The sequence below is a fragment of the Rhinolophus hipposideros genome (genome assembly GCF_964194185.1).
Source record: "Rhinolophus hipposideros genome assembly, chromosome: X".
Taxonomy (NCBI): Eukaryota; Metazoa; Chordata; class Mammalia; order Chiroptera; family Rhinolophidae; genus Rhinolophus; species Rhinolophus hipposideros.
The window spans coordinates 117,568,080-117,629,027 of record NC_138046.1 but is presented as its reverse complement, the minus strand read 5'-3'; the positions used below and the strand labels follow the sequence as shown (position 1 = coordinate 117,629,027).

The following is a 60,948-nucleotide window of genomic DNA, read 5'->3' as shown; positions in this document are numbered from 1 at the left end:
GGGAACAGCAGGTGCGAAGAGTGTAGGCAAGTCTCAAGAACAATCAGAGGCCTCTGTGGCAGGAGCCCATTGCACAGGGGAAAGTAGCAGGAGGTGAAGATAAAGAGAAGCTGAGGGCCACACCAGGAGGGCCTTACAGACAATTGTAGGACTTTGGCTTTTACTCTGAGTAATGTGGGAAGCCATTGGAGGCCTTCGAGCAGAGAAGTGACCTGGCAAAAGTTTTAACTGGACCACTCTCACTGCCGATTAGCAAGCAGACACTGAGGGCTAAGGATAGATGAAGGGGGTCCAGTCAGGGAGCTGCTACAGTAGCCCAGTCAAGCGGGCTGAATAAGAGCTTAATATGAGCTGTAACTCCAACTTGGCTGCCCAACGAAAGGCAAGTCCATCTTAGACTCTCTTAGATTTTGCTAATAGAGTATTAGATACAAAATAATTGACAGCATCACGCTCATTTCTGAGGACCACACTTTTAGAGAGACACATGAGAATATCCAGAGGAAAAGAAATAAGAGAGTACTAAATGGGTTTAAAATAATGTCATTTGCAGCACAGTTCAGACAGGGAAGAGAAGACTGAGGGTAAACAGCCCTCCTCCATCATGGGACTGCCATTTATTAGGTTGATGTAAAAGTACTTGCGGTTTAACAGATTAAATATAATTGCGAAAACCGCAATTACTTTTGCACCAACCTAATAGAAAATGACTTTGGTAGTAAAACATTTACTCTGCCACTTATTGGTTCTGTGACTTTAGGCAGGTGATATTCCCCCCGCACTTCATTTCCGTCTTTCAAAACTGATGACAATATTATACCTATCTCATAGGGACGTTGTAAGTATCACATGAATTAATACATGAGAACACAGAGAAGTATGCTGGGAACCTAGGAATAAAAACCACTCAAAATGAGGGAACTGTGAGAAGTGAGGGAAATGAGGGAATTGTCCATAGAAGTTCTGTAGGAAACTGTTGTATTCCAAGAAAAAGCAGAGTCACATAGGCAAAACTAAAATGTACTGCTTGGATTATAGCAGTTTTGCATTTTTAAACCATTTAAGGAAGAATATTTTCTAAAATATATTCCATCCTATTCAGGATGTTGCCTGAACTTGTCTTTTTATTTTATTTTTAATGATGACTCAGTGTCATCATCTTGAACATTCTTTACTGACAAGGCTATAACATGACAATGTCTTCAAGGCTTTACATTAAATGGCTCCAAGCAGCTTTATTGCTGTTACCTCTGCTGTCGATGCATGCTCTGAATTCGCAGTCACTTCTTAAGGAATCTGCTCCTGGTAGCCCTGCCCACCACAAATGCCCTCCCTGTTTCTGATCTGTTACCTGCTGAAACCTAAATGGAAACTAGATAACCGCAGTGTTCAATCAGCAAAGCTCCCTCTTTGTAGGCTCAGACCCAAGGGTGGGTCTCCACTGCGCTGGAGCAAAGTGCGTAGACTTTGAGATCCATATGTCCCTTATTGCTCAACTTTTTACATGCTCCCAACTGCCATAAATGGTGAGGTTGCCCCGTAGCTGTAGCAAAAACTTCCTCTAGTTCCCAAGTCTGGAGGATAACGTCAATAAACTTCAGAGGGAAAAAGGATGTTTTGTGCAATTTCTTATCTTAAAATGGATAGTCATGCCTCTGACAGAAATAAGAAAGGATATCAGGAATGTAAAGCATAGAGAATTTAAACCTTCCATGCAAGAATTCTTTGCATTTAGTACAATTGGTTTTGACCACATATTTATTATACAAAGTGAATTTATAAGTGCTTTACAGAAAATAAATACCAAGCTGACTTTTTAGCCCAAAGGAAAAGCTAAAGCTCTTTCCTGTTTACATTTCTAGTTGCATGGTGGTCACTTTTTCCTACAGATAGAGCAAAGATAAGCTTCATTAACCAAATTATTTCCAAGAGTTCAAATCTGTGAGGACAAAATGGATTCGAGGGAGCTGTACTGATTATGACTGGTCTGAATTTACGATACTATGGTGTTTGCCTAATTTACTTTTTACACCCAAACTGTACAAAACAGCAGGTAACACTAGAGCCACTAACATAAATTTACATACAAAGCCTTAGAAGCAAAACTTGAACTTTTATCCTGAAGAAAATGGGAATTCCTGGTAGAGTTTGAACAGAGGAGTGACACAATCTCACTTATCTTTGAAAAGAATCACGCTGGCTGCTGTGTGGAAAGCAGACTATATCGGGGCAAGACTATAGGCAGAGAGACCAGGAAAGAGGCTATTGCCATAACACAGGTGAGATATGATGGTGGCTTGGTGGTAGCAGTAGAATTTTGAATACATTTTGGTGGTAACGCCAAGAGGATTTACTGGTGAATTGGACGTGGGCTGTGAAAGAAGAAGTTGAACAACTGGAAGGGCAATGTTGACATCAATTTAGATGGAGAAGGTCGCAGGTAAAACAGTTTGGAGGGAAGTTTGTGATATCTGTTAGAATCCAAGTAAGAGTATTGAGAAGGCAGTTAGATAAACAAATCTGCAGTTAAGCAGAGAGGTCAAGGATGGAGATAAAAATTTGAGAGTCGTCAGCTAGAGATGGATAGTCAAATATGTCTTTTCAGTTAAGACCAAGAGAAAACAATCTTACTTCTTCAGAATCCCAGTGTGCTAGAAAGTATTACTCAGTCCAGACCTCAGGAGGAAAATGGGGTTGATAAATAAGGCAAAAAGTATTTTGAAACAATCCCTTTTGTTGATTCTTTGAGGCTCCATTTCCAGGCCCCATAAGAAAATAATGTCACCCCAGATTTCTGTGTAACACGTTTGATTCATAACTGATGGCTGAGTGGCCAATTCAAAACAGAATGTATAATAAATGTGATTTTGAGAATACAGAAATAAAGTCAAGATACTTGATTATGTCATAGTTAGTGATATTCCAAAAGTGCAGAGAGAGAAAAATGGTTATTGCATAGATAGAATGGCACAGTAGAGTGTACGATAGTGACTCTACAATGTATAGAATTCTCTTTTCCATTTGTTACCCTCTCTGACACAAAATGTCCCAGATAAGAGCTAATTAACACTGGTGGTTCTGGAAGGATTGTAAGCTTCATGGCTGGCAAGGCTTCTTCTTTGGAGAAATATGTGCTGGGAAGTGCTGGAAGGACCAGGGTGAGGCTCAGAAGTGAGATTGCTGGCCTAGTCTATAGCACCAGAGAAGGGAGCTAAATCGGGGCTTTGAGGATTTCTTCTAGGTTACCCTGTAAGACTGCTGCTCTGCCCAAAGGTGCTAATGTTCATTTGGTTGTAGGGCTCCTTTGTTCTCTCTCTCTGGAACCCAAGCAAGTGGGAGATATAGAGGAAAAGTACAATGACTCCAGTTCCCAAAATCAGAGAGATGGGGAGTGGATAAATCACATTGTAAATCCTTGAGTGCTTAATATCTGAGCTTCAAGGAGGATCAGTCTGGAAGCCAAAAATTGAAGGGGAGGGGCCGGCACAGTGGCTCAGGCGGTTGGAGCTCCATGCTCCTAACTCCAAAGGCTGCCGGTTCGATTCCCACATGGGCCAGTGGGCTCTCACCCACAAGGTTGCCAGTTCAACACCTCGAGTCCGGCAAGGGATGGTGGGCTCCGCCCCCTGCAACTAAGATTGAACAGGCACCTTGTGCTGAGCTGCCTCCCTGATGGCTCAATTGGTTGGAGTGTGGTCTCTCAACCACAAGGTTGCCAGTTTGATTTCTCGAGTCCCGCAAGGGATGGTGGGCTGCGCCCCCTGAAACTAGCAACTGGACCTGGAACTGAGCTGCGCCCCCCACAACTAAGACTGAAAGAACAACAACTTGACTTGGAGAAAAAGTCCTGGAAGTACACACTGTTCCCCAATAAAATGTCCTGTTCCCCTTCCCCAATAAAATCTTTAAAAAAAGAAATTGAAGGGAAAAGTTCTAATCCCATGCTCACATGATTACATGCACATAAATTATAAGAACTTTTCTGAGGTTTCAGAATCTACCATATTTTAATCAAAATCTCTTGGCTTTTGATGATACAGGAGATGTAATGTCACGATGAATATATGAGAACTAGAAGCTAAGTTGGGTAAGAGACTTAATATTACTTCATTCTTTGTCATTAAAGACCCTCCTAATAGTTGTGAGCCTGTCTTCAATCTCATCAGGAATTTTCCTGGGCTGAGAAGTATGTTCAGTGTCTAGAAACTGTACAACATCAATCCCCAGGCAGCACGCATGTTTGCTGGAGACGGTCGGAATGTGGTAGATATTGGTAATATTCATTTGGATTGGATTCAATCCAGAAAGGAATCAAGGCCTCATGGCCTTGGAATTTGAGTAATGCCATTGTGCTAGAAGATGTTATTTTTGGATCTCTGCTTCCCAGTGTTTTAACATTGGTTTACATAAGATTAGGCAAAGCCGCAGCAATCTCTGCAAAAACGATGAAACTAAGCAATTGGAAAAATTGAAAACTTGAGAAAACACTTCGAGGAACACTTATAATGAGTGTCTTTCTCTGTTCAGCCTTTTCACTGGATTTTGTGATTGGTGTTGTACAAAGCTTTTTTATTTTTCCTCTCCTATTATAACACTGGAATCTCCCTAAAACTAGTTGGGGAGCAGGAGTCAGTTACAGCTCACTGGACAGCTTGATACTATTTAGAAGATAATTCAGAATCCCCTCTGAATTTATTTGCTCAAGAAGTCCTTAGGCCCAAGTTCCATAAAGATTCAATAGGAACTTGAAATTCAGAGATAGCGCCAACACTCCAAATATCCAAAGGTGTTTCTGGAAAACCTATGATGCTTGCGAGCATGGGGCACTCTAGAAGTACTTTTGGTAGTCTGGACCCATCCTCAAAAGTAACATTCTCCTTGGAAAACTGGAGAAACAGTAGAGGAGGGCAAAAATCTCCATCTGTTAATCAATTGAGATTTCAACCCTGGCACTATCTCTTTTTCAATGAATTTTTTTTTTATTGACCCTGGAGTCAATGAATATTTGTGTGGTAACAAATATTGTCATTTGCTGCACATGCTATGCCCTGGGGGAAAAAAGGGATGCGCTATGATAATTGTTCAAGATGCTAAATTGGAACTCTTTCAGTCTCAGTGTCAACTGAAGCCCCAAAACAATAGATGAAACATTCCAAAGTGAGCTGCAAGATTTTCAAAAAGTGCTTATGAAAACTAGTTTGATACTCTCAGCCAACCACCCACCTCCAGGCTATAAAAGACGACAGAGAGGCCAAGAAAAAAACTGAAGTTTACAGTAGAGAATTTTTGAGAAAGCCAAGTTGGGCTCTCACCTGGAAGGATGGGGTGACTTTCCCTACCTCAAACAATGTATAGGGGCTTTGAGGAAGGATTGGAAGGATTAGCCTAGGTCCCTTGAAGCTTGAGGACAGCATGGGCTGGAGTCTGGCTGAGGAGTCTAGAGGGGAGAGCCTGGCGGCCAGCAGCTCTGATGGCAACACCAGGAGAGGTAGCTGCTTTGGGATTAGCCTGCACTCAAAGTTGGGGGAAGAGGATTCGCAGCATTTCTGGAGGGTTCTGTGAGGGCCATTCAGCAGAAAGAAGGAGCAAGACAGCCAAGTAGAGGAATAGAGAGTGATTTCAGATTTCCAGGAGCTGAGAAAAGAGTGGAAAGCGAGCAGCCAGAGGAGATACAAGCAAAACATCAAGGGTCTGCAGTGGAGACATCCCCAGGATTGAGGCTGAGCTGGGAATGGGAGGTGGGGGTCTGGGTGAGCCTCCGAAGGCTCCAGGCAAAAGAGAAGCTGCTGGAACACTGGTCAAGCCCAGAGAGTGCAAACACACTGCTATGTGTGGTCCAGTAAAACCCTCATGGCTCCCTGACTTTCCTTCTCCTCCCCCCAAACGATGCAGGAGGAGTCAGAACCACAGCTGGGATGGGGTGGAGTTACCTTGCTCCTCTCAATGAATTTTTTAATAACAAAGGAAACTTCCCCAGGGAAGTTGGATAATTGGCTTAGACTAATCAAGATTTACACCTGATTCATATTGGAGAATGGTAGACATCCAAGTAAACTTGGCTCTGCCTTAAGGAAATAGGAAGGGATAGCTTTCATATAGATAATATAGGTAGTATTTATTCCATCCACTATAGAGGGGGCTATTTCTGGAGACATTTTCTGTACAAATTTTTTTCCAGCCATGAGGATGGGTTCTTAGGAATTTCAGACACAAAAGACAGACCTTGCAAGATCTTCCTGAATTGTGCCTTGGTCTGGAGGGAGTTTCCATCTTAGTATCACTATCATCCTGATGCCTTTACCCACTTACTGCATATGATGTAACCAAATAAGAGTGGGCAGAGTTAACTATTTACCCAATATATGAGATGGATGAGAGAATGCAAATCATATAAAACACATAATCTTTGGCTCACACAACCTGTGTTGTTGGGAAAATTTACTCAGATGACCCCAGTCTAGACAGTGCTTATGAACATAGTGCTCTCAAGAACTAACATGCATGCATGATTCCACCTCTCTACATCTCAATCAAGGCCAGGCAGAACAGTAAATTACCTACTCCCAGTAGCAAAGCTGCCAAGGCATTTGGGCACCAAGTATCTAATCCTGTTTAGACATGTATATGCATGCACTATTCTCATTATATACTGGGGATGTAATGTATAGTGTATGGAATAGAGTCAATAACATTGGAATAACTATGGTGACAGGTGGTTACTAGATTTTTTTGTGGTGATCACTTTGTAAGCTATACAAATGTTAAATCACTATGCTGTACACTGGAAACTAACATAATACTGTATGTCAATTATAATTTAAAATAAATTAATTTTAAGAAAAAGGAAAGTTGCAGTTCTGGTTACAGTTTTACTGGAGCTTCCAAAATGTGCCCTACACAAGGACTGGAGGGGCAGCTCTCTCAGACTAAAGTGCTGGCAGATGCTATTGTTCCTCTGCTGAGCCTTCCCCCCACCCAGCCTGCAGGCACAGGCCAGTGCCATATCTGAGTCTCCATCTACTCGGCTAACACCACTCACCCCACCCTGATGATTCCCTGAGACCCTGCCACACTCAACCCGTGCACCAGCCCAAACCTCTTTCAGTGGCTGTTCTTCATAAGCTGCTGGCCTCAGTCCACACTGTGGACTTTCCTAAAATCTCTTAAAAGTCCACAAACCCCAGAAAAGCAGTGGCTGGCCTCAGTGTGACCTTTACCTCTTGCTAAGCAGCCCCTGGCATTAGTGGCAGCAGGTCTCAGTTCACAGCACAGCCTCTCCCAAGCACCTCTAAACCCAGCACAGGCAGCTGCCAACTGCAGATCACGTCATAGCTCCTACCAGTTGGCCCTAGGCCACTGACAGGCAGCGGCTGACCTAGGCCTGTACCAGAGTCCCTCCCAAGAGGACTTAGAACCAACACACCCAGTGGATGGCCTCAGACCACGCCAGAGCACCACCCACTTAGTTCCACAAATGACATATACAAAGGGTAGACTCAGCAGGCACCAGAGCCCCACTAAAGTGAATCCTGATCTGTGTGGTGAGCCCCCACACAACAGCTTGTCTGCTATAGTCACAAGCAGTCATCACAGCCAGTCAGCCTGAGGGTCAATCCCACCCACTGATGTGCCAACAGCAATCAAGTCTCAACTACAACAGGAGGGCACACACAACCCACACGAGGGACACCCCTGGAGTACCCAGCTGAAGTGACCAGGAAGACCTCGCCACTGGGCCCCACAGGACCCCTACTACATAAGATTACCCTGCCAAGACTGGAAAATGTAGCAGATCTACACAATACATGGAAACAAACACAGGGGGGCAGCCAGAATGAGGAAACAAAGAAACATGTCTCAAATGAAAGAACAGGAGAAAACTCCAGGAAAAAAAAGCCAAACAAAATGAAGACATGCAATCTACCGGATACAGAGTTCAAAACACTGGTATAAGGATGCTCAATGGACTTAGGGGAAAAACAGATGAACTCATGATAACTTATACAAAGAGATTGAAACCATAAAAAAGAACCAGTCATAAATGAAGAATACAATAACTGAAATGAAGAATACATTAGATGGAATCAACAGCAGATTAGAAGAAGCAGAGGATCAAATCAGCAATTTGGAAGATCAATTATATGTGGAATCTAAAAAAACATAGATCTGGCAGGGAAACGGTGAAAGGGAATACATAGATATATGTAAGGCACCTATTTGGATTCTCAACACAAAGAAACAAAGAACTACAAAATTACGAGAAAAATGGACAAGTACACTGATTTCTAGTCCCCACAACACCCTCAATTCCCCCAAAGGACTCTGATATAATCCTTGGGGAGTTTTATAAATAGCGTTTTATTTGCTGATCTATTGGAATGTGCTGTGTCAAAGCATTATGTTTGAAACTATAACCTGAAGCTTCCTGCAATCATTGTATAACTAAAATGAACCTTGGTATTTCCCTTTATAGCCAAGCAGATGATAATCTAGCAAGCAAATACTATAACATGATGGGAATTTAATATGAGCCTCAATCACCCTTGGAATGAGGGCAACAATATCTTTCACTTTTGAGCAAGCAGATTTTAGCTCTTGTAATCACTAGTTTAAATTTTCTTTAGTTTTTCAAAGAATGTGTTAGATTGTTCATGGAGTTGTACTAAATAAAAGGCAAAGGTTTATCACATGAATGAATTGTTCCTCTGTTGGCTTGTGGCCCTGTCCTCCCAGGGACCTTTGAGTCTGCTTCTAAGAGCTCCAAGAAATGAAGAAATAGGATAGGTGACTAATCCCCTTGTACATGGCAGATAAGTCACAGGCTCCAATTCTCAATGTAAGAGAGTCTAAGTATCAGAATTTGACCGGATGCACAAAGTTCTACCATATTGACTAGTTAATTCATCAAAACAGCTTGTCAACATATGAAAAAATGCTCAACATCACAACTCATCAGAGAAATGCAAATAAAAACCACAATGAGATATCACCTCACCCCAGTCAGAATGGCTACCATCAACAAGACAAATAGTAACAAGTGTTGGAGAGGCTGTGGAGAAAAAGGAACCCTCATACACTGTTGGTGGGAATGCAGACTGGTGCAGCCGCTATGGAAGGCAGTGTGGAGGTTCCTCAAAAAATTACAAATACAATTACCATATGACCCAGCAATCCCTCTCCTGGGTATCTACCCAAAGAATTTGAAATCATTTATACATAAAGACACGTGTGCTCCAATGTTCATTGCAGCTTTGTTTACGGTGGCCAAGACATGGAAACAACCAAAATGTCCTCCGATTGATGAATGGATAAAGAAGTTGTGGTATATATACACAATGGAATACTATTCGGCGTTAAGAAAAGATGATATAGGAACATTTGTGACAACATGGATGGATCTTGAGAGTATAATGCTAAGCGAAATAAGTCAGACAGAAAAAGCAGAGAACCCTATGATTTCACTGATATGTGGTATATAAACCAAAAACAAGACAAACAAATGAGAAACAAAAACTCATAGACACAGACAATAGTTTAGTGGTTACCAGAGGGTAAGGTGGGTGGGGGTGGGAGATGAGGGTAAGGGGGTCAAATATATGGTGATGGAAGGAGAACTGACTCTGGGTGGTGAACACACAATGGGATTTATAGACGATGTAATACAGAATTGTACACCTGAAATTATGTAATTTCATTAACAATTGTCATCACAATAAATAAATTTTTTAAAAAGGCAAAAAAAACCCAGCTTGTCCATCAAGTCAAAATTTTTTAATTAAATTGATTGGTAGGCCAATTGATTCAACAACTGTCAACTAGTTCAATGATAGTCATAGAATCAAAATAAAAGAGTAATCATTTAAAAACATGATCTTTATTACCTAATTGAGTTAAAGTTAATACTGGGATAATTAGCTGAGTTACCACAAGTTTCTCTCTGTCTCTGTTTCTCTCTCTCTTTAGGGATCATATAGAATGATATCTTCTGGGATAAAATTACAGTATTATTGGGGCTAGAAGTGTGTCCTTGAGAGTTTTCTTTGCAATTAGCGGAGGTTTTTTTAGGATTTTTTTGTTTTGTATTGTGTTGAAAATGCAAATAGATACTTTATCTATATTTCCACCTGCTGTCTCCCTATCAGATCTACATGTGGTTGTGTCTTTCTAGGTGGGAAGGTTATGTACTTGAGATTCAGCCATTGTTGATGTGAATATATATTTATATAGTAAAATACTTCCCTTAAATAAACTCTTTTATTCCTTTTTATGGTTTCAGGTTGAGTAGTCTCAAGTCAATTTTAATAAAAATTTCATTCACAGATCACATTTTCTTTATTAATTTTGCTTTTTTAGTATTTATTTCATTCTATTCTCGCAATAACCTTTGGGCAAATAAGGCAAGTATTAGTTCCTTTTTAAAGCTAGTTTATTTACATCAAATGAAGATGTTATTTCACTGGATTGCTTCTTCTCCACTTTTATGACCCTGCTCACCTGGGGCCACACAATGAGCAAATGGTGGCGTTAGGATGAGAACTCAGGCAGTACAGAAAATACTGTGTATATACCATATATTAATCTACTCCCAGTGGTACCCTATTACCAAACACTTGAATATTTCTGCATTCAATAATATTAAGTACAATAAATGAAGACCATTAAGTACAACAAATAAAGATCATATAGAACATTATATCTGTTCAGGTCAGATGTTGCTGCCAAACCGTTTTTAGAAGTTCAGATTTTGGAGTTGCAGACAAGGGATTGTGAATATGTATTCCTATAGCCCTGTTGTTCTCCGCCACTGTGTGAAGCGACTACTCATTTAATATACAATGACTACTTGCATACCTTCTCTCTCGTACTGCAAGGCTTCTCTGGATAGCAATCTATTGGTGGTCATCAGAGAGAACCATCAACACCAAGTATTTTCTCCATTGTCTTCAGAATGCACAAGATACAATTCTCTTCTTTCTTTCACCTCTGAAAGCTAAACTACACTTTACACAAAATCACTCAATTTTTCACCTGTTTATTTCTCTCTCTTTCAACATCTCCATGTCACAGAAAATTCAAGAAAGGAGAGTGTGTCGGGGGCAGGGGGCAGACTGCCCCGTACACTGTAAAATGAATCAAAGAGATTCAGAAGGGTGAAGGCAAAGAAATTGTGACCTTGACAACCAGAAATTCATTAGTGACCTTTGAGGGAGCATTTTCTCAGCGTTATGGGAATGGAAGCCAGAATGGTCCTGTGAGCTGGCCTGAAGGCTGTCTTACCGTGTATGACATATTTATATGGAACATCTTTCCTAAATTCCAAAGAACTGGCTAGCAAATTAATAGCTTGAACCATAGGAACTTGACATTTTTGTAGGTCAAAAGTGATTGCATAGCAGCAATTTCATATGGTTCAACCCCATAAATTTTTAAATGCAACCTTGATAAAAATTGAATATGGCCACAACACTTCATTGTTCACTAATTATGGTGGGCTGTGAACCAATGATTTAGGATGACCAAAGGAGTAGAGGAGCAATTAAGACAAAAGTCTTAATTAAACTTTTGCTACATTTTGGAAGTAAGGGTCACTTGTTCACTGTAGCAAGGCACCTGACAATGGCACCTTCCAGGCTTACCTGCCCCCAGTGACTGGCACTCACTTTTGTTTGATGCCATTCCCAGGAGCTCTTGTTCCATCCTTACCGACAGGCTTGGAAATGACCTAGCCCTGTTGTTCTGGGAACCTACTTTCAGATTGGGACAAAAGACATCAAACACTTGAAAAAAGAAAAACATAGTATCACTCTCTCTTGGTCTGACTAAATGTCTCCCTTCATCCAATACCCCACCATCCATATTATTGTCATATATTCACTAATTTTCAAAAATTATAAGCAACATCAAGAGGTAACTATGGAAAAAGAACACGTAGGAACACAGTTGTCATTTCTTTACTGGCCAAATTCCCCTGCTGCCCAGTACCACCACAGAGACTTACAACAACAATCTGTACCCTACTACTGCCGCCACTGTGTTAGAATAAAGAGGAGACTAACACTTTATAAAATGGCTCTTATTCTGTACTCATAACTGATATAAAATCATTTTTTAAAGAATGCTATTAAAATAAAGAGCAAAATAACTCAATAAATAACAAGAAATTATTCATTCATCTATTTGTTTATTCATTCATCTATTTGTTCATTCATTCATTCAAGCCAAAATTCCCTAAAAGAAAATAGTATTCTTAGTAATAAACTTAATCTGGTCATAAATAATGAATGGGTCTCTTCTAGGACATTCTTACTCTGTTTATATTTCCTGAACTTAGTATGATATCTTACATAGAATAGACATTCAATAAATTCTTAGGAAGGAAGGAAGAAAAGAAGGAAGGAAGGAAGGAAGGAAGGAAGGAAGGAAGGAAGGAAGGAAGGAAGGAAGGAAGGAAAGAAGAAAGGAAAGAAAGAAGGAAGAAAGGAAGGAAGGAACAAAGATAGTAGGATAGTAGGAAAGAAGGAAAGAAAATGTCCATGCACTTGCTTATGTAATTGAGGTAGCTAGATATGTGATGTTTTTTATGAAGGAAAACAAGATGTAAAATGGGAAATAAAATGTGTTAAGGGGCCCCATGAATTTGGAATAAGAACTGGGGATTTGGACTCTAAGGGTTTTTTGTTTTGTTTTGTTTTTTACTCTTTTTGGTTCTTAACCTGTGTTCTCTCTATTCTTGGTTCCTTATACGAGAATGATAAATGTGCATATTTCACTTGGTGATATTCGCATCTGGAATCTGATCACGTATCATTCTAAGTTCAAGAACTCACTGCATTCTTTTATACAGTGATATTTTCTATTAGTTAGTCCTTGTGGAAAACATGGAAGATAAAACTACACCGAGAAACCCCCCAAAGTTTTGCATTTACAATACTTCTGTGAAATAAGTCCAGGTATCACCATCCCAGCTAATTTTTTCTGTAGTGACTGGGTTTTCAGACGCTCCCGTCTTTCCCGTTTCATTGTAGTTTTTGCTAAGGGCTTGGAGACTGGAATGACAGCTATATTTCCAATTGCTTTACAACATTTTATTTCCAGTACATATCACCTCCCAATGTGTTCTCTTGTGGCACATTACAGGATCATTAAATTAAAAATGAAATGTGTAGTTGATGATTGACTGCTGTCTAATTACCCAGAGTGTTTGTCAAAGGCAGTAGGCAGGGGACATAAGCTCCATTTTGCTATTATATTGACTGTCAGGTTTATAGCACCTCTCTGCTAGCATGGAGAACTTCCCCCAAAGGTATATTTAGCAGAGCAGACCTTTGCAAGTGGAGGAAATCCCCACTGGCACCAGAATCAACAGTGAAGAAAACGATCTGGTGATCAAATTGCTTTATCCAGGCCTCAAAAACAAGAAGCTTACCTAGGATCACTGCTTCGCAACCATTTTCCTACTGTTAAGACCTTTTAGACTCTTTTCCTAATGGCTCACCCATTAATTTTTAATACTATAGAATACTTTTTGTCTATTTATGTACTGTGGTCCTTTGGAGGACCATAAACCATTGTAATATCTAAACTTTTTTTCCCCACCAAGAACAATTTCCACCCTTTTGAAAACGTATGTCTTTGGGCCAGCCTGGTGGCTCAGGCGGTTGGAGCTAAGGCTGCCGTTTCGATTCCCACATGGGCCAGTGGGCTCTCAACCACAAGGCTGCCAGTTCGACTCCCACAGGGGATGGTGGGCTGTGCCCCTGCAACTAAGATTGAACACGGCACCTTGAGCTGAGCTGCCACTAAGCTCCCGGCTGGCTCAGTTGGTTGGAGCGCGTCCTCTCAACCACAAGGTTGCCAGTTTGATTCCTCGACTCCCGCAAGGGATGGTGGGCTGCGCCCCCTGCAACTAACAACCTGCAACTAGACCTGGAGCTGAGCTGCGCCCTCCACAACTAAGACTGAAAGGACAACAACTTGACTTGGAAAAGTCCCAGAAGTACACACTGTTCCCCAATAAAGCCCTGTTCTCCTTCCCCAATGAAATCTTTTTAAAAAAATTACTTTGAATTAAAATAGAAAACAGTAATCAGTACTTTAAAAAAAAAGAAGAAGAAAATGCATGTCTCAGATCATGCTTGCTAGTACCCACTGATTGAATTCAGATGATGTTTCAATGATTCTCTATGCAAAGCTGCCCTATTTGGGAGTGAACAACTCAAGTGGATGGAAGATAGAAAATGGTTCTTTAGTAAATCATGTATTGCCAACTGAGAGATCAAATCTCATTCCTCTCCTAAAAATAAGAAAAGCCTAACAATATTAAAGAGGATATGGTTGCCAACTACAAATGGTGTTCAAGTCAAAAATCTTGCACCCACAATTCAAACTCTTCCATGCACAGAAAGAGGTGCAGGCTTTCCAGAAGGGGTAAGACTATGAGCTTGAGACAGCTACCATCACATTTGCTTGTCCATCACACATTTATTGGGCTCTGACTATGGAGACTTTTAGCTCCCTGAGGGCAGGGATTGTATTCAATTTTTCTCATCATTATAGAATAAAGGAAAGAAAGAAAGCTGAAAGGAAGGGAATGAAAGAGGAGGATGAGGCACTATGCTAAGTGACTTGAAGACTGCCTCTAAAAATATTATATTTTAGTGAAGATAGAAAGGTTAGCAAATCAATAAAATGAAATATTATCATTACAATTGAAAAGATGTGTAGATATGGTGAGGTTACAAAGCAGTGGTTAATTCTATCTGGTTAGAGGTGGGAGCAAACTGAAGTAGGTTATGAAAATGATTAGAGAGATAAGGTTATATTAGGACGTTTGTGAGCCCTATGGCACTCTTGGCTTGTGGCCTCCTTCCTCCATAAAACACATTTAAATATAACTATAGTACAACAAGATGAGTATAATTTTCTGGGCGTTCTAGGAGCACATAGCCAGGAGGTCCAGCAAAGACCTCCAGAAAGGCAAGCTGTTTGAAAGAGACCGTAAGAACAAGCTGGAAGAGTGGCTCAGAGACAGGGAAGAGTGTCCTAGGTATAGGGAACAGTTTGTTCAAAGGCCTAGAAGTGAGGAAACTACTATGACTGATGAAAGAGAGACAGAGAGATGAGAGACGAAGTTCGAGAGAAAAGTGAAGGTTGTCAAACAACAGTGGACCCTGTGCTAAGGAGTCTGGCTTTAGCCTAAAGAGAAGACGCCCACAAGTGAGCACACAATAGCATACAGGGACGTTATATTATAAACATACACAACTGAAAATGATATAATGTCATTATCAACCAATGTTACCCCAATAAACTTAATTTTAAAAATGAATAAAAATAAAAGCTTCTATGTTAGGAAACAACAGGATTAGGTTTACATTTTGGATATTCATGCAAGCGACACTGTAGCCAATGGACTGGAGAGAATGTGGTGGATATTCTGGGGGTCCATCAGGCCCCCTCTTCAGGGCCCACGTACCCATCCCAAGCTTCTGGAAATATTAGCTTTTGAAGGCTCACTGCTAAGACCTTTAGTGGGAATTGCCCCCAGCCATAGGTAACTATCTGTCCCAAGGGCAGACTGTCCCCCAGAGAGCACCCATGGCCATAACTGGCTACTGTGGAGATACAAGGGCCCAGCCACCTTACCTCAATCAGGGACAAACTCAGTTCCTAAGCTCCCTGAAGGATTGGCTGAGGCCTGTTGTCACCAAGTTGCTGGTCACCTCTCCCTCTGGCTAATCCTCCTTTCTTAGTTTCCTATTGCTGCATACCATATTACCACAAACTCAGTGGCATAAAAAACACATTTATCATCTCACAATGGCCGTGGATCAGGAGTCTGGGCACAGCTTAACTGGGTCCTCTGCTCAGGCTGTAAACAAAGTGTTGCCCAAACTGCCTTCTCATCTGGAGATTTGACTGGGGAAAAATCCACTTCCAAGCTCACTCTAGTTGTTGACAGAATCCATTTCTTTGTGGTTGTAGGACTGAGGACCCCAGCTTCTTGCTGGGTGTTGATTGATTGAAGGTTGCCTTCAGTGCCTAGAGGCCACCAGCAATTCTTAGAGGCTGCTCAGTTTCTTTCACATAGGCTTTCCCAGCATGACCATTTACTTCATCAAGCCAGCAAGGAGAGTCTCTAAAATAGAACAAGTCTGCTAGCAAGACAGACTCAGACAGAATATAAAGTAATTGCAGGAGTGACGGCTCATCACCTTGGCTGTATTCCATTCATCAGAAGCAAGTCACAGTTCCCGTCCTCACTCAAGGAGATGGGATTGCATGAAGTGTGAACATCAGGAGATGGCAGACACCTGAAAGCCTGTCTGCCACACTTGCCTTCCTCATTTCGTATAGGTGGATTTCCTGAGAGCAGTCCTTGATAAACCTTCTGCATGCAAACTACTCATCTTAGAGTCGATATCCAGGGAGCAACGCTGGAGGCAGGAAAGGGAGCTAGAAACTGTTACTGCAACATCAACTATGGGTGATAGTGGGAGGCTGAGCACCACATTTTCTTTCTATGAATAAATGTATAATAATTATTATTAGGATTTAGAGGGGCGGCTGGTTAGCTCAGTTGGTTAGAGTGCGAGCTCTGAACAACGGGGTTGCTGGTTTGATCCCTGCGTGGGCCAGTGTGGGCTGCTGTGCCCTCCACAAGTGGATTGAGGCGACTACTTGACTTGGAGCTGATGGGTCCTGGAAAAACACACTTAAAAAATAAATAAAAGTTTAAAAAAAAATTACAAAGACACATGGCCTATCTGAGAGGAAAATCAAGTCTAAAAATTATAAGATGTCTTTAGGTGAGGGTACACACAACAGAAATAATTCATTTCCAAGGCTGTAGAGCAGATTAAATATAATTAATAAAAATTACGCTTATTATGTTCCACAGTGTGAAAATAAACTTCAGACTACAATCAGTCACATAATCAAGAAGAGATGATTATCACTTTATTAAATTAGCATTGAGTGTACTTTTACAAATTGCACAAATAGCCAACAAATAGAGCTGCCGCCCTATTAGAGACTGACTGACAGAAAATACATAAGCAACTGTTGGTATGATAACAGGATCAAATTCCACTTTATGTGTCAACACTCTCATTTTTATCCATCCCATTTACAATAATTACGTTTTATTCTTGCTTACTTAGTTGTAGACAGTGTGATATAAACAATAAGAAAAAGGATTCACTTTGAATGATTTCTACATCACATCATAGATATTCTCCACTGGAAAAATATTTTTCCTTAGGCCTTCAGAGCATGAAATATATATGTATACATAGCGGCCTGACCTTATTTCTGGAAATGCTTAAATACTGATGCATTTTTAAATCAATAATTACAAACACCACATGACTGCATTTACACACTGTGTTCGCAGAGAAATCTTTCAGAGTATTTGGAGTAGTCAACAGCTTATGATTCCAATGGTCTTCACGAATATAACTGATTGCCTTTCACTTTCATGCACATTCAAAATTTCTTACAAAAGAAGAATGGTGAAACAAAATATGTGATCTGCCTTTGATAATTTGTGGTACTCAACAGTTGCACAGAAACAAGTGTTGAGTTTCTTGGGGAAGCAAAACAGTAGCCCTTCAGAGAGGGGTTAGCCGCTCTTCCTCTGTCATGAAGGTGTCATTAATGTGCCCTCCCTTCATATCCAGGGGGTCACAGGGGATGCCATTTTCAATTGTGATGGTGTTTTCACACTTATCTTCAGTGTCATCCATTTCTGATGGTCCTTTGTTTTTCCTAAATACACATAAAAAGAATGATTGGGATCTATGAAGAGAAAACATGGTCTTCTGTACAAACAAGGAGAGCAGGAAAGGGGAAGAGAGGAACCTCAGAATGATGAAATAATCGATGACTGTATGTTTTCAAATAAGTTTCAAAGATCATAAAGAGCTCATGAGGTGAAAAGATGCTACCAAGATAAGACATTAGCATGGGTGAGATACACATATTGATCAGAACAAGTGATCTTATTTGAAATAGTAAATATACATCGATATGTACATAAATGAATATATGTGTATATTTATATGAATGAATACGTTTGCATACACACATATATACATATACATTCACACACACAAATTGGAATATGAAGAAAACGTATGGTAAATTGGCAAGTTAAAAAAATTAGCTCTGGGAGAACTGCACAAAAATTGAATTTTAAAAAGCAGTAAGTTTCTCTCACAGGATTTGACAAATTAATGGTCTGTAAATGTTGAGTGAAAATCAAATTGTAATGAGGTATCAAGAAACAAACTCACACTACTTTGTAGACATGTAGTAACTGTTATCAATTGCAGATATCACTGCTTGGCTCTACTCATTACAAAATAGTTGTGTTCATTTGTAAGTTGGGTTTTTGAAACTCAAAAACCATTTTACTGGGGCCGGCCTGGTGGCTCAGGCGGTTAGAGCCCCGTGCTCCTAACTCCGAAGGCTGCCGGTTCGATTCCCACATGGGCCAGTGGGCTCTCAACCACAAGGTTGCCAGTTCGATTCCTCGAGTCCCGCAAGGGATGGTGGGCTCTGCCCCCTGCAACTAAGATTGAACACGGCACCTTGAGCTGAGCAGCCGCTGAGCTCCCGGATGGCTCAGTTGGTTGGAGCGCATCCTCTGAAGCACAAGGTTGCCGGTTCAACTCCCGCAAGAGATGGTGGGCTGCGCCCCCTGCAACTAGAAAAATGGCAACTGGACCTGGAGCTGAGCTGCGCCCTCCACAACTAAGACTGAAAGGACAGCAACTTGAAGCTGAACAGCACCCTCCACAACTAAGATTGAAAGGACAAGAACTTCACTTGGAAAAAAGGCCTGGAAGTACACACTGTTCCCCAATAAAGTCCTGTTCCCCTTCCCCAATTAAAAAAAATCTTTAAAAAAAGCAAAACATTTTACTAATTACATTGCAACTCACAGCTATAACTCCAGGTCATTCCAAAACTCACTCTATATGACAGGGTAAATCTTGAGTTTCTCATTCTCAGACCCTCTGTAGACCCTGCTATCCCAACCCAAGTGGTAACCAGACCCTTAATATTTCCTTGGAGTGGGGAACACTGTAGCTTTGAATTCAACAGTTCTTCCTGTCTTTTGTGAAAGACTAATTATGCTTGATATCATAGAGGCAGGGGGAGAAAAGAGAGGTGGGTACCTCTAGGCAACCAGAGGGAGGAAGAGTGTCCCTGAGACTTATCACAAGTTAGGTGTTGGGGCCCCGTGGAGGCATGATGTTAAGCATAAGGCTCCCAGACTTGTTAAAGATTCTATTGTCCCTGGAATCCATGGAAACTCCAAAGAGGCAGACCTGAGCAGATCACACGTCTGGGGTGCTGAGCATTGCAGTGGTGACCAGTATGGACTCCTACCATGGTGGCAGCCCCTTAGAACCTTGGTGAGTCTTTGGCAGGAGAGGAGGTGGTGAAGATGCCCCAGTGATGAGTGAGGTACAATTTCCCATTAGTCCTACTCAAGAGTCCATTTTGCTGTGCTTTAAAGAATATGATAGAGGTAGGGAGAAAAAAGAGAGAGCCCTTAGAATGGCAACTAATATAGAAGGAGCAACAGAAATAGAAAATCACCACTACAATAACAATTGATTGAGCTGAGGCTCATCAGTGAATACGAAACCATGGAGGGAGAAATGCGTAGGGAACAGGATTTTCACATGGTTGCAATGTATCACCCCCACAATGTACTAATTATAAAGAGACATTTGTATTTTGTCAAGGAAGAAATTTGGTGAACAGCACCAACGAGACAAACTGACAAGTGCTTCTAGATGAGATACACTAAAATTATATATTATATATTTAATTCTGTGTTCCTGCTCCACCTCATCACCAAATTTTTTGACTTGAATCTCTCAGGAGGAAGCAATCAGACAGATCTAAATTTAAAGATATTTCGTAAAACAGCTCATCTGGACACAACACAGAGTAGGCTTAGAGTTGGATGGACAGACACATGGGTGGCTGGCTAGCGAATTAGACAGATGGATGGGTGGATGATGGATGGACGGACTAATGCTGTAGACAAAGTTACTCAGACAGTAGCCCAAGGTTTAACTTGAATGGGATCTACCACAAGAAAGAGAAAGAAGAAAAGGAGGGAGGGAGGGAGGGAACATACACGTGATATTTCTTGTATCTCTTGTTATTTTTTTCAAATGGATGGAGGAAAATATTCATTTTCCTACCTTAGGAATTAGGAGTTAGTATAGGTTTTGTCAGCCTTTGCTGATGGTTTACTAGATCATTTCAAATTGTTGAAGTTCATAAAGCAAGGTAAAGTAGCATTTCAATAGCGTAGATGACAATACCTGTCATCACTTGAAAGTATTTTGCCATTGTATACACCACTGTTAAATGTGTCACTACAGACCCATGCTGGGTTGGAAGATGGGGCTGTAGTCCCAGAGACCTAGGAACAGATAGGCTGCTGGGTTTTTCCATCCTCAGAGTGAAGACACTGCACTGGCCATTCCAAGCATCAGCGATCAGCTTTCAGCACAGGTTGGGGTGGGCACAGAGTTTCATGTGATGAGGAGGTCCCCCAGCCACGTGAAGTCACCTACCAAGGACTAGAATGTCTTGGCCCCTCCTCCTGCGGACAGGAGTATCGTCACTCCACATCCTCCAGAAAGCAAAAGCATTTGACGTGCTATAACCACTAATCATATCACTTCACTCATAGGATCCAACATTCATTCAGTAACTATGTTTTAAGTGCCCACCATGTGCTAGAAGAGACGGTCCTTGGCTTAAAGTGAAAAGAAAGGACTCCATAAAAAGGAAAAACTCCAAATTTCACAAATGCCCTCCCCCCAATTTTTTATGGATTATAAAAGAGAGGACTGATGTTTCAGTAAGGATGATGCCCTGGTAACAAATGTATATTTATAAATTATCATAAAAAAATTCCTAGCTTACACAATTTCCCCCCAAATTACCCTGCATTGGGCTTGGAGTGAACAATAATCTCCATAACAATAAATAGATTTTAAACAGTCAAATACTATCCTGAAATTTCTGTATATAAATATAAAAGCCATATTACAAAAATCCTAGTGGATGGAGCAGTCTGAAGTAGGTGACAATGCAACACCGTCTTAGAAATAATAGTGGCCAGTGTTTATTTATCAGTTTCTTCACTTAAAAAATGTTTTTGTGGAGTTAGAAGAAAAATTGCAGACAGCTGGACCCATGCAGATCACTGCAAGGAATCTTGCCTGCCCCTCCCCAAGCACAAAAGAAAAATAATCCATCCGGCATCAGAAAGGAATTGGGAAGAATTAAAAAGGAAGATGCAAACAGATGAGGCCACGCTTCTCTTCTTTAGAAGGATTTCTCAACCACAGAGATTCCAAGCAAACTTGCTGTGGAAATTTATCAAGCTTTGTCAGTGGCAAAGTAGATACATGTTGTTTTTTCATGACCTTAGAGCCAGTTGTTCAGAGTCTTGGCATTGCTGGGCTTCAAAAACTGCAGTGTCAGTAACATGCTGCCTGGTGGACACGATAAGCGGCTCAAAGGTTATCTAACAGTAATACAGCACTTTGTCACATTTCATAGGGTGTACTGTAATAAACTGATTCACTGCCTGTGCCTTGCTCTTACTAAGAATAATAAAACTTAACTATCTTTCTGGATCATTCTGATTTGATGTTCGGCTAAAAACGGGAATTCTTTATCCTGAAAAATAAAACTGAGTGGTCATGACTTCCACTCTTCCTGCAATGTCAGGTAATTCAGGAAGAGGATTTCAAAAAGTGACTAAAATACCTGAAACAAGCTTCTGGAGCTTTGAGAGTGACTATCTCTTATAGATCCAGAGAAAATAGGGGACAAAAGAAGTATCGAGTGGCCCTCAAAACTACTGCATGTTAAGGAATAGGGTTTGCTCAAGATAAAGTAGTGGCGGCTAAAAGCAGAAAGGGTGTTTCTGTCTCCCTTCAAACAAGACAGGGCTGAAGAGTCAAGGCCCAAGAATAGCCAGAAAAACAACAAAGGACAGACAAATGTGATTTTGAAACACAGAATCAGTTATTGGCAAATTGGGACTGTCCTCATAATCAATAAGGATGATTCCTGAGGGAAACAGTGCTGCTGGAACAATCTCAGCGGGCACTGCAGCACGGTGAGATTGGGGGGTTTGGGGATCAAGCCCATCTAGTTTTAAATACAGGTACCACTGCTTTCTAACCATGCCATTGCAGGCAAGTTGCTTTATATCTGCCATGTGATAGTGATGATAACAATAATTAACACCTATTAGATGGCAGAAACCAGAATGCTTTGCATACATCATCTCATGTAATTCCCATTGAAATATTATGCAGATTGTATTAGTATCCCTGTTTTTCAGAGGAAGGAGCTCAGACTCAAATACGTAGAGCAACTTGTCTTTCAGAATAGAACAAGATTGGTGAAAGGAGTGGACCTAGAACCCTATTTAGTCTCTTCAGGCTTCACTCAAAACACGTATTTGATTCTTATTGAGTATATACATTTAAGAACAGCAAAGAAAGAACAGTTATTAGCTCTAAAATTTCTGCGACAATTAGGGAGCTAGGTGGAAAATATTCTAATTTTCCTTATGTGACCTACTCAAGGTCACTCAGATAATAAATGCCAGGGCTTGAGACGGGAACCCCAAACCAAGAGCATTGATCTGGTGCTCTTTTCCACAGCGTCAGCTTCATCACGATCGCCGTGATCACATCACCCTCACCATTATACCGGTCATCGTCAATATCATCGTCACCATCGGTACCACCATGATCACTTCCATCTCCTTCATCATAAAGCTGACCAGACAACTGAAATACCTACTTCTGGTCTGGGCTAGACACAGGTCTAGTACAGACATCACTGTGAAGCATATGCAGTTTTCTTGTCTTCCTCCAGACTAAAGGCTTTGGGGGCAACTCCTATCTTTCCCATGATGAGACAGGGCTTTCATCACAATTATCAGGGCGCTTCCCACTTCGCACTGCACCCTCTCCTCACCTTTCAAGCAATACTTTGCCTAAGAGAAAACCACCACAGATTGTAGCAAACTTAAAACACAAGTCAATTTATCCTCAGAAGGTTGTCATAATTGTCCTGACTGTATTTGTTAATTATTGATGTTCTCCAGGTTTACGAAGAGATGTGTCCATCTGTTTTCCTAGTATGAACATGAAATGAATTTGTGAAGGCAAACTTGTCACAACCGCCTCACCTCTCCCGGGCAACAGATTAGGATGCTACACACCCAGTTAGGACATTACTGCAGAATCTTCTCAGAAGGAAAGAGATAGCTGATCCCAGCACAAACCAGCTGAAAGACCAGCAAATGGCAGGATAATAAAATAATAGTAACAGCTAACACTTATTGAGTGCTCACGGCGTACCAGGCACCACTCTAAGCACTTTGCTGTATTAACCTTTTTTATCCTACTAAGTTAATTATTTGCAGTAGAACTTGCTATTGCTCTAGCAAAGTTATCTATGCACCGATAGCAAAATAATAATCATGATAATAACAATAATAATAGTGGTAATAATTTAACCAACTTGACCCAAGCACAACAAACTGTATTCCCCTGAGCCCCCCAGTTTCCTGACTCATTGCCTGTGCCTTCTGATATCCACATACTTAATGGATTATATCTAAGAGCACAATCTAGGACATAGATACTTGGAATCTAAGCAGTCTATCTCCAGAGTCCATTTTTCTAACTCTTACACTATATGGTACTACAGAGAAAATTGGGAACCAAGGAGATAAAGTGAATTCACAAAGGTTACCATCATTAGAAACCATAGAATCACAGCATTTTAGGATTAATGCAAAATTTAAAAATATTAAACATACATATTCAAATATTGCAAGAGAATCCTTCTTAATATTCTTTAAAACACAAACAACCAAAACAAAACAGACAACTTGTACCAAGTCTCTTTGCACGACATGTCATGCCAAGATCAAGAAAACCAAGAAAGCACAACTTGATCTTAATCTTTGAATCTAACTCAGGGACTAGATATAAATCACATTTATTCCACAGCATTTCCTTTATCATTTGTGAAAAAATTTATGAAGCCCGAGATTTAAAATGATTACCTTCTGTTAGTAACTAGGGTGAAACACATGGAAAGTAGTAAACCTAAGCATAAACATTTAGTTGAACACATACTTGGCTAAACACATAGCACATACCCCATCTAGGCACCAACCTTTTTGGAAACCAATGCATGTCCGTGTGATTCCCACTTACCAGAATTCTTCTTCCTCTGTATTCGAAGAGAAGGTTTAGGAGCATGAAAGTGTCTAGTGAAGAGCTGAGAAAGCTGAGAAAGCTCTTCACTTCCCCTCTGAATGAGAGGTACTTGGAAACAAAATTATTTTCCGATGTAGGGAGAATAGCATCATAGGCAGTAGAGAGATGAGCATCCATCAAAGGGAGGGAAGTACAAAGCAGTAACAAAGTATCTGGGACAAGGTGGCGGCTTCAGGCACTGGGCCAAGAAGAGGTAAGCCAAGGAGGCGAGGCACGGAAAGAGCTGTGGAACTGCTAGCATTTGGATGTAGGTGACTACCAAAGATTAACTCTGCCTACCCGCAAAGTCTGCTTAGCTCGGTACATCCAGCTTACACAATCATAACATGGATATTAAAACGACTCTGGATATGTAACATTCATGTGGTGTATGACAGAGAGAACAGCAGTCATGGAAGGAGCCATTGTTAAGTAACGGACGCTGGACTCCAAAATGTCTCTAAAAGCAAGAGCATAAGTGATATTTTGAAAATCACTTTTTTTCAAAGTTTCAGATATAAAGCATTATCTTCAGCTAGGAAAAATCCTCTCCTTATTTTTCCAAGTCATAACAAATGAAAAATGCTCTTTAAATCACTCCCTTTCAATATCTTACCTTCTACGTTGCCGGATTCCTGATAAAACCAATAGCGTGATTGCAACTATGACAATGCAAAATACCACACCAAAAATAATAATCCAGACGGGCACAGATGGGTCAGTGGGTGGTGCAAGAGTGGAAGGGATTTTTAAAAATTCCAGAGTCTGGTCATTCAAAAAGAAGGCATTGTTGATCCGGTTCCTATTCATTCTAAAACGTAATGAGAATCAAAAACAAGCAAAACAAGACAGAAGAGAACATTAGAAACAGAAGGTACTGACCTATCTCTGCATGATTATAACTATCTCTATAAACATAACATCCTTGTAGCAAGAGACTTCAGGTTGACCATACAGTTTGATGAGGTCAGTCATGCTGTGGTATTCTTTTCACAAGCTGCAGTGCTGGCTGCCAGCGAGGTACTCTTCTGTGTACTGCTGCCCTCCATTGTTTCGAATGTCCTAGAAGTAACTGGAAGTCCTGAGCTTTGAGCTCTCCCCCATGTGTTATTTCTTGAGAGGTAGCTTCTAGATTAAAATCTCGGGACTCTAAGTTTAAGTCACCATTCAAGGTGACTTACATAAATACCAACAGCCCCAAAAGATAAAATTATATGTAAAAAAGTGGTGATAAATATGAGAACAAAAGAAAACCAGGAAGAGAAAAGAAATGAAGTGTGGAGCAGCTGAAAATCCATCAACTTGATCTTTTTTTTTTCAATAAACATTTGCTGAAAATTTGGTGCAAGGTAATTGCTGTTTTTGCAATTATTTTTAACCTTTTAAACCACAATTACTTTTGCACCAACCTAATAGCAGCTACTGTGCTGGAGATACAAAGTGAAATAACAATACCAAGGAGCTTACAGTCTAGAAGAATGGCAGATCAGCCCCTCCACAATCACAGTGCAGTGCAAAACGTTCTATGGAAGAGGCAAATAAGGGCGCAGTGGGAGCACAGTGGAGGGCTAAGTACATCACAGTGAGAAGTCAGGGCTGCTTTCCTAAGACGGCAACTTGGGAGCTGTTTTGAGGAACAAGTCAGAGTTCTTTACACCAAAGTGCATAGTGAGCACAGGAATGGAGACATGGTATAGTGTGATTTGCTAATAAATTGCAAGTAGGTCCACATGACTAAAGTAAATGGTGCTTTCGGAGTCCAAAAGTCTGGAAAACTTAAAGGAAAACATGCTACTTTTCCTGGGGAGAATCTGCACTTTTGGTGGTGGTAGCAATTAGGGAAAGGCTAGTAGCAAAGTCTTATCTGACTGAAACGAAAAAAGTGGATTTCTGACTGGAACTTCCAAACTAGATGAGGAGACTTCTTGGAGCTATTGTATGGTCTTTCCAGAATTCACACTAGACAAGCTGACTTCGTCTACCTCTAGAGCAGCACCGGAAAATAGAAATATGTGCGTCTCATGTGTGACCGAACATTTTCTGGAAGCTGCGTTTGTTTAAAAAGAAACGGGTGAAATTAATTTTGATAATATGCTTTTGCCCAATATATCCAAAAATCATAATTTCAACATGTGATCGATATTGAGTTGGTTCACATTTTATTTTGTACTTTCAAATTCCATGTGTACCTTACACTTACAGCATATCTCATCTTCCACTGGTGACATTTCAAGTGTTCAACAGCCACACGTGGCTGGTGACTAATGTATTGCACAGAGTGGGTCTTGAATTTGATAGTAGCTTGAGAATGTCTGCAGACCTGCACCAGGCTACCAGGAAAGACCTCCTTTAGTAAATAGAAACCTATGCTGAGACATGATTATTCATGAATGTGAAGGAGAATCCCAACCAGGTAATCTACAGCAGGGGATAATTTCAATATAATTTTTTTTACCAAACTATAGAATATTTTCTTTTTTATAACCTAATATGGATAATCTGGGAACACAAACCTTTCTACAAAATCGTGAACCCCACTAGTAAGGTATAACTCAGAATAAAATGAAAAGTTGCTCTGCATTCTCATTCTGTCTACCCGGTTGGCTACCACTTTGCTGTTTTATCACCTCTCAGGCTGATTACAAGTTCTAGCCCAGTATAGACTAAATGTCCATCCACCACTGAAATCCCCAACAGGTATCAATCAACATGAATATCTTTCAGCCAAGATTGGCCTTGAATAAGGGCAGACCCTCATAATACAGCTAAAACAGATATCTTAGAACTGGCCAGGCATTCCCTCACCTAAGTCCAAAGGCTGTGGACACTCTAATAGAGAGAGGAAGAATCATGGCAGCATGCCTGGGTTCAAGTCCTCACTCTTGATTTTTCTAGCGTAGTGGCCCTGGCAAATCAATTAATCTTGCTGAGCCTTAATTTCCTCACTGATAAGCCAGGGATAAGGATAATTACTCAAAAATGACTGGTGTTGATATGAAATACCACAGATGCATAAGAACATACCTTGTGAACCAAAAAGTACTCTGCGGATAAGGTGGAACTAGTACTATTTTGCCAACCCATATAGCTTCTTCAGCCTTGAAATTTCTCTTACTGCGAAATTTCTCTCACCTGCACTCTTTTCCCTCTTGGTATCGTTTCCTGTATTTTCATACAATCCTGAAGAGCCCTATCCATTCCCTGACATAAATTCGCATTCTATTGTCCATCCTCACCCCCTAGCTTCTCCAGCTAGAACCTCGAGACAGACATTTTGTTGTGAACATATTCATCTACACCCTCGACCTTCATCCCAAACACTCACTCTTCTTCCTTGCATGAACTGAAGCCTGGTTTAACTACAGTGCCTCCATTCTCCTTGTAGCCCTCCCAAATCACTGGGCTTGAATAAAATCCCTTTTCACATGAAATACGATATTCCTAATTCTTAGTGCCTAACTGGTGGGTCTTAACGGTATTCTTAGTAACAAAAGGGCAGAAACACCTTAGTTCAAACCTTCTTGTTAAAGCAGATTAAATAATTTGCCATTGGTATAGATCCTCAAAGACTGTTTCAGCAAGGGAAATAGATGATTGTTCATACAAAACTTTTGGCATTTGATTATATACTCATTATCTTGAATGTTAATATTTACAGAGAGCAAATGAGTTCTTTCACTAGATATTTCTCTTTGGTAAGAGAATAATATGCATTTCAGTAATTTATAAATGCCTTGTAAAGAGAATTACTTTGTTTCATTCTTTCTTTTTCCAAAAATAGTTTGTTTCTTCCGATATACCTTTGCCCAACATCAATCGTGTGGGATTTGCAGTTTGACACACATACAGTGCACATTAATTGAAATAAAAACAAACTGCATCCTTCTGCTTCTCTGAAGTAAAGAATACATTTCACTTTTGAAAGTTTGTTATGATCACAAAGAGAGGAGGAGGGGTTTCACTTTTGAAAGTTTGTTATGATCACAAAGAGAGGAGGAGGGGGAACTGTCAGGAAAAACTGTAAATCTTGAAATGAGTAAAAAACATTACTGAGTATCCAGCAAATGCACATTTCTGGACAATTTCTAATCTTTACTGTCTTTCAGTTATTTTGCAAATCTGTACATTGTATGAAACTAATACAATGTAAATGATTCTTGTGCACAGAAAATCAAGTGAATTGTGTCTGGTGGAACACAACTGATTGCTGCCTGATGGATAGATGGTGCACCTTTTTGTAAATGAATATCACCATGCCTCAATTCCTACGTATGCATGGGTCCTTGAAGTCTCCTTTGAACTGGTTTTAACATCCTACTAGTTTCCTCTTTAATTAATGAAGTAACAAAATCTTTGCTAGCATTTATTTTTTATTTACATGAATCACAATTTTACCTTTTTTAAAAAATGTATGTTTTAAAGATAAAGAGTACATTGACTAAGGAAGGTGATTCCTTAGAGACCCAAGAAATTGGAATATTTTTATGGTTTCAAAATAAAAGTAACAGGTATGACTTGTCCCTCAAAACACCTTACAGTTATTAACTCATTTAATCTCAACAGCTCTGAGACAGGGGTACCATAATTATTCTCATTTTATAGAGGATAAGAGAAAAACATAACAGTGGAAGTAACTTGTCTGGATTCAAATAGTTAGCAAGAAGCACAACCAGAATTCAAAACCTAAGCATTCGGGCTCCAGAACCCAAGTTACTGAACCATCACACAATAGTACTACACATGGTGTTCTTGCCAAAAGAACCCAGTACTACACATTCTTAGCTAATGTTTAAACTAGGGTCACTCAACCAAAGCATGATTGACCTTTGGGGTAGAATAGTTCTTTGTTGTGTGGTGCTGTCCTGAGCATAGCTGGATGTTTAGCAGCATCCCTAACTTCTGCCTATTCGATGCTGGTGACAAGCTTCCCCACAACTGTGACAACAAAAAGGTCTGCAGACATTGCCAAATATCTCATTGGAGGCAAAATTGCCCGAATGTGACCCACTGATCTACACTAATCTCTAATACAAACTAACAAAATGAAATCTTTGATATCTTAATAAATAAATCATTGTGAAGCAGAGAGAGAATTCTTCAATATTTATAAATACAGTTGAATTAATCAATAAGTTGATTTACTGGTAGAAGGCATATGTAGCAGTGATTACCTTATGGCTGACTGTACCTCATCAGCAGGAAGGGTGTGATTTTTTGAAGGATCTGTAACCACAAACCAGAATGACACCCGCTGGGTTACATTGCAAAGAAGGACATGGGAAATTCTGCAGATGATGGGAAGAAAAAATACATTGTAAGCAAATATTACCAAATTTCATCAGACCATCCACTCTGGTGTTATTACTACCATCTTAAGAGGTATCTTAGCTATGAATGAAAAGTCGTTTCTACTGTGTTTCCCCGAAAATAAGACCTAGCCAATTAGCTCTAATGCGTCTTTGAGCAAAAATTAATATAAGACCCGGTCTTATTTAAATATAAGACCGGGTCTTTGATATGATATGATATGATATATGATATGATTTGATAATACCAGGTTTTATATTAATTTTTGCTCCAAAAGACGCGTTAGACCTGATTGTCTGGCTAGGTCTTATTTTCGGGGAAACAGGGTACCATTATAAAGTCTTATTAAGAAGAAAATTATAGAGGAAATTTCCTTCGTTTCAAAATCCTATACTTAAGGATCATTCCTTAAGTAAGGAATCTACCAAAAAGGAAAAAACAAAGAATTACTCAGTAGAGAGCGTTTTACTCCACGAGAGCATTAGGGACCTCAGTCTCCATCATCTGTTAGCTGACAGACCCCCTGCTTTTCCAACACTCAACCTCTCTGAAGCACAGAAGCCTTGTACTTCCTCATCAAGCTCTTTGTAGTGTTCTCATTCAGTTTTCCACCTCGCAGATCCAGACAAATCTGTGGCCTGCTCCTAATCCAATACTTGCTCTGCTGGCTACTATTTCTGTACCTCTTTCACTCCATATTGGGGCCAGACCAATAACAGACCTCCAAACGGAAGTGCTACAATCAGCTTACCATAAGCCTTTGAACACTGTTTTTGCAGATGCTTTCCAACTAGCAATTGGAAATGTGCCTCACTCTGCTCTGCACACATGGATTACCAGAAATGACAAGAAAGAAATGGCATGAGTGCATAAACTGAAGACTACCTATATATGAATGTATAAAAGTTGAAAATTATGGAACAGTCCTCATTAAATAAACGTTGCCGGTGTAAAAACATAAAATCCTGAATGGCTTTCACCATTTGCTTAAGAGCAAAATTGCAAAAAGTGACATTAGTAACTAGTCTGGAAAATGAAACACACATCCCCTTTACTAATAAAAGTAAATACTTTGTTTTTCCTTAGAAGAGCATTCAAGTGCCTTATGCTGATTTTTAAGCAACAAAAGATAGTGCCCTTCTATAATTTTCTATACTTCTCAGAACCTGATAGAATTATTGTATTTTCTCCCTTCAAACTTCACGTACAGCGTCAAGGTGCTCCTAGGCCCCTCTGCCCAGAGCCAAGTGCCTGGGACCAGCAGTGGGAAACTGGAGGCTCCCGTGGCCTCCGAGAGCAGGCGGCAGACGGTGACGTTCCAGGGTCCACTGTCCTGGCATGTGCAGGAGCCACTGCCGGGAGGTCTCCAACGTGCAGACAACCCACGCGCTGTCCTTGTGCTCCTATGGCAACCGTCAGCCTAGCCCTGTGCACTTAGCGACTGCAAACAGCAAGACCGTCTGGGAGCCGAATCCCTCCTCCAAGACCCCGACTCCACCGCTCCACGGTCATGGGCAGCTACCTGGGCAGGTACCTGAGCACAGTCAAGGCCGAGCTGCGGCTCCCTGCCGGGTGCGCTGGTACCCTCGACCCAGGCCCACCCACCGCCAGCGGGTCTAGAATCAATGCCAAGTTACTCACATCCACCAGAAGCTCTGGATCCGGACCCAACAGCTGCCCACCACACCACCTGGCTGGGTCTACGCCAGAGCCAAGAGGGTGATGGTGCCCAAGGCTTGGAGGAGCTTTCCCAGCAGGCCCCCTGCCCCCGCCCACCCCCCAGTCCTTCATGGGGCTGCATTTTTCTGGCAATCGGAAGAGCTTTGTGAAGCGGTGGCTCTGGAATCCCCACAACCTCAGAAGCATCTGGAGGGTGGGGACCATCAAAATCCTCCTCCGGAGTGCAGAGGGTGCTTCTATGGTGTCCACCCACCCATGAGCGCCCGGATCCCTGTGCCAAGGGGACTGTGCTGAGGGCCCTCAGCGGGGACAACAAAGGAAAAGGGAAGTTCAATGGACCACTCTGGTTTGAGACCCCCGACGCCAAGAGAAGGAAGCAGAGCCCCAGCGCGGGCCATCTGCCTTCAAGCCTGTACGGAGAAAGGGAGTGACCTTTACCATTGTACCCAGACCTGGGCCTCTGACATGAGTGTCCCAGAAGAGGGCACTGACCCCCTGAGCTTTCCCTGACTGCCGCCCACCCTGCTGCAAGGATTCCATCAGCTGGGGCCACTGTCAGCCTCAGCTGGAGAGCTGGGAGGGGATCAGCTCTCCCCGGGGCCGAGGACCCCCCTTGGGTCCTAAGAGTCCAGGACCTGCCGCCACCACCTACTGAGACTCAAACCCACACAGTTCTTTTACCCTGGTGAGCCCTGCTCTACTCCTGCATGAGTCACGGACACCACCAAGTCACCCCACCACCCCAGCTGGCAGGTCTGCCAAGCCCAGAGCTCCCCCTCCTTAGGCTGCAGAGGCCACATGCAGAAACGCTGCTGGGATCAAAGCTTTGCCTTCCTCCCCCCCCCCCCCCGCCCACTCCAGTCTTCTCCCCAGGAATACACTTATCAGGAAGGTATCTTTCTCCCATTTGCCCAGTTTGTATACTTAAGTTTGTTCTAATTTTAAATAACAATAGGTAGTATTATCATCACGGACATTGTCAGTCTTTCTTTCAAAAATTCATGTATTAGGATTTCATCCAAACACTGTGGCTTCTCCACCTTGGCACTCTTAACATTTGGGGCCAGATAATTCTTTGTTGTTTGCTGGGTTCTGTCCTCTGCATTTAGGGTTTTAGCAGAATCCTTGGTCTCTAACCTGTAGGTGCCAGCAGCATACCCACATTGTGAAAATAAAAAATACGTCCAATCATTGCCAAATATTTCACGGAGGTATGGAGTGTGTGTGTGAGACAGACAAACAGGAAAATCGTACTAGTTGTTCAATATAAATTTTAGGATTCTTTTTTCTAGTTCTGTGAAAAGGGCCAGAGGTAGTTTGATAGGGATTGCACTGAACCTATAGATTGCTTTGGGTAGTATGGACATTTTAACGATGTTAATTCCTCCTACCTATGAGCATGGTATATGCTTCCATTTATTTGTATCTTCTTCAATTTCCTTCTTCAATGTCTTACCAATATTTTTTCTCATATATCTCCTTAGGCAAGGGAAAAAAATAAAAAATAAACAAATGGGACTACATCAAACGAAAAAGTTTTTGCACAGCACAGGAAACCATCAACAAAATGAAAAAAGACAGCCTACTGAATGGGAGAAGATATTTGCCAACGATACATCTGATAAGGGGTTAGTATCCAAAATGTATGAAGAACTCATACAATTCAACAACAGCAAAATACAAACAATCCAATTTTTTAAATGGGCAGAAAGCTTGTACAGATATTTCTCCGAAGAGGACATATTGATGGCCAATAGATACATAAAAGATGCTTGACACCGCTAACCATCAGAGAAATGCAAATTAAAACCACAACGAGACATCACCTCACACCTGTCAGAATGGCTATCATCAAGAAATCAACAAACAACAAGTGTTGGTGAGGATGTGGAGAAAAGGGAACCCTCTCATGCACTGTTGGTGGGATTGCAGATTGGTGCAGTGACTATGGAAAACAGTATAGAGGTTCCTCAAAAAATTAAAAATGGAAGTACCTTAAGACCCAGCAATTCCACTCCTGGGTATTTATCCAAAGAAATCCAAGACACGAATTTGAAAAGATATCTGCACCGCTATGTTCACTGCAGCATTATTTACAACAGCCGAGATATGGAAACAACCCAAAATTCCCATCAATAGATGGCTGGATACAAAAGAGATAGTACATATGTACAATAGAATATTACTCAGCCATAAAAAAATAAAATCCAACCATTTGCAACAACATGGATGGAAGTAAAGGATATTATGCTAAGTGAAATACGTCAGACAGAGAAAGACAAGTATCGTATGATCTCATTTATATGTGGAATCTAAAGAACAAACAAAACAAAAATAGACTCATGGATACAGAGAACAAACTGCTAGTTGCCAGATGGGAGGGTTGGGAGGCAGGGTGAAAAAGGTGAAGGGATCAAGAAGTACAAATTGGCAGTTACAGAATAGTCACTGGGGATGTAAAGTACAGCATAGAGAATATAGTCAATAATATGGAAATAACTATGTATCATGCCAGGTGGGTACTAGACTAGCCAGGGGGATCACTGCATGAATTATATAAATGTCTAATCACTATGCTGTACACCTGAAACTAATATAAAGTAGTATTGAAATGTCAACTGTAAATGAAAAAAGACAATCACACTAGTGGACAACCGCTGAGGGACAGTGACCTCTACTGGCAGAAACAGTCAAGCTTGGTTTCCCAAAATATGTATGTGGTTTTAAAACACATCAAAGATACAGAGATGAACAAAATGAAGTAGTGCGTGGTTGGCAAAAACATTTCCCCTAATTTTGTAGAATGCTGGCAAGGGAATTATTCCTGGTTTTGCCGTTAGTAATAATCAGACAATGTAAACTTGTGTTTAAATGAGTTACTTATTTAAGCTCTTCGGGCAAAAATGAGTCTCAAATGCTGGTAAAGAGATGGAGATCCCAGGAAGTGCTGTGCTGTCTGTGGGTCTCACCATTGCATTTTGGAGGGGCATTTGAAGTACTTCCCAGAACAGAGTGCAATTACCAGCAACTCTCTTACACACACACACACACACACACACACACACACAGTCAGTGAGGATATTCGCAGCACTCTTTGTCACAGCTAAGAACTGGAACAAGCCATTTTTCAAGAGTGTACATACAGATGGGTCTAATGGAATTCTTTGAATTCACTTCAGTAATCATTTTTGTCCAACACTTTTACAAAGTAATACTACTTATGGGAAACCAAATGGCTTATCTCAGCAAATCACTAAAAAGGTAAAAGTGTTCACTCCCTTTCCTCAAGTGTGGGGAGCCCTGATCTGAAGGTGACTCTCTAAGAACTAACTTCACTGCCATTTCTCATCAATGGCACTAGACAGGGCTAAATGTATCCAAACGGTGGGAAGAATCGGGCTCTTGCTTCAGGAAATCAAAAGGACTAAAATAGGAGCCAGGCTACAATCGTATAAGCACGAGACTATTAATCCCCTTACCATGGATACAACAGCATATTGTTCCTTTTTAGATCACAGGACTTACCTTTGCATAACCAGGCAGAGGAAGAAATCCATTCCAGGTCCTACACATTTAACTCAGAGAATACTACGCCTGAATTAGAATTCAACCTACCTCTCTTGCTAAAAATGATAGATTATTCTAAAAACACATGTGTCGTGCAGGGGACCCTGCTCGCTGTGCCATTTGTCGTGCAGGGGACCCTGCTCGCTGTGCCATGTGTCGTGCAGGGTGTCAGGCAGGGTCTCCGCTCCCGCTCCCCACATTAGAACGCAGGATATGGTGAGGCCAAAAAGGAACACCCACGGAGCCATAGTCAAACCAATATATTCTCGCTGGTGGCTGGGCTGGAGACAAAGGAAGCAGGATTTACATAACCTGCAACCCGCCGTCCTAACAGCAGTCCGCGCTTGCCAGCCACCATCTTCTTGCTAGCCCCCATTCCTTCTCTGCTAGCATAGCCACAGCTGTTATATTAGTGGTCAGTGGCTTACGGGTTACAGCTGACGGCCAACTAGCCACAGCTGATGGCCATCTGATCACAGTTGATGGCCATTTACTACCCGAGCCAGCACCTTTCTATTGTGAGGCCGAGAGCCTGGAAACTGTTTTTTGGGGCTTTGTCCCCACAACATGATTTGAGTAAACTTGGGAAAGAGTGTACACTTTAAAAGTAGATGACAGCCTCCTTAGAAACTACTTTCAACACTGTGATATCCTTGTGACTTGCAATTAGTAGATAAATAAGTCCTAAAGATCTAATGCACAGTATAATGAATTTGGACAATGACACTGAATTGTAAACATCAAACATGCTAACAGACTAGGACTTAAGTATTCCCACCATAAAAAAAATGCTAATTATGTGACATCGTGAGGGTGCTAGCTAATGCCACAGTGGCAATCATTACAATGCATAAATGTATCAAATCAACATGCTGTATACCTTCAACTTATATAATGTTATACATCAACTATATTTCGATTTTTTAAATCCCTGTGAAACTGCTTTAATAAATCTGGCCTAAATCTTACTGTAAACACTTGAAAACATCTGATTGCCATCTTCAATCAAAGTTGCATGAAAATCTCAAGTAACCTGACCTAATTTAACTAGAGCTTTCTATCAAGTAAATGTTTTCATCTACCTTCCTTTCTGCTGAAAGATGAAAGAAAGAAAGAAAGAAAGAAAGAAAGAAAGAAAGAAAGAAAGAAAGAAAGAAAGAAAGAAAGAAAGAAAGAAAGCAAGCAAGCAAGCAAGCAAGAAAGAAAGAAAAAATAATAAGAAAACATTTCCTATCAAAATTTGTAAATAATACTTCTATGGAATTGCCTTGTTTCCATCACATTTAATCTATCTTCCTATAATTCTTACCAGGGCCAGCTTCTTGGGCATGGGACCTGTGTAGACACACAGACCCCTGCCCTTTCCAGGGTCCTACCCTTAGTTTAATGCTCTGTTGTTGCCATCTTGAAATTGTTACCCATTTTTTAACAAAAGGCCCTGAATTTTCATTTTGCACGGCATCCTGCAAATTAAATACCCCTTCCTGATTTTTACAGCTATAGCTAGAGAATAGCACGGTGGGAGTTCCACACAGATTAATAATTTGCAACACTCAGGGTTCTTCCCAGTATGCTTCAAAGTAGTCCATGTTATTTAATTTGATCTGATTGTAAGATCGCTGGCTGTTCAAAATGAAAGATTAAGACAGATTCACTCTACGGACTAAAAGTAATAAACCACATCACATCTTTTAAAATTTCAGAAACACATTATAATTGTCATTGAATTATTTTCCTTTTCTTTTAAACTTTTCTTTATTTTAAGTGTGTTTTTCCAGGACCCATCAGCTCCAACTCAAGTAGTTGTCTTCAATCTAGTTGTGGAGGGTGCAGCTCACACTGGCACATGCGGTGATCGAACCAGCAACCCTGGTGTTACAAACATCGCGCTCTAACCAACTGAGCTAACCGGCCGCCCCGAATTATTTTCAAGAGGTCTCTCTTGCTAGACTGACTTCCTTTGGGATCAGAGACCATGGTCTTCTGTGGGGGTCAGCAAGCTTTTCTGTAAAGGGCCAAATGCATACCGGGTGTGGGGACACAGCCCCAGAGAGCAGTTTCCAAGCTCTCGGCCTCACGTGGAAAGGTGCTGGCTCAGGTAGTAGATGGCCATCAACTGTGATTGGATGGCCATCAGCTGTGGCTAGTTGGCCGTCAGCTGTAACCAGTGAGCCATTGGGCACTAATATAACTGCCGTGGCTATGCTAGGGGGTTGGTTGTTGGTTGGTTGGCAGAGAAGTGGATGGTAGATTGCAGTTAGCAAGGGGTTGGTTGGTTGGCAGAAAAGCAGATGGCAGGTTGCGGATCGTATGGCTCCTGCTTCCTATGTCTCCAACCCAGCCTCCAGCGAGAATATAGTGGTATGACTCCCCATAGATTAGGCAGCCCTATCTATGGCTCCGTGGTTGTTCCTTTTTGGCCTCACCATGTCCTGCGTTCTTATGTGGGGAGCGGGAGCTGAGAACCCACATGACACAATGCATGACACCGGGGGTGCCACAAAAATGTATACAAGTGGACACGTTGGTCAACGTTGCTCAAGCAGTAGTTCACCATGATCAGAAGTGTCTAGACGCTGGTGGTAACCACTTTGAGCACCTCTTGTAATTGCAGAAGTCAGATGTGACTTGTAGTCATCTTTTGTTATCGGTATATATTGAGTATTACAATTTTAATTGTATTTTCCTTGCGTAAAATGTGTATACAGTTTTTTGGCACCCTCTGTATTTCCAGTCTTCCATTGTAACAGGAGAGCAGCCATAGACAACAGGTACCCAAGTGACCATGGCTGTGTTCCTGACACTATGTGGAACACAGAAATTTGAATTTCACATCATTTTCAGGTGCTACAAATGTTCTTCATTTTCATACCATTTAAAAATGTAAAAATCATCCTTTGCTTGTTAGCTGTATAAAAACAGGATCAAGCTGGATTTGGTCTCCTCCATCACATTAATTTCAGGGCCCAGCACACAGGAGGCTTCCAATAACAGTTACTTATTTCTATGGATCCCACCCAGCAAAACGGGTCACCAGGCTGGCCTCAGTAGGTCACAATAAGGACAGGGGCTCCTGCTTCTCACACCACTGCCTTTGGGGGCTCTGTCAGCTTTTGCTTCCCCACCCCTTTATGGCATTTGGGGCAGTCGGTATAGCTTTCCTGTCACTTCTGGCCATTAAAAAGTTCAGGGCAGTCTAATCAAAACCCAGACCTAAACTGTCTTCCTGCCCACAACATACAGCTTCTCTCCTTCCAGCAGTGCTGGCCTGAGGGTCATGCGCCATTCTTTTACTCAGAGCTCCACTTCCTCCTGCAGGTCGCCCCTCCCCCCACACACACACATTCTTGCTCGTTTAAGGATCGAAAAGGGAGATAGATGGCACAGGGCAGGAATCAGAGAAGAGAAAGGTAAAGATCTTTGTCCTTAGCCAGGGCTCTTTGGGGTCCCTCTCACTGTTATGGCCTTCTGTCTTGGTGGGAGTCCTCATGTTCTCCATGAAGAGTGCACTTGTGGGGCCTTTGGGGAGCGGTCTGGGGCCCTGGGCACTGCACCCTCCCCTGACATGGCTGAGGCACTCTGGCCACCCTGTTGCATCTCACCCTCTGCTCAGCCACCAACGCTGTACTTCCAGCCTGACTCGCCAGCCATGTCTTTGCCCTGCCTGTGGTTCTCCACCCAATAGGCAGTGACCCCACCCAGTTGCCCTCAGCAGACCTCCACTTTGACCCCAGCAACACACTCAAGTGCAGACTGCTGGCAAAACCACCCTCACCCCATTCACAGAGGCTCAAGCCTGCTTACAGGCAGGGCCCAGTTTCCATTCCCAGGCACCTCAGCGACTGGGGACAGCGCCGTAGTGTCTAGAACTACAGGTGCTTGCTACTCAGGTGGAGCCTGACCTAGTCCTGAGAAGTCTGCTAGTCGGGAAGCATCTGACCAGGAGATAAGACACCAGTCTCTCCTCACAGACAACTGCACTCTCTGAGCCGTTTTCTGCCTGACTTGCGGCAGGCAGGGAAACAAGCAAGGCTGTCACTCAAAACCCACAATCACTGGTGTGGCAGAGGCACCAGCTCATCAGCATGGGCCCAGCTGGCAGCACCCCGCCTGGCTGCATGCTATGTACACACTGGAACCTGGTCCTATCTCTTCCTGTGGGGAGGGAGTGGAAACGCCGCAACCTCTCTGTAGGCCTACCCCCTCTGCCTCTCTGACCCTCCAGCCTTCTCTTTCACTGTCTGCTGGCTGACCGGTGACTGCACCAGGTCAGCTCTCCAATGCATCCTGCCTGGATGCAGCCACTGTTTAGAAAGGGCTTCCTCTTGCACAGTTAGTCAGGGTTATTCTGGATCAAGGAATTACCAAGCGTAGGTCTGCAAATCTGCAGGGACACCCTCAGGAGACACTGAGCTCTGTGTCACTGGAGGTGATCACGCTTGATAATGAGAGATACTGTAGCAAGGACAGGGCAAAAGGTGGGATGACAACGAGAGTTCATTACCCTGTTTATAACTTGACTATCTTTAGTGAGTTACTCTTTACATTTTCAATCCAGTGCATCTCAGTATCTCCAGTTTTCTGTAATATTCATAGACTAAGCCATAACGGGGCAGAAAAAATAAACAAAGAGCAAGGGTTCACGATTTGAATCCCTGAAATCGTCCTGGAGAGGGATGTTTCTCACTCTCCAGAATCCACTCTGCCTCACACTGGCACCAAAAGCCCTGTGCAAGGCAGAACATTTCAAACCTGACCCAGCTGCCAAGCTGCTGGTATCTTCCATCCACCGCCACCCTCGGTCTGGCCGCCTCTCTCAAAGTGTCTTCAGCCCCAGCTCACATTTTGTGGCGCCCTTTCCCATAGGGAAAGCCCTTTTGTGTACTGGCCGTGCATGTGGACGTAGGTCCAGCAAGGGGATTGCATTTTGAACACGTCCCGATTCATTAGGCAGCTTCATCACTCGGCCCCTGGCAGCACTACTGCTGGGAATCATACCGTGTGAGACATACAGGAAAAAGTTTTGTGACCCTTGATATAATTTTGCGCTTTTTGATTTTTTTCAAGTGGTATTGGCAACAAATCCCTCTACATGTCTTGTGCACCCAATTCCAAGAAAAACATTTTTGCAGATAAACCAGGTCCGATATTCCCAGACTCCTCCTACGCAATGTCCCAACTTCCAAAACATTTTTTTTCAGAAGCAAATTCTTCAACATCAATCTCAAATGTTGAAATGAACTTTTCCTAAGAATGGAAACATCTGATTTAACATAGCCATTCACAAGGTGAAATTTAGGCACTTAGAGGAAGCAAAAGCACCATGAACAAAGCCACTGTAAAATGTGATGAACAAGGACCCAAAGATTAAAAAGAGACTAGTTGAGGGATTAGCATTATGAGATGATCAGTGGCTTTTTTCCTTATATTTTTTGTTTTCAATTTTTAAATAATGCTATTATCTAATTTTTACTGAAAAAAGTTATCATACATAGTTGTGGAAAGAATGCTGACGTTTACTTACTCTGTCGTTTCTCTGTTGGGAACTTTTCTCATGGAGAAAGCCACCATCGCTTTGAAGAGATACTCTTCATTTGTATCCCAGACGTACTGAGAGAGAAGTAAAACAGAAAATGTAAGTGAAGAGGCATGAGGTAAAACATGGTTCATTGGGTTCTGATTGTGCCCACAGTGGTGTTGGTGCCCACCCCTCATCTTGGTCATACACTAAACACTGGACACTACGATACATCATGTCACCATATTGTCCAGGAGAGAGTTTCTTGGACATTCTGTCATTCCAAATGTGGTGTGTTTCCCATCACATTACCTTCTTCAGAACCTGCAGTATCAGTAGCCAGTCAACAAATTGGGTATTTGGACATCTCATCCTGGACATATACAGTCAGTTCCCTTCCTCCCTTTCTCCCTCCCTTTAACATCATTACAATTTTTCATTTTATTTTCTTAGCTGGAAACTTGGGTGTATGTGCATGTTATGGGCTGAAATTGTGTCACTCCTTCCTCTCCCTCCGCACCCCCACAAAAGTAATTTATATATTGAAGTCCTAACCCCAGTACCTCAGAATGTAATCATATTTGGAAATAGTGTCGTTACAGAGGTGATTAGGTTAAAATGAGGTCAATTGGGTGGGCCCTGATGCAACATGACTAGTGTCCTTGAAAGGAAAGGAAATTTGGGGCAGCCGGTTAGCTCAGTTGGTTAGAGCGCAGTCCTCTTAACAATAAGGTTACCAGTTCGATCCTCACATAGGCCACCATGAGCTGCGCCCTCCACAACTAGATTGAAACAACTACTTCACTTGGAGAAACACACTAAATAAATAAAAGTTAAAAAAAAAAGAAAAGGGGCCGGCCCGGTGGCTCAGGCGGTTGGAGCTCTGTGCTCCTAACTCTAAAGGCTGCCGGTTGGATTCCCACATGGGCCAGCGGGCTCTCAACCACAAGGTTGCCGGTTCAACTCCTCGAGTCCCGCAAGGGATGTGGGCTCTGCCCCCTGCAACTAAGATTGAACACGGCACCTTGAGCTGAGCTGCCACTGAGCTCCCGAATGGCTCAGTTGGTTGGAGTGCGTCCTCTCAACCACAAGGTTGCTGGTTCAATTCCTCGACTCCCGCAGGGGATGGTGGGCTGTGCCCCCTGCAACTAGCAGCAGCAGCTGGACCTGGAGCTGAACTGCGCCCTCCACAACTAAGGTTGAAAGGACAACAACTTGACTTGGAAAAAAGGCCTGGAAGTACACACTGTTCCCCAATAAAGTCCTGTTCCCCTTCCCCAATAAAATCTTAAAAGAAAACAAAAAAGGAAGGAAATTTGGATATAGACACACACTGAGGAAACTCATGTGAAGATACAGGGAGAAGACAACCACGTATAAGCCAAGGAGAAAGGCCTGGAACCAACCCTTCCCTCACGGAACTCAGAAGCAACCAATGCTGGTGACACCTTTTCTTGGATTTCTAGCCTCCAGAACTGAGAGAAGATAAATTGCTGTTGTCTAAGCCACCCAGTCTGTGGTACTTTGTCACAGCAGCCCTAGCAAACCTATGTGGCTGACCCCACATTTTAGGTGACCAATCAAGTAAAACTGGAGAAAGTCACAAAACGGGGTGTTGGTTTAACTCCAAATTCATGATGACCTGCTCCCAAATTGCCTGGGAATCCCTTAGGTTTCTCCATCAGTTTCCTCTCTCTCGTGGTTCACAATGACTATGTCAGGTCCCCGTCAGGCCCCCCAAATTTCAGTGCTTTCCTTCATACCTTACCGTCACGAGATGCTCTTGTTTCATACTTTATGGTTACATCCCAAGTCATCCATTTCTCCCCCAACCTCCTATCATCGAACACAAAACTGCCTCCATAGACACACATCCTCCCCTGCAGGGCCAGACATGCTATTTCTCCTCCTGTCGATGGCTGTTCCACCCAACTCTGGTAGGAACACTTCCCTTCTGCCCTTCTTAGGATCTAAACAGTATCAGTTCCCCCACTTCTGTGTGTTCAATGCTGACTCGAGCATGTCCATTGACTTTCAAGCACACTCATCTTTCCCAATAAAACAGCAGCAAAACCAAATCACTTTACTCAGTCCTCCTCCTTCCACCTCCTGCTTTGTCTTTCCTGCCCTTCACAGCCAAAATTCTCAAAATGCCATACTTCTGTCATTCTATGTTCACTGCCCTTCTTAACCTGCTCTGTGATCAGCTTCCGTTACCACTGACCTCCGCATTGCTTAACACAATGAGCATTTCCCAGTCTCATCTTGTGTGGCCTCTCAACAGCATCTGATGCTCTTGAATACTCCCTTCGTCTTGCCACACTCTCTTCCCCATTTTGATATAAGATTTTCCTGGTTTGCCCCCTGCCCCTGCCCCCCTTAACAGGTTGACCCTCTTCTACAACAGCTTCAGGTGTGAGAGAACCTCAAAGCTCTCTGCTACACCCTCTCCTCTCGGCACTCTGAACTGTCTCCCTCAGCACTGTCATCTACCCCAGCCTTCCACTGTCACCTTAGTGCCAATGACTCAGGTACGTACATCTCAAGCCAGCTCTGACCTTGCCTACTTGTCAATAATAGTTCAAACACAAGTCCAAAATTAAAGCTTGTTCTTGTCTGCACCTGGTTGCCTGAGTCATAAATGGGCCATCACCCATCCAGTTGCATAACTAGAAACAAAAGCTTCATCCTTGGCCCCTTCTTCTCCCTTCCTTGTCATACCGCCCCTGTGGCTCTCGATTCCCTTCACTACTCTCTCTCCACCAACACACAGTATTTCAAATGGACATCACCTCTCACCTACACTACTTCAATCACCTCCTAACTGGTTCCTCCTTTCTACTCTAGTCCCCTCTAATCCGCCTTCCAAACACTAATTTTATCATGACATCTCTTCCATAAAACCCCCACTTGCTTTAAAGATAATATCAAAACTCCCTAATACAGTCCACATATTCTTTAGCCTGACCCCTTCTTCCTCTCTAAGCTCATCACGTGCCATGCTGATCCTCACTTCCCCACGTATAGGCACCTGAGTCTTCCTTCCATCCCTCACTCTCACCAAATTTCTTCGTGTAATAAGCCTTTCCACACACCGTTCTCCCTGCCCTTTTTTCTCTTATCCCTTGGTTCACTTCTGCTTTAGACTTCACAGCAAATGCCAGGTACTGGGGCCCCTGACAAGGCCAAAGACCACTTGTATTTTCCTTCGTGTAATACTTGTCCAGATTGCACATTTGCACTTGGTTCAGTGAAAATTTAATGGACAATCGATTCTCCCACTACTATAAGCTCCATGAGGGCACGGACAAGTCTGGTTTTAGCTGCACTGCATCCCCAGCATCCAGCACGTGCCCACCCTCAGAGGACCCTGGGATAAGCAACACTATACACTAGTAGAGAGTGGATTCTGTAGCCAGACTGCCCAGGTTCAAATCTTACCTCTGCCACCTGATGACCTGAGATCTAGAGCAGTTTATTTAACTTCTTTGCACCTCTCATCCATTCAAGGAGAATGGGAATACCTGTATTACCTTCTTTAAAGGATGGTCGTGAGGGCTAAGTGAACTGATGTGAGAAAAGTGCTTAGAAGGGGCCCAGCTAAAAAGTAAACTAGGTTCTCAATAAATGTTGACTGTCATACAATTATTACCCATTGAATGAATAAAATCATACGTTGGTAGATGCGCCTGAAAGCAGAATACCTCTAAGTTTTGTTACCACTCTTTTACTGTTTCTAGCCTGAGGCATCTTAATATCACCTTCTCTTGGGGGAAATTTTCACACACCACACTGGAAAACTGAAACTAGAATTACACTGTACCATCTTATTAATTCAACAGTCTTTACTGTTCCTATAGCTACACGAGCTCCATGAGTGCTTTTTAAATTTCCATTTCATAAGCACATATTTCATGTTGTTAGATATTAAGAAGAATTAAAGAAACTTCTCATTAGCATTTGAAAAATTTTTGCTATTAAAAGTGGAACACGACCTCTTTTCAATGATTAGAAAACTGAGGCTAACAAAATTCAAACAACTACAAGAGTGAGGCACAGAGCCCAACCCAGACGTGAGAGACTGACTCAGGCCGCTGTACTACACTCTGCTGAGTTTAAATGTTCAAGTTTGCAAAACTGTTTTGTGTAATACAAAATTTCATGTATTTTCAAGCATACATTGCAGATTAAATATTTTAGGCAAAATCATTTTATTAACAATTTCTATTACTATAATTTCTTTTCTACTTTAAGAAAATATCAGACTTCAGGTCTTTAGAAGTAATCCATACAAGTTTAAGATAACCATGCAGAGAGGCTCAATATTTGAGAAAGCACAGTGTTATTAGCAAACAAAATTTAAAATGAACATGCAGGTTCTCCACTTACTGCTTTATCTCCCAGAGCTGTTCTGATACTAAGTCTCACTTTAAAAGCATTTTCTGCATCTGCCAGAAAGAAAAAAGAGCTGTATATGATAAATCTGCCAAAACAGAGCTTGATAAATTCTAATATTTAATGCAAATCAAATCAAATCAAATCAACAGAAGGGCAATTAAACTGCCCCTAAATATCCTAGAAGTGTAACTGCAATCATCTTAGATGGTTTAAGTTTTTCTCTCAAACTCATAAAACAGTCACAGGCTCAACTTTCAAGCTACAACACATCTGCAGATTTAGAAAAACAAAGAGGTCTTTCAGTAAAAGACTTGTCAAACATTTAGAAAACTGTCACTCTATTTTTAAGTTTCAAGGCTACGTACCTGGTTGACAGAGTTCAGCATGTATAGTAGTCACCAGAAAAAAGAGTAGCCACAACATTCTTTCAGAGTGGAAAACACAAGGCAAACGAAGGGAACAATAATCCACCCTCCACTTAAAGCTGCCTTAGCCATTCTGTGACCCGGATTAGAATATCAGAGAAACAAGCCAGCCACCAGCTAGAGGGTTTAATGATTAACCCCCATCACTTGGGTTAATACTTGGATGGAAGCAGCCCATCTCCTATCAGTTATTTACAAAAATCCCTTTGGAAAACAGATTAGTTGCCCATTCCAAACTCTACCTTGAAAGAATGTTTCCTCTGCTGACTTCAAGTCCAAATCCCCCCAGCCCCTTTTGTTGTCTGGTGAAGTGCAGGGTGGAGAGCATTGAGGCCCCTCTGAAGGCTTTCCTGGGCATGAGCTTCCCATCTTTTCAGGCCTAAGATAGCTGGCTCCCAGATAAGCTGTGTTAATTTGGCAAACAGATATCAGTGCTTTCTGTCTCTGGTGAACAAAGGCCTTCCAAGAGGGGCCTAACCTGACTCACTTCCACAGGCAGGCAAACATCCGAGGAGAGCTTCCAATTCAGAGGGAAAGATGTCGGTCAGCCCCAAGGCGTGGCAGTTGTGTAAAATCAAAGTGAGATACAGAGCAGTGCTGGCCAGTGGGCCATTCCGTGCTGATGGAAATGCTCTGTGGCTGCACTAGACAAGATGGAGGCCCGTAGACGCAGGTGGCTGGTGAGCACGTGGAATGGGGCTCGTGCTGCCGCAGAACTGAATTTGTGATTCGTTTCAGCAGCCGCATGTGGCTGGTGAGCACACGGGTCAGTGCAGCTCTAGAACAGTCATGAAGAGCTACCGACCATGCACTAGGTTTGCGGGGTACGTACGCCTCTGATCCTCAAAACAGCGCCTCACGGTTGCTGCTGTTGTAGTGATCTTCCATATGAGGAAATCAAGGATCGGTGTTTCAGGCATGGGTGACTCTGGGGGGAGTGGACTAGGTGGCACTTGAACCCTTTCTCCACCACACGGAAGAACCACACTGCGGCTCAGGTCATCATGGTAAAAACTGACATTGCAACAAAGCCTCAGAGGTGCTCTGACAAGAGTGAGTGCAGAAGACTCTTCCCCTGGTGGGCGTTCTGCAGAGGCCAGTAGAAGCCCCCCAGCGGGTCGTTGTCACCGCTTTCCTCTCTACCATGCTGCTTCTTCATGAACTCAGTTCCCAAATATTACGATTTTCCAGTGTTTGTTGTATCATTTTAAAAACGACAGAAAAAAGAACAATAGAAGTTCTGTACAGAAAACACAGAGAAGCAAAAGGAGAAAAGTACAAGACACCCACAATGCCACCAGCACAGATGACAGATGTTAATATATTGTAATAGTTGAAACACACCTTCCTTAGCTTTGGATCTTCTGTGTTTCTGTGTGATGTTGCTGTTGTTCTCACTGTAGCAGCACTATGGGAACAGAGCGATGTCATGGGAATAACATGGACCCCGTCTTCTGTCTCACCCTAATGGGAATTCTACTTCTCCACAGGATCTGGTGAGACACTTTAAATTTGATGTGTCCTGAGATAAAAGTCTCCTTTTATTTCTAGTTTACTGCAAATTCCTTTTATCAATAATTGATGTTGAACTTTATCAATGGCTTTTTCAGCGTCTCTTAATATGATTCTAGAGTTTTACCATTTGGTTCATTAAATTAAATTTCTTGACATTGATGCCTTCAATAAACTCAGTTTGATGATTTTGAGCAGTTCTGGACTGAATTGCTGCTTTTTCCCCTTAGGTTTTTAAATCTATTTTCATAGAGGAATATCATGTAGGTTCCTTTTCAAGTGCTGATTCTTGAAGTTTGTTTTTTTCCTGCTCTTGTATTACCATCTTGAAAATGGTATAGAAAGATTTCTAACATTGTCTGTGTTTACAAATACTTAAAAATGTGTAAGAAATAAAAAAAATTCATAGTGGAAGACTCTGGACCATACATATTTTGGGGGAAGAGTTCTTTCAAAACTTCCATTTCTTATATTGTCATTTATTGCAGGTTTCATTTTTTTTTTCTGAGTCCATTTTGGCTATTTACAGTCTCCAAGAAAATCATTCACTTCATTAAGATTTTCCAATATTCTCATGGACTTTATACACTATTTCCCACAAAATATCTACATTCATTGCTTGTATTCCCTTTATATTTTCTAGTGTGTATATTTTTTCTCATTTCCCATTATCTTGCTAGAGGTTTATCTATTTTTGTTGTTTAATCAAAGTACAAGATCTTAGATTTCATTTTCAATTCTTTTCTTTCTGCTTTGTGATTCATCAATCCTATTTACATTTATTAAGTCCTTTTCCTGTTGCCATTATAGCAATTTTCTTGTTCTTTTTATTATAACTCTTGAGCTGGCTAATAGGCTTATTTATTTTTAATCTTTCTCAGCTAATAATGAAAATATCTGTGGCTATGAATTTTCCTTGGAGTACTTTTCTGGCACATGACATAAGAAGTATAAATGTACAGTGATCTCATTCTTCTTTTCTAAACAGTCTATAATTACAGTTTTAATTTTTCTATACTCACTCCTGTATTTGCTTAGAAAAAGTATCTGATAATCGCACAATAAACAGCAGCCCAAAATGGAATGATTAAAAATATCATTAGAAATCAAATATTAATGTTCATCATAAACCCACTGAATACGTTTAGTATTTCTTTGCTCTTCATTAACTTTGGAAAATATACCCTAATGAGGTACTGTTAAGCGTTTTGTATTCAAAGAAATTTTGAATACTGAAAAAAAAAAAATCAACTTTCATAGGTCCTGTCAGGTAAATAGAAACAGAAAAAAAAAGTATAACGACTATAAAGTAAGACACTGACTTAAAGTATGAAGACTCTTGCAAGGTATGGATCACTTCAAACATGCTAAAAATGATTTAATAAAGAGCTTGATAGCTCAGTAAAATAGCTAAGACACAGAACTAGGCATTTGTATGTTCTTGCCTTTTAACAAACTGTCTTTACTTTCTTAACGCTTTTCAAAATCTTGTACAAACTTAGTCTTTATTTCCATGCACAATTTTAAGTATTAAACCTACAATGCTCATTTCAGCAATTCCACATATAGGAGCCTAATAACTTATTAGTAGCAGTGGTAATGACAAGTAAAGCAGTTTCAATCATTCTAAATATGTTAGTATTGACTCCCAATGTTCAGAGATTAGAGAATGTAAACAAAAGATTGAGATTACTGTTGCCATGAGCAATACAAAAGGAAGCATGTCTCCTGACACAGGAAAAAGAAATTGATTTCTCCATGTTTTTTCATACTCCACAACACTAGTGAAAAGCAGTTTCTCGGCACATAACTATTGATCTGCTCGGAGGGGAAATAAAATATGAGATCACATGAAAAGAAAACATGTGAGTCATTCTTTTTATTCATGTGAGTCTCCTTTTTAAAGTTCATCAGAGCTGTAGAAGCACGTGGGGATATGTATCCTCCATTTACCTTCAATAAAACAAGAGGCAGGGAGACTCAATGTTGCTTTTAAATTTTGACCCTGATTATTGTCACAAACGGTATTTCATAAACCTATAACACCCAAAACTAGTCAACTGTGCAACCATTTCAAATGTTACTTTACTCTGTACATTTTTATTGGGTTTGGGGAAATGTATCTAGCTGCAACACATTAAAAGAAATCAAACTGTTATTAGCTGAGCATGTAAATTTTTATAAGATAAAAACCTTGCACTTTTTAAACTAATGGCTCCACTCAATCATTTTCTAGAAGTTGTAGAATTTTGAATAAACATGATCCTTCATCATTTAAGCTGAAATGAAATTGATATACTATAAAATACAATAAACAATATCAAGATTTTCATAGCTATTAGTCTAATATTTTCAGTATAATGAGGAGGTAAAAATTATTTTGCTCTCTTTAAATTGTCAGTAGTTAGATGCATGGGAAGATAAAGTATTTTTGTCTATTGTAAAAACTACTATACTTTAACTCAGTGGTTCTCAATGGAGGGGGGGTGTCCTCCAGAAGACATTTTGGCACTGTCTGGAGACATTTCTCGTCACTAATTGGGGAGGGGTGGTACTAAGTAGAGGCCAGGGATGCTGCTGAATATCCCATCAACTTTAGAAACATTATTTAAGCCTTTATGTGGTACTTTTTTCTCCTTGCATTTGGGTAAAGAACTCACAAAAGGAAGAACAGGTGACAAAAGGGAACCGTGTGTGTGTGTGTGTGTGTGTGTGTGTGTGTGTGTGTATGTGTGTGTGTGTAAAATCAAGCATACTATGAGATTTTAACATCATTTGTTCCATATTCTGAAATTAATAAAAACCCATTTGTCTTTTTATTAAGATGGCTAATGAGAAAGAACAATTGCCTGGTTGCTGGAGCCAATCCAACAGCCCATGATTGATAAGTACAGGCACGTCTACAACTCACTGTCACTGAATGGCCTTTCTACCTTCCATTGTCTGTCTTCTCCTTGTCATTTACATTGAAATCGTTTCCACATTAAAATCTTCATTAGTTGGAAGGCAGTGTGGAGGTTCCTCAAAAAATTACGAATAGAATTACCATATGACCCAGCAATCCCTGTCCTGGGTATCTACCCTAAAAATCTGAAAACATTTATCCATAAAGACACGTGTGCCCCAATGCTCATTGCAGCTTTGTTTACGGTGGCCAAGACATGGAAACAAGCAAAATGTCCTTCGATAGATGAATGGATAAAGAAGCTGTGGTATATATACACAATGGAATACTATTCGGCTGTAAGAAAAGATGAAATAGGACTGTTTGTGACAACATGGATGGATCTTGAGATTATAATGCTAAGCGAAATAAATCAGACAGAAAAAGCAGAGAACGCTATGATTTCACTGACATGTGGTATATGAACCAAAAACAACAAAAGAACAAGACAAAAAAATGAGAAACAAAAACTCATAGAGACAGACAATAGGTTAGTGGTTACCAGAGGGTAAGGGGGGAAGGTGGTGGTAGATGAGGGTAAGGGGGATCAAATATATGGTGATGGAAGAACTGACTCTGGGTGGTGAACACACCATGGGATTTATAGATGATGCAATACAGAATTGTACACCTGAAATCTATGTAACTTTACTAACAATTGTCACCCCAATAAACTTTAATTAAAAAAAAATCTTCATTAGCACCCCAGTGCCTATGTCAGAGAATACAAATTCTTTGACCTGTAAGACCAAACTTGGGCTGTCAGATGTATCTACACGAATGCCACCTTCCCATCCTCCTCTGAGCCATTCTGCCAGCTAGTCCCTTCAAGTGGGCCATGCCCTTTGTTCTTTGTGTGTGTTTATTTTCACACTATTTACTTAACGTCAATACTGTGCGCTTTCCTTTTTTTACCTAAAAACATTTTAGCCATTGTTACAAGTCTATCTCAATTATCATCTTTGAGAAATCTTTCTTTTGTTTTTGTTATAGATTTTTATTTGTTGTAGACTTGTACAATCTAATGTTTTATTCTCTCCTTCTGCTGGTTCCCATAGCATTTTGTTTCCATTTGTACATGCATCTATTGCTAACACTTTTGTGTCCTACAAATTTTAAGTTCCTGGAGGGCAGGGATTATATTGGTTTAATTCTTCATTTCTTATGGCCTGTGAATATTTGATAATTTAATACAACTGAATTGACTTACATGATTTATAAACTGGCATTCTAAGAAGCCCGAGACTGTGAAAATGAAGTATCATGAGGTACACTGCAATGCTTTTTTTTCACATTCCTAGCCAGAGAAAAACAACTTCCAGTATCTGTAATAAACAAGGAATCCCAGGCTTTGGAATAGTTTTGTCTCCACTCCCATACCTTATGTCCTTTTTAAGATGAGAAAATAATTCTGAAGCTACACTATTCAGAAGGCTCATCAAATTTTGTAGGTTAATCAAAAGCCATAACCATTGTGAACTTTGTCTCTTTTTTCACAGGGTAGCATTTTTCTGGTTCAGAGAAAGTTAATCACTACTGTTTGGAAATAAAGATTAATTCAGACAAGCTGAGAGAGTGTAACCCTGCCAACTTAATATCCCTAAGGTAGGAATTTAAAGTTTCTTAAACAGAATGCATGTGTGCTTGTCCGTGTGTCTCGTCTTGTGCATGAGGACCAATACATTAAAATGAGTCCTGTGTAGTTAAAGCAAGATTTTACTGATATTTCTTCCTAGATGTTTAACTCTTTTCCAATGTTCCTTAGTTGTTACGTAAAGAGTTTTTTCATAGTTTTGGCAAGTCATGATTTCTTTCTGGCTAAAATTATTGCAGTAGCATTTTCCATTCTTAATCTTCTGTTTGGCTGCCAGTTAGTGTCACCCAGTGATGGTTAGCCTTGCCTATAGGTACTTCCTTTGCCAACCCCTATAAAGATGTGGAGGGCCCGTTGGGCCACGTATCTTTTAGATGAGATGCTCTCGTTTACATAACAGAATCTTAAACTAACTTCTCTCTGGTTGATATACAAAACATATGAATTACTCAATATATCAAAGTTTCTGTCCCTAAGTTTTGGCCAGGGACAATGACCTTGATTGTCTGAAAATCATCAAAGGCTTATAGTAAGAAACACTGTTTTTGACTGCCTAAAAGTCATGCATGCCAGAACTCTGTTACTACAAATCAGAGATGCCAGATGAGTTGTTGCAGCCACTTATCCATCCTGCACCCATGACAGACATTGTTACTCTATTACAGAACTTTTTCTTTCTGTTTGTGGACTCAGCCACAAAACTTCCAAACGCAGTTACTCAGTCAGATGACATATAAGTTGAAACTTACTTGCCATCATGGGAAAATGGTGATCTAAATGGTGGCCTGAACTCATGAAACTCAACAGCAAAAAAACAAACAACCCAATTGAAAAATGGACAGAGGACCTGAAGAGACATTTCTCCAAAGAGAATATACAAATGGCAAATAGACATATGAAAAAATGCTCAACATCGCTAATCATCAGAGAAATGCAAATGAAAACCACAATGAGGTATCACCTCACCCCAGTCAGAATGGCTACCATCAACAAGACAAATAGTAACAAGTGTTGGAGAGGCTGTGGAGAAAGGGGAACCCTCATACACTGTTGGTGGGAATGCAGACTGGTGCAGCCGCTATGGAAGGCAGTGTGGAGGTTCCTCAAAAAATTACGAACAGAATTACCATATGACCCAGCAATCCCTCTCCTGGGTATCTACCCTAAAAATCTGAAAACATTTATCCATAAAGACACGTGTGCCCCAATGTTCATTGCAGCTTTGTTTACGGTGGCCAAGACATGGAAACAACCAAAATGTCCTTCGATAGATGAATGGATAAAGAAGTTGTGGTATATATACACCATGGAATACTATTCGGCGTTAAGGAAAGATGATATAGGAACATTTGTGACAACATGGATGGATCTTGAGAGTATAATGCTAAGTGAAATAAGTCAGACAGAAAAAGCATAGAACCCTGTGTTTTCACTGATATGTGGTATATAAACCAAAAACAACAAAAGAACAAGGCAAACAAATGAGAAAGACTCATAGACACAGACAATAGTTTAGTGGTTACCAGAGGGCAAGGGGGGTGAGCGGTGGGAGATGAGGGTAAGGGGGATCAAATATATGGTGATGAAAGGAGAACTGACTCTGGGTGGTGAACACACAATGGGATTTATAGATGATGTAATACAGAATTGTACACCTGAAATCTATGTAAATTTACTAACAATTGTCACCCCAATAAATTTAATAAAAAAAATGGTGGCCTGAATAAAGCCATACAATTGAGGGCAATGAGGCTATGAACAAATAAATTTGGGTGGTTCATAGAATTGAGTTAATGCACCGTGCTTTGTGATTGTGGCAACAGTTTACATTGAGGATATCTATAAGAAACTCCTTATGACACTTTGTTTCCTACCTAGTTCACAGTATCAGCATGATGAGGAATCAAGATTCCCCTTGGGACTAAAAGGCAAGAAAAACAGTGCTTCTGAAAAGCAAACAAATAACAGACCAGGAGAGCATTATGCTAAATGAAATAAGTCAGACAGATAAAGAAAGCTACCATATGATGTCACTTACACGTGAAATCTAAAAAACAAACTAACAAAAACAAAAAAAACACCAAACTCATAGATACAGAGAGCAGACTGGTGTTTGCCAGAGATGGTGAAGAGGGAGGAGTGAAATGGGTGAAAGGGATCAAAAGGTACAAACTTCCAGTTATAAAATAAATAAGTCATAGGGATGTGATATACAGTATGATGATTATCGTTAATAACTGTATTGTATATTTGAAAGTTGCTAAGATAATAAATTTTGGAAGTTCTTACCAGAAGAAAAAATCTGTAACTGTGTAGTGATATGTTAACTAGACTTGTGATCATTTTGACAAATATACAAATATTGAATCATTATGTTGTACACCTGAAATTAATGTTATGTCAATTATACCTCAAATAAAAAAAAGACCAGCACTTACCAAGTCCTTTTTCACATATTAACCAAACCCTCCCCCTCAACCACATCTTCCTTAACTTGCTCATCAATTCTAGTCCCAGCCAAACCCAAGTGGGGGAACTTCAAGCTGTAAGCTCCCTGGGGTTTGTTTACTCATCACTAGAACACAGTACTCCATAAATTCGATTTAAATCAATAACTGAATGGCTAATGGAAAGTGCCCTTCCCCCAGGAGTGCCCACGGAGAGATTTCTGGACAGCCAAAAAAACAATGCTGGTAATAACCTCTTTGCTTTTTTCCTGTGGACCCAGAATTGTAAATGGAGGGAGTATTACTCTCGGATCAGGTGGCTGTAGGCAGAATCTAAGTGTGGTGTTGTCTCCACTGACCCTAGACAACAGCAGGGCACTAAGGGTCCCAAGAAACCACCTGAAGGACACATCAGGAAGTAGAGGAGTGTGGTTACTTCATGCAGCTGACTAGCACTTAAGGTCAGTTGAAGGAATGGTAGGAACACAGTTCCAGTAGGTCCCCATTTGTTTCCTATTCGGATTTTCCTCATTCTGTTTGGAGCAGGGAGAAATATGAAGAAAGTCGATTTTTAGACTAGGACGTGCCGACTTGTTCCATTATATAAATGCCGCTGACGTCTAGCTCTGAGATGTGGGAGTTTTGTCTGGAAACTCGTGGGCCCTGCCCGCTCCTCAGCGTCTTCCCAGGACCAGGCTCCGCCAGCGGAGAAAGAGCGAAAGGCGTGGATCCAGCCACAGTAGAACTAAGCGTGAAAAGCATGGGAACCCAGGGAGCGGCCAAGACGAAACAGAATGCGCATGCCAGGCTTGAGTGTGGCCAATGGGACAGAGCGACGGAATTGGCTAGGACGGAGGGGCGTGGAAAGCAGGAGGGAAATAATGTGACCCGGGCCTGAAGGGCGGGGCCTGGAACCGTGGGAAGTAGTGCCGGGGACGGCCAAGTTGGGAGGGACGTGGTCTAGGCATAGTCCAGGGCCTTGACCTGAAAAAGTGTGACTTAGTCGGCGTGTGGCCACTCGTAAGGGCTTGACAGTTGGTCGAAATTGCGGGAGTAGTTAGCTCAGGCAGAAGAATTACCAGAGTTAAAAGCAGGGAGAAGGGCACAAAGGAGAGACACGGAGTCAGCGGAATGTGTGTAGCCCAGGGTCATAAGAGATGTGACAGAATTCAGATCAGGTGTCCCATGGACACCAATGGACAAGCAGGGCCACGGAGTAGCGTACGGGACGCAAATGACGTAACAGAAGGGGCATGGTTGTAGGCGGAGCGCCAGGACGTACAATGAACGTGACGGCGCGGCCCGTGCGTGGGGCGTCACAGAGATGTTTCAGCGGGAAACATCTTGGGTTGGGCCCAAGCGGAGACAAGCGGGGTGGCCAAGTTAGCGCGCAGGCGTGTGACTGAGGCTGAAGACCCGGGGCGAGGGCAGTGGAGGTGCCGGTGGGAGCGTGGCCGGGGCGCGGCTTGAGACAATGTCCGGGATGTGAGTCGGACGGAGGGGGACGTGACGTGATGAGCGAAATGACGTACTTGGCGTGAGGGGCGTGACTAGGCGAAAGGGAGCGTGACCAAGATGGCCGCGCGCATGAGCGTCTCATCCCTGTAGCGATTGGAGGGGTTCCCGTTCAGGTAAACGTTCGGGTAAGGTCCGGCGGCGATGTGGTAGGTGGGCAGTAGGGGGGCGTAGCCTACCAGAGAGGACAGGGACCCTCCCCCACACACGGCCACGCGCTGCGATGTTGACCCCGCGAAGTTGGCCAAGTCCGGGCGGGACTTCTCTGAAGAATGGTGGGGAGGGAGCAGGGAATCGCCCCTGCCCTATTCTAACCCTGTAGGGCCGCCGGACAGCTACACTCCCTTAGGGCTCTGTCCATTTAAAGGTAGAACAGCTGGCTCAGAGCATTTGGGACCTGAGGGGGTTCCAGAAACTGAGTCGCAGCCAGCTGGGACTCCGTCAGACTTGCACTGTCCGTCTTTCCCGTCACCGTGCCAGGGTCCATAAACACATTCACAGCTACCCCCAGGGCAGGAGGTTGGCAGCATAACTGTGCCATGTGGACAACTCGGAGCCTTCACTAGGCCTCAGTTCTTCTATTCTTTTTCTTTTGTGCCCCACCCGGAGTTGGAGGGGAAGAACCTACGAAACATAAACGTTGTGTGTGGGTATGAGTCTCTGTGTCATGAGTTGAAAGCTACTGCTCTGAGGCTTCTGGAATCTTGTTGTTATTATCACAGTAATTCCTCCTCGCTTATTTTTGCTGAGAAAGCCTGAGAAATATGGCGGTAAAGAATATGTGTACACCTTAATTTGGGTAGGATTTATTCTGTCAGTGAAAACCGCATTGCTTTCTGGTTTGCCTTCTTCCTTTACTTACCGTCTGGCCATCTCCACTTTGCTATTCCAAAGTCTTGCTGGAGTATGGAGAGAACTCATACATCTCTGGTGATAGAATCTAGCTGCCCCACACGCTACCAATAAACTGCCTCTCTGCACATACCTCAGAAAGATCGCTGTTCTCAGCCTGCATTGGCGTCCACAGTGAACCAAAGTTCACCCCATCCCCTCCTCCCTTCCGGGCCCTGGTAAAGAGCTGCACTGTTCTTGAATATTTTGGAAATGAAAATCTTTCATCTCTCTAGGGCTTTCTTCCACTCAGAAACTGTAAACTCAGTACCAGCAGTGAAATTCACCTAAAGGCCAAGAGCAGTGAGGGGCACCATTCCTGCTCCTGAACACACACCTGCCAGGTAGAAGGCTACCACCACACATAGTTAGAACACGATAAAAGTTAAGTGAATTTTGGCTAAAGATAAATATTGGGGAAATCAGACAGAAAGAATACATTTCATATCATTGGCTGCTCTGGGGAAGTTAGTTGCAGCACACAAACCAGGTTAAGAAATATATTTTGAAACCTTTGGCAACCCCAGATTAGGAACATGTTCACAGAAAAGTGGGTGAGAGGAGGAAGCTGAGCTTTCTCAGTCAAGACATGGAAACATATCTTCCAATTTAAATCCAGAGAATTGCAATATCCTGGCTTCCTTTCTATATAGATCAGGAGGTAAGAAAATAAAGGGTCAATCTGATAAGAAGCAAGGAATTTTTTTCAATGTACTTGTAACCTTTACTAGGTACCTTTTTTTTTTTTGCTGTTTGCCACACACACATAACATGGCAGAGTTCATGAGCAGAAGCATTTAATAAATACATGATTTATGAATAATTTCAAAAGGCTGTTAGAATCTTTTTTCACACATTTTCAAGTCTGCACAACATAAGGAATGTGTAAATAAAACCCAAAGACATACATAAAATATCAGTGATAGCAAAAGGCGCATGGCACAGGAAGTGTAACTTCCCGGGGCACTTCCAGCCTATGGTCTCATCTTTATGCACAGAGTTAAGGAAAGATTGTTTATGAAATCCAGTAACATAATGCTGGGAGTTCATTGTTGTGTGTTATGTTTCAGGATTAACATTATTTGTGATATCACAAGCCTGGGTTTTATGATATCTGTGGGTAAGTTTAAATAACCACCACTCAATAAATGATTACTATTAATTTAAGCTCAGTGATTGTCTTTTGGCACCGTTGATGACCTTCTACAGTATACACCTGTTCTCTAAAGTGTCTCCCATTTTATGTTCTGATGTATAATTCTGTTCTTAAGGCACAGCTGAATAGTGTTTGTGTTTGTCAAGGTGAGCATTATACATTTGAAATGCTATTACCTTGAACATGTGCTTCTGAGAAAGGGAAATATTTTTGTTCTAAAACTTTTCCAGTGATCTATTTGTCCTCAAACACAATGATTAATAGCAATATAAACAGTTATAATTTTAATCAGTGTTATCCATTTTTCCTGTGCCTGCATTACAAAATATAACTTATTAAGGAAATACGTCCTACATTTATACATTCCAGAATTACCCTGGAGGCTATTTAATAATGGCAGTGTATTTTTAATGCTGAAATTTGCAATTTATAGTCTAGGAACAAATTCATTAACATTTTTTTGATAAGCATATTTCTTCCTGAGGCATATTCCCAGAAATAATCTCATGTACTGTTACAGGTGTTGTGACCTAGCATTAGCTAAATTGAGTTTCTGTTTATTTGGATTTTCCTGGAACCCTCCTCACCCCTGACCTTCCAGGCTCCATTCCTTCCTTAATTGCCTTCGACTCTTCCTTCTTCATCTCTTGGCCGCCTAATGATTACATTTTGTCAGTCTCCCTCGATACACCTGTTACTCCTGGGGGAGCGGTTTTCCTTCTCTAGCCTCATGACCTCTGCCTTCACCGGAGTTGTATTGCCAACTCCCCTCCTAGATCTTTCCTCTCAGCTGTCCCTTGCACCTCAAATCCAATATGGAAGTGGAGGAAGAGTGCCATCTTTCCCTTCCCACCTTCTCCTTCTGCGGGTTTCTGTTTCTCTGTTCAGGGATTCATTCTCATTCTACCACCAGCATCGTCCATCTGTAACACCACGAGGCCTTCCTCAATGACTTCCCTTTTCTCTCCTCCAGTTCAGTGCAAACCCATGTTTTGTTTTGTTTTGTTTTACCAAAATGGTGATCTCTTGAATACAAGATACCTTGTCCATCTCTACTGCCACTGCCCAGTTCAGTGCTTCATTTTCTCCACTCGGATTGTGGGAATTTCATTTCAGATTCCACATGCCCAAATCTGAGTACTGATTTCCCACCCAAAACCTGTCCCACACACTGTTGGCCTCATTTCAGTTCATGGCAACTTTGTTCTTCCAGTTGCTTCGGCCACGAATCTACCAGTCATCCTCGACGCCCTTTTTGTATGTCCTACTGGCTGTATTTCCAAAGTACAGCCAATACCCAAGCATTTCTCACCACCACCACTGCGACGTCCTTACTTCCGGCCCCTGGATTATCCTCAATGGTCTCCCTACTTCTTTCCTGCCTCCCATCCCGGTTGATTTCCAATAGGGCACCCCGAATAATCTTTTTGAAATATAAATCGGATTTTGTCCCTCCTCTGCTCTAAAAATTCCACTGTGTCCCCATTTCACTTCGAACAGTGCTTCCCAATTAGAGGTGATCCCCCTTCTCCAAAGGACATCTGGAATGTCTGGAGATGCTTTTGGTTGTCACTGTTGGAGGGAGGGTGCCACTGGCATCTGGTGACTAGAGCCCAGGGACGCTGCTAAAGCTACAGCGCACAGGACGGCCACTAAACCACAGTTGTCTGATCAGAAATGTCAACAATGCCGAGGGTGAGATATCTCACTTAAAGAAAGAACCTTTACAGTGGCCTAGAAATCTTTTTATTTCGCATCCAGTCCCTCAACCTCGTCTCCTGCTACCGTCTTCCTCGTTCCATCCACACCTGCCATATTGGCCTCGTTGCCCCTTGTATGTGCCACACACACCCTCCTCAGACCCTGTGCACAGCAGTTAATTCCCTCTGCCTGGAATACCCTTTCCCCGATAGCCATCGCTCCAATTCCTTAACTTCCTTCAAGACTTTGCTCAAATTTCCCTTCTCAATAAGACTTCCCCTGAGCAATTTATTTAAAAACCCAAAGTGCCCTTCTCAGTGGACTCCCAATTCATCTTCCCCTGTTCTGCTTTCCACTGACATATTTTAATGTAATTGTCTCTACAACTGTCTTAGGTGTTAAATTCTCATTTGTTGTCTGTCTCCCCCAACTAGAATGTGTGTCCCACAAGTGTAGAGACTTTGCTTGGTTCCCCACTGCACCTAGAAATGTGTCTGGCGTGTATGAAATGCCCTGGAGGTCAGTGCCAGCCTCCCTGCACCAGCTCAGCCTCCTCGGGGCTTTCCTGCTGGCTCTGGAGCTAGGTGGTAACGGGTCTCACACCCTCACTGGCCCCTTGAGTCAGCCAGGAGCATGCCTGCTCATCTGCACCACTCCCTTCCTGGTCAGACCTGCCGTTGGCCTTGTCTTATCACCACCTTCTCTTTGAAGGACAAACCAGCACGCCCCTTCTGTTGAGTACACATTGTAGTTGGCACTGTGTTCCCGGGAATTACTAAGTCTCTTTTTTGATCTAGATTGTACGCAAGAAAGGACTCCTTTTCCACCTCCCCCTGATGCTGAGACTGATTACTGAATAAACCCAGGCTCTGCTTTTGCAGCCTCTGTTGTCCTCTCTGGCTCTGGCTCCTATGGCCCCCTCCAAAATGTCCTCATCAGGCTGACATTACTGCTGTCCATCTCTCTGCCTTTGCCCCTCCTGTTAAAATGGTCTCCTATGACACATGGTTCAGATTCACCACCTCTTGATACTTAGAGCCTCTGCCCCATGTTCTCATTAAGTCAGGGCTAGCAATACGTCTGTCTTTGATGAAGGATTTATTTAATTATGTGAAATGAAATAAGAAAGACTCAGGAGAAATACATGATTCCACTTATATGAAGTGTGTACAATAGGTAAATGCATAGAGACAGAATGTAGACTAGACGTTACTGGAGTTTGGGGGTCAGGAGCAATGGGGAGTTACTATTTCATCCGTAGACTATGTAGGGGATGATGAAAAAGTATGGGGTATAGATAGTGGCTATGGGTAAACAACGTTGTGACTGTATTGAACGCCAATGAATTAAACACGTAAAACAAGGTAAAAGTTATAAACATTTTGTATATTTTACCACAATAAAAAAGGTAACTAAAAAAAACCAGAAATTGTTTGTTTAAATAGTTTTTGCTTGTATATTGCAAGCTTGTGGCGATGGGGAAAACAAGACTTCCATCTTTCCTCGGCACACTGCTTTGCATGAGACAGTCAATCGCTCTTTATTCAAGTCAGAAACAGAAAGAAGTCAACAGAAAGAAGAACAGAATGAAGGTACATTTTGACATACCTGCTCCCTCCACACTGTAGAAATTAGAAACACGCACCTAAAACTATGGACAAAAGTGACTAACTTGGTTTGAGAATTTCTCACACTTTTTGGCAGGGAAAACCTACTTTAGGTGTCAGTGGCCTAAACCTCAGGTAGGGAGTTAGGCCTGCTGGTGAGGGTCCTCCGTGGGCTTCACGAACTCCGTACCTACAGTCCCCTTTCATGCGGTGACCAGAATCTCCAGTCCCCCAGGTCAGTGTGTTCATTGCTAGGTGACGAGGACAGTGGAGTGCACGGCCCCGGACTGGAAGGCTGACTCCTTGTCACACCTCACGTACAAACTGGGCACGTGGTTTGTTAATAGCTAA

At 41.8% G+C, this 60,948-nt stretch overlaps 2 protein-coding genes across 8 annotated transcripts in view; one reads left to right on the top strand and one right to left on the bottom strand.

Moving 5' to 3' along the window:
* Positions 1–16,729: 16,729 nt before the first annotated feature.
* CLTRN (collectrin, amino acid transport regulator) lies at positions 16,730–45,317 on the bottom strand. Of its 3 annotated transcripts, none has more exons than XM_081042791.1 (6): positions 45,171–45,317; positions 44,797–44,855; positions 40,414–40,499; positions 29,507–29,620; positions 24,952–25,146; positions 16,730–17,769 (listed from the first exon to the last, which is right to left on the bottom strand). In XM_081042791.1, exons 1-6 carry the CDS (start codon positions 45,226–45,228, stop codon positions 17,613–17,615), a joined length of 669 nt encoding a protein of 222 aa, XP_080898917.1. In that variant the 5' UTR covers positions 45,229–45,317; the 3' UTR covers positions 16,730–17,612. The 3 variants fall into 3 exon arrangements, with proteins under 3 accessions (XP_080898917.1, XP_080898919.1, XP_080898918.1); XM_081042792.1 differs by having other exon boundaries at positions 16,931–17,769; positions 24,952–25,137; positions 45,171–45,308; XM_081042793.1 differs by lacking the exon at positions 44,797–44,855 and having other exon boundaries at positions 45,171–45,307.
* Positions 45,318–55,268: 9,951 nt separating this feature from the next.
* CA5B (carbonic anhydrase 5B) overlaps positions 55,269–60,948 on the top strand; it is a 58,290-nt gene continuing 52,610 nt past the window's right edge. For 3 of the 5 annotated variants that reach the window (XM_081041765.1, XM_081041763.1, XM_081041769.1), the window contains exon 1: positions 55,271–55,370. The gene's annotated coding sequence lies outside the window, so the exon portion shown is untranslated. Of the gene's footprint in view, positions 55,371–60,948 lie in introns of all 5 variants that reach the window. The other 2 variants (XM_081041766.1, XM_081041764.1) reach the window with 2 other exon arrangements.

Coding starts and splice junctions, on each gene's coding strand:
- CLTRN (XM_081042791.1), bottom strand. CDS start 45,228: ATGTTGTGGCTACTCTTTTTTCTGGTGACTACTATACATGCTGAACTC. Junction 44,856..45,170: donor TGCTGAACTCTGTCAACCAG/GTACGTAGCCTT, acceptor TCTTTCTGGCAG/ATGCAGAAAATGCTTTTAAA. Junction 40,500..44,796: donor CAGCTCTGGGAGATAAAGCA/GTAAGTGGAGAA, acceptor CTTCTCTCTCAG/TACGTCTGGGATACAAATGA.